At 34.9% G+C, this 72,089-nt stretch overlaps 1 protein-coding gene and 2 pseudogenes across 3 annotated transcripts; 1 reads left to right on the top strand and 2 right to left on the bottom strand.

Annotated features, from left to right (window-relative positions):
• Positions 1-14,486: 14,486 nt before the first annotated feature.
• LOC308649317 (putative olfactory receptor 2B8) lies at positions 14,487-15,543 on the bottom strand (annotated as a pseudogene). The gene has a single exon. The product of its transcript is annotated as a putative olfactory receptor 2B8 (transcript).
• An 18,491-nt stretch (positions 15,544-34,034) lies between these two features.
• On the top strand, positions 34,035-35,584 carry LOC308649037 (protein phosphatase PTC7 homolog). Its single transcript, XM_081294303.1, has one exon. The coding sequence runs from the start codon at positions 34,308-34,310 to the stop codon at positions 35,217-35,219; it is 912 nt and encodes a 303-aa protein (XP_081150429.1). The 5' UTR covers positions 34,035-34,307; the 3' UTR covers positions 35,220-35,584.
• Positions 35,585-63,965: 28,381 nt separating this feature from the next.
• Positions 63,966-64,906, bottom strand: LOC308649316 (olfactory receptor 2H2-like; annotated as a pseudogene). The gene has a single exon. The product of its transcript is annotated as an olfactory receptor 2H2-like (transcript).
• Positions 64,907-72,089: the final 7,183 nt, after the last annotated feature.

The raw sequence follows: 72,089 nt of genomic DNA, 5'->3' as shown, positions 1-72,089 counted from the left end.
TTTCAAGAACTATATTGAATAGAAGTGGTGGTAGAGGGCATCCCTGTCTTATTCCAGATTTTAGAGGGAATGCCTTCATTTTTTCTCCATTCAGAATGATGCTAGCCTGAGGCTTAGCATAGATAGCTTTTACAATGTCGAGGTAAGTTCCTGTTATCCCTAATTTTTCTAATGTTTTGAACATAAAGGGATGCTGTACTTTGTCGAATGCTTTTTCTGCATCTATCGAGATGATCATATGGTTCTTATCTTTAAGTCTATTGATGTGGTGGATAACATTTATTGATTTCCGTATATTGAACCATCCTTGCATCCCAGGATAAATCCTTCTTGATCATGGTGCACAATTTTTTTGATGTGTTTTTGTATCCGATTCACCAGAATTTTATTGAGGATTTTTGCATCTAGGTTCATCAGAGATATTGGTCTGTAGTTTTCTTTCTTTGAGGTGTCTTTGTCTGGTTTCGGAATCAGGGTGATGTTGGCCTCATAGAATGAATTTGGCAGAGCTCCCTCTTTTTCTATTTCCTGAAATAACTTGAAAAGTATTGGTATTAATTCTTCTTTAAAGGTTTTGTAAAACTCCGCTGTATACCCATCCGGTCCTGGGCTTTTCTTGGTTGGTAGTCCTTTGATTGCTTCTTCTATTTCATCCATTGATATTGGTCTGTTAAATTGTGTGTATCCTCCTGACTCAGTCTGGGCAAATCATGTGACTTAAGAAATTTATCGATGTCTTCACTATCTTCTATTTTATTGGAATATAGGTTTTCAAAATAATTTCTAATTGCCTTCTGTATTTTTGTAGCATCTGTTGTGATATTGCCTTTTTCATCCCATATGTTAGTAATTTGAGTTCTCTCTCTTCTTCTCTTCGTTAACATGGCTAAGGGTCTGTTGATCTTATTTATTTTTTCGAAGAACCAACTTTTATTTTTGTTAATTTTTTTAATAGTTTCTTTTGTTTCAATTTTGTTGATTTCTGCTCTGATTTTAATTATTTCTTGCCTTCTGCTACATTTGCTGTTGTTTTGCTCTTCCTTTTCTAGGGCTTTGATATGAAGCGTGAGCTCATTTATTTGTTGGTTTTTACTTTTTTTGAGGAATGACCTCCAGGTGATGAATTTCCCTCTTAAAACTGCTTTCATTGTGTCCCATAGATTCCAATATGTTGTGTCTGTATTTTCATTTATCTCTAAGAATTTTTTGATTTCCTCCTTTATGTCTTTTGTAACCCATTGATCATTTAGTAACATATTGTTCATTTTCCATGTGATGTAGGATTTTTCCTTCCTTCTTTTATCATTGATTTCCAGTTTCATTCCATTACGATCAGATAAAATGCATGGTATTATCTCCACCCCTTTATATTTACTGAGGGTTGCCCTATGGCATAATATATGGTCTATTTTTGAGAAGGATCCATGTGCTGCTGAGAAAAAAGTATATCCATTTGATGATGGTTGATATACTCTATATATGTCAGTTAAGTCTAGGTTATTGATTGTGATATTGAGTTCTATAGTTTCTTTATTCAACTTTTGTTTGGAGGATCTGTCCAATGGTGAGAGAGGTGTGTTGAAGTCACCCATAATTATTGTGTTGTGGTCTATTTGATTCTTGAACTTGAGGAGAATTTGTTTTATGAATGTTGCAGCACCATTATTTGGTGCATAAATATGATAATTGTTATGTCTTGTTGGTGAATGGTTCCTTTTAACAGTATATAATGTCCTTCCTTATCCCTTTTGATTAACTTAGTCTTGAGGTCTATTTTATTTGATATGAGGATGGCCACCCCTGCTTGCTTACGAGGACCGTGTGCGTGGTATATTTTTTCCCAACCTTTCACCTTCAGCCTGTGTATGTCTTTTCCAATCAGATGTGTCTCCTGGAGGCAACATATTGTTGGATTTGTTTTTTTAATCCATGTTACCAGCCTATGTCACTTTATTGGAGAGTTTAAGCCATTAACGTTTAGAGTTACTATTGATATATGGTTTGTAATGCCAGCCATGTCTGATTATTTCTTTCTTTTTTTTATTTAGTTTGTTTCTCCATGGTTAGCTTTCCCCCCACCCTCTGTCATTACCGAGGCACTTCCCACTGATGGTTTTGGTTGTTGTTTTTCATTTCTTCCTCGTGTAGTGTTTTGCTCAAGACGCTTTGCAATGCTGGTTTTCTGGCTGCAAATTCTTTTAGCTTTTGTTTATCATGAAAGATTTTTTATTTCGTTGTCGTACCTGAAGCTTAATTTTGCTGGATACAGAATTCTTGGTTGGCATCCATTGTCTTTTAGTGTTTGAAATACGTTGTTCTAGGATCTACTCACTTTCAGCGTCTGTCTTGAAAAATCCTTTGTTGACCTTATTGGTTTACCCCTGAATGTAATCTGCTCCTTTCTCTTGTAGCTTTTAATATTTTCTCTTTGTTCTGTATATTGGATATCTTCATAAAAATGTGTCTTGGCATTGGTCTACTGTGATTTTGTGTGCTCGGTGACCTGTATGCATCTATAATTTGTATATCTGTTTCCTTTTTTATTTCTGGAAAGTTTTCTGTAATTATTTCATTCAGCAGGTTACTCATTCCCTTGGTTTGAATCTCTGTACCTTCCTCTATCCCAATGACTCGTAAGTTTGGTTTTTTTATGTTATCCCATATCTCTTGGATGTTTTTCTCGTGATTTTTTACCAGCCTTTCTGAGTTGGCTAGACTCTTTTCAAGATGATATATTTTGTCTTCATTATCTGAAGTTCTGGCTTCTACTTGCTCCACTCTGTTAGTGATACTCTCAATTGAGTTTTTAATTTGGTTTATCATTTGCTTCATTTCTAGAATTATTGTTTGATTTTTTTTATAATCTCTAACTCCTGATAAAGATGCTTAACTTCTTCTTTTATCTGTTTATGTAATTCATTCTCAATATGTTCTTTCACTGTTTGGATTTGCTGTCTCGTATCCCCTTTAAGGTTCCATTCCATCTATCTAAGGTATTCCTTGAGTTTTTTATATGACCATTTTTCTGATGACTCTAGGTCCTCTTGAATATTTAGGCTGTCCTTCATTGTTTGTACTCCTTTTCTTCCTTGCTTTTTTATGCTTCTCATGTTACTTCTTGTTCTGTTTGACTGCTGAGTTACTGTTTAATCTTATAAATTTAGTTGATGCTTGGAAGGAAAGATATTAGAAGGGAAGGGAAGAAGTCACTAAAGAGAATGAGAGTAGGCAGGTAGAATTCAAGAAAGGGGGAATTAGAAAATTGAAAAGAAATGAGAAGACAAAAGAAAATAAAGAAACAATTTTTAAAAAATAATGATAATAAAAAATGAAAATTAAAATTAAAAAAATAATAATAATAAAATAAAAAATTTAAAAAATTAAAACATTAAAAAAAGAGTTAAAGAACAACAACAACAAAAATGAAAATGAAAGAAAAAAAACCCAAATTAAGAAAAAAAAATAATAATAAATGCAGTCATAGAGTTAGATTAACTTCTCTTCCAGTAGGTGGAGCTGTGCCCACTGGGCCAAGCTTCTCCTCTCAATAGGTGGGAACCAATCACTGTGCAGCAGCTCTTCCTCCTAGACTGGGCGGGTCTCCAATCCTGAGTGCCTAGGACCTTCTCTTGTGTTTCCTCAAGCCAGGCCCCACTCACCTGTGACGCTCACCACAATACTAGCTACACGCCAGGTCTGCTGCTCCTGGGAACCCTGTTTTCAAGAACGCCTGGGCACACTCTCCCTGTTTGCTTCTCTCAGACCCTAAGTTTGTAGAGCTTGGGGCTGAGAACTCCCAGCAAATTTGTTGCCCTCCAGTAGCCACGCCCCCAGTAGCTGGTGCAAGGGACCTCAGTTGTCAGCACTGGTGGGAGCGGTAGCCGGGAGTTCCGCGCCACGAGTCCCGCGCCACTCCTGATTCTCTTGGTCTGGCTATCGCGCTCACAGGAGAGCTGGGAGGGGCCCTTAAGGTTTCCCCATTGTGTGGGGAGGGATGGCTAGGGGATTACACACCTGTCACCGCTGGTTTCAATGAAGTTATCTCCTCCACCTATGATGTCAGTTCTCTGCCATGGTGGTATCCCATGCAAATGGTGTCTGTTCGTTCCCTTTGCCAGGTGACCAATGTACTGGGTGGGTCCTGACTGTGTCTCCCAAGCCCTGTTTCAATCCTATGGCCACTGCCTATGAAGGCTCGGTTGGCTTTTACCTCTATAAGTTCCGAAGGGCCGACCAGTTATTTCAGCGGGATCGTTAGTGCTGAGTCACGAGAAGCAGGCGAACGGGAGCTTGAATGCAGCCGATCCGGGCTCGGTGTGTGTTCCGAGAGGCCCAGACTGTTTGCCCCAAATCCATGTCAGCTCAGCATTGCCTAGTGATCCTGAGCAAACAGCATTTAGACAGTTTACGACTCCCTATGCCCGCGCAGCTGAAGGGGTCAGAGACTTGATCTCTCCGCACCTGCCGCCATGTTGGATCCATGGACCTAATATCTTGCCTTTCCCTTTGTGCAGCTCTGACTTCCAAATCAGTTTCTATAGAAACAAGTAGATAAGTGCCAGTACCAGAAGTTTGCCAATTATAACTCAGCTTTTACTTGTTGGATAATAAAGCCAGATTCCAAAGTTGGCTACAGGGTTTTGTCAGTAGATCCTGAATCTGAGGGGGTTGCCAAGTGTGAAACATTGAGGACCACTGCTGGGCCACAGCAAGTGGGGAAGAGCAGCAGCCCAGTCCTTCCCCTTCGCTCCTCAGCTCTGCAAGAGCCAGATCCCTCTTTTTCTTTTTTCTTTTTTTAAAGAGAGAGGGAGAGAGAGAGAGCGAGAGACAGAGAGAGAGAGAATTTTAATATTTTATTTTTTAGTTATCGGCGGACACAACATCTTTGTTTTTGTATGTGGTGCTGAAAATCGAACCCGGGCTGCACGCATGCCAGGCGAGCACGCTACCACTGAGCCACATCCCCAGCCCCCCTCTTTTTCTTTGGGGTTGCTGTGATGGCTCCTCTGACCTTAAGGGTCCGCAGAAAGAGAGAGGTCTACCAAATTTTTTGATGTCTTCTTTTTGAAACAGAATCCACAAGTATGCGAGACGAGCAGCACTACTGCTTGAGCCACATCCCCAGCCCCTTTCCCAAACCTTAAGCATGATATTTCTTTAATGAAAAACTAATGGAAACTAATGTCAAATCACTGTTATTTTTAAATAAAGATTCTAAAACTAACCAAAAGTGCCACCTCATATTTATATTTAATTTTTATCATAGTGCCATTCAAATAACAAAATAATAATGAATTAATAATATAAATGGTCTACTTGGTTATTAAAGTCAGTCAAACAAATTCTTGAGATATATTCTCCTAATTGTATTTGCATTGTATTGTATTTAAGATACCAATATTTTAATATACGTCTGAGATAGTACTCTACTTGTACAGTGCTTCTGTCTGATACAAGGTGCTCAAATGTTCTTACTCAGTCATTATTCGGAATAAATCCAACTGATGATACTATATCAAAAGTTGTAGAAACTCATAATAGCCAAACATTTTTAAAAACAAAATTAATGGAATTCTTTATTTGATATAGCTATTTATTGTTTTAAATGTCCCTCTTAGAACTGCTTTTTGTATCTCCTGTAGATTTTGATATGTTGTGTTACTGTTTTTGTCTCAAACCTTTTTTTTTTTCAATTTTCCTTTTATTATCTTCATTGACTTATTGGTTGTTCAGGAGTGATAGATATTTGTGAATTTTCCAAATTTTCTTCTACAATTAATTTCTAGTTTTATACCATCATGATCAGAAAAAGAAGAAAGTGTATTTTGTAGCTGTTGGCAGGAGTATTCTAAGTGTATCTGTTAGGTCCATTTTATCTATAGTATGATTTAAGTCCAATGTTTTCTTATTGATTTTCTTTCTGGATAATCTATTCATTTCTGAACATGGGATACTGAGGTTTCTACTCTTATTGTATTGCAGTCTGTCTTTTCATTCACATCTGCTAGTATTTGCTTTATATATTTAGGAGCTCTGATGTTGAATGTATGTGTATTTAAAATTCTTGTTTTCTTGATGAATTGACTTATTTAACATTAAATAATATTCTTCTTTGTCCCTTTATTTACAGTTTCTGAATTAAAATCTATTTTATATTATTTAAATATAGCTATGCCATCTCTTTTTTGGTTTTTATTTTTCAAGAACTATCTTTTTCTAGTCATTTACATTCAATCTATAGGTATTCTTATAGGTAAAGTGAGCCTTTTACGGGAAGCATATAGCTGGGTCTATTTTATTTTGTTTGTATCCATTCAATCAGTTTATGTTTTTATTGAATAATTTAATATATTTATATTCAAGGTAATTATTAGTAGGTAAGGTCTTACTACTGCTCTTGGGTATGGAAAGTGACAAACCCCAAAATAAAGTGACCCAGGGAGAATGAATGAGGGAGAATACAATACTTTAATTTTTTTCCCAATACAATGTTTCCTAGTGACAAAGCAGGCCCTGGGGGAGGATCAAACCTGAAATAACTGCTTCTATGAAGAGGCCAAAACATTGATCCCACCCTAAACAAATTATTTCCCAGTTACTGACTAATGGCCCTGCACCCTCCACCTGGCCCAGTAAAGATAGCTCAAACTGTTAAATTATTAATTAAGTCACCTCTCAGTGTAGCCTATATAAGCCTAATCTCCCCCTTTGGTGTATGGCTCATTTTCCACCAGGAAAATGGGACAGGCCTCACTCTGTTCCCGAATAAAAGCTGTGCTGAGCTAATCTAGGAAGTTCACATGCTTTTGTGCTAACAACTGCCATTTTATTAATTGCTTCCCAATTGTTTTATAGATCCTGTCTTCTTTTTTTTCCCTCTATTACTTTTTCTCTTTGTGGTTAAGTTATATTTCTCTAATGGTAAGTTTTGATTTTTTGATTTTTGTATGTGTGTGTGTGTGTGTGTGTGTGTGTGTGTGTGTGTACTTTAGGTTTTTCCTTTGTGGTTACAACAAGGCTCACAAAACACATCCTATAGTTATAGCATATTTTTTTAAACTGGTAACAAGTTAACTTTGATTACAAAAAGCAAAACCATATTTTATCCACTACATATGCCCCATTTTGAATTTTGATGTTGCAATTTACATCCTTGTATATTGAATATAATTTAACAGATTATTGCATTGCTTTTAAAATAGTTTTGTCTTTGAAACTTGACAGTAAAGTTATAGGAGATTTATATATCAACATTACATTATTATCATATTTTGAATTTGGGTATATATTTACTTTTATCAGTGAGTTTTTTTTATTCTCAGATTTTTTTTATTATTCACTAGTATCATTTTCTTTCAGCCTCAAAAACTTCCTTAGCATATTTTGTAACGTAGGTATGTTTTTTTGTTTCTGTTTTTGTTTGTTTTGAAAGTATCTTATCTCTATCATTTCTGAAGAACATGATATGATTTCCTTAGCTGGGGATACTGTTATGCTCAAATTTGGGATGCCCATAAGACCACCAGAGACCAAGATCCATGTAAACAGCAAAGAGGTGTTTATTGCAAGCTAGCTCAGTCCTCCATGCACACACACAGCAACTGGTGACGCTGAGAGGCCCTGAGCCCAGGGTTTGCAGCAGTTCTATACATTCTTTGGGGAAGGCAGGGACTTCACATACATCATAGCATCTCTTAGCAAATCATCACACACTGTGGGAAAATCATAAAACAACTCTAAAACATGATTAGCACACTCACTGACAGGAACAAGTTGGGTAGGGGTGATTGGTTACTACAAGAGGGGGTTCATTTGAACTGATTGGTTTAAGCCAAGAGGGGTGTTTTTACTGAACTACATGGTTTACCAACACCATAAACTACTGGGAGGGTCATCTGGCATCCCAGGTATTTCCCTGTCTCATGCTGATTGGTGGCTGCTAGGGGGTTGCTATGGGTCCCCACCTAGCCTGACTGAGTCAGGGACACCTGGATAAGCAGATCTCTCCAGTTATTTGTAGATAAACAACTTAGCAGAGTGGTAATGTGCCTAGGAGTGCTCTGTGGGTCTTTCCAAGGACAAAGGTCATATCCCTTCCTTGGACAGGCTTTGCTCTGAGATAGAGGCTGGTTTTTCATACTATTCTTATTCTTTATTGGCACATTGTTCCCCTTTAACATTTTGAATATACATTCCTAATCCTACTCTCTCCTAGCCTATAAGATTTCTAGAGAGAAATATGTTGTTAGCCATATTGAAAATCTCTTATTTTTTATTTGTTTCTTTTTTACAGCTGTGTTTAGAATCCTCTCTTTGTCTTTGACTTTGAGCGTTTGCTTATGTGTTGAGGTAGTTGTCAGATCAGGTGGGGCAGGCAGTGACCAAAGGAGGCAGATTTAAAAGGGCCACTCAACAGGCTTTATTGAGATATCAATCTGGGGTGGAACTCCATCAGACCCACAGAGGGGACAGGAGAAGGTTCTGAGAAGAAACCGTGTGGAAGCTCGACCAGACTGGACTTTTATGGGGCTTACAGCAGGAAGGGAAGAGCTTGGGACAGGAAAAGGTGTTTCTAGGGTCCCTTGCCACCTTGGAGTTGGTCAGGGGAGTTGGCTGAACTCCAGGATTGGCCAGGGGGGTCCTGCTGATTGACAGGCATTAGTCAGGAGATCTGGCTGATTGACAGGCATTTCCACTGGCATCTGATTGATGTTCTGCTTTGTTTTAAGTTGCCACTAAATTGCCATCACAGACCTAACAGTAGTCTTATTTAGACTGATTCTAATTGGAGACATTTGAACTTCCTGTGCTTAGATACTTATATCTTTCTCCAGGTTTGGGAAGTTGTCTACCATTGTTTGTTTAAATAAACTTTCTGCCCCATATGTGTCTTTTCTTCTTTCTGAATTTCTATGACTCCAAAATGTTCTTGGACTCTTTCCCATGAATTTCAAAAACTTTCTTCATTCACTCTCATTCTTTCTTTTCTCCTCCATCTTGGAGTACATGGAGTCTTTCTTCTGCTGTTGATATTTCCATTCCATTTTTAGTTTAGTTTGTTGTATTGCTCAGTGTAAAGTCAGGCAGCAGCGACCAAAAGGAGGAAGATTTATAAAGGCTGCTGGAGGGACCCTCAGATCAACAGGGTGGGTTTGAGGAGAGGGCATTGGGGCTCCATTGGAATGGAATTTTTATTGGGCTTCTGGCAGAAAGGGAAGGCTTGGGACAGGAAAAAGGGTTTTTAGAATCCCTTGTCTTACTGAGGTTGGTGGGGGGAGCTGGCTAAGATCCAGGATTGGCTAGGAAACCCAGATGATTGATAGGGGGTTCTGTCAGCACCTGATTGATGTTTCTCTCTCTGCCACAAGTTGCTTAGTGCTTTGTTCCTTAGCCACCTCCATCAACCTGATCTTCAGCTCCAGGATTTCGGTGTGATTTTTAAAAATTATTTAAAACTGTTCTAAATTTCTTGCACTAGAATTTATTTTCTAATTTTGTTGATTTGTTTCTTTGTATTTTCTTGAAATTTGCTAAGCTTTTTAAAAATGATTATTTTTAATTCTTTGTAGATAGTTCATGCATTTCTTTTCCTTTAGGATTAGTCTCTGGTCCTTTATTTTCTCTACTTGCTGATGTTACACTTGACTGATTGCATCAATGTCTGCATGTTGGAATAAGTAGGTACTTCTTTCAGACTTTATAGACTATATTAGTCCAAAAAAGACCTTCAATAAAAAGCCTGTCCAAAGATTCTGGGCAGGCAATCTGGCTTGGTTCTGAAGCATAGGGCCTTTGACCCTTTCAGTGGTGCAGACTAGAAATTAAATCTGCCTTGGAGGCTTGAAGCCTGGGGCTACGAAGCCCCACCTAACCTTAGGGTGGGTCTAAAGGCTCAGTCTGTGGACATAGAGATGGAGTCTTCTGTGGGAAGCCATTCTCACAAGTGATTGGGCACCTCCCTGACTGGGTGTGAGATGTTCAGGCCAAGCTGTGTCAGAACCTATCCCCACACTTTTTAGGTGGGAGTGCCCATCCTTGTGGGGGTGTGACTGACCATTGACCCTGAGAACAATCACTGACCCTGACCTTGGAATGCTGTCTCCCTCGACCTTCATTGGATGGAATTTTCCCCTGAATTTCTTGTTCCCCAATAAAAGGCCACTCTCTGGCGTGCCCTTCCTCTCTCCTGCTAGTCTCTTGTTTAAACCTCACTAACCCACCAGGTGGCTCGAGGCAATTAATCATGCTAATTGATATGAAGTGGTATCTCATGCTTTAATTTGTATTTCTTTGATTTCTTATGATACTGCTTTCACTTTAAATGCACTTAATATTTTGTGAGCATTTTACATTTACAGAAAAGTCATGGTGATATTACAGAGACATCTCATATATCTTTTCCCTAGTTTATTCTAATGTTAGCATCTAACATTGGCATTGTACAGTAGTCACAGCTAAAAATTATATAGCAGACTAAGTTAGATTATTATTACTAAACTACAGATGGATGTCTATATGTGGATCAGGTTATCTACATATTAGGGCCATTTTACTTCTTCCTTTCCTATAGGTCTGTAGGTCTTTACCCATAAACATATAGATCTGTGAGTTGTAGATATTTTATATTATTTCCTGTTGTATTTCACTGCCTACAATGTCCAAAATAAGTTTAAATAAAAATGGTGAAATAGGTCTTTTTGCCTTGTTGCTAATTTTAAGAAGAAAGCATTGAGTATTTCATCATTGATAATGATTTTAGGAGCAGATTTTCCATTAATGTACTTAACCATGTTGAGGAAATTTATTTCTAGTTTGCTGAGATATTTTGTCATGAAAAAATGTTAAATTTTGATAAATCACAGGATTTATGTTTTTTATTATGTTAATTAGATGAACTGTGTCATTTAGGCACAGATGTTAAACCAAACTTGCTTTCTAATAATAAAACAAAATATGATTGATGTATTATATTTTTATTTGTTTTTGGATTTGATTTATTAACATCCTGTATAGATTTGAGTCTATGTTCATCAGAGGTATTGGTCTGTAGTTCTATTTACTTTTTCTTATGTTGTCTTTGTTTTTTCTTTAATCAGAGTAATGCTGACCTCATGAGATTAGGCCTATGTGATCTGACCTCATCTTAGTGACTAAAGTAATAGTGAGTTCCTCAACTCTTTCTATGCCTTATCTTTAGTGCATTAGCATTGTAGGACTTCCTCGCCTGGAATCAACTTCTTCCCATTTGTGAATTCACACCCTAAATTTGGGTTTATTATGAATACTGCTAATATGAACATTTTAACCCATGTATTTTAGTGCAAATAACTTGGAGTAGAATTACTGAGTGATTTTATATATATATATATATATTCTTTAGTAAGTCCTCTGCCTTACAGTTTCTAAGGATGATGGTAAACCAACTTAGACACCTATTAGCCATGCAAAAGAAATCTATCTGCTCACATCCTCATCAACACTTGGAATTACCAGTCTGTTTAGTTTAGGTACTTTGGTTAATAGTATAAAATTTGGGGTCTAATATTTATTTATATAACACTAATGTGGTTGAATGTCTTTTTGTGTATTGACTGTCAGTTTAAATGTGATTTTTTTTGTAAGTACATCTTCAAGAACTTAAGATCTACTTTCAGTTAGGAGATTACGGGTGTGTGCCAGGTGATAATTTCTGAGAGAAAAGTGTCAATATTGATTTTATATGTTTAAGCAATTGACAAAGTATTATTTATTTTATTAAAATACTACCTTTTCCACACTTTTTTTCGCCATTGTGATTTAAAAAAAAAAATAGACCCATGTTGTTCTTTTTATTTTGTTTCATTGTTTTCTATGATTAGCAGATTATACCCAAATAGAATGTTTTATTGTTACCTTGAACTATGTAATTATCTTATTAACAAAATAAAAGGTAAACACTATGACCATTTGAATATATTTAGTAAAAGTCTTTGAAAAAATGCCATTTCAACCTAATTGTCTCATCATTTTGTGAATAGTTAAAATTTGTGCTATACATACAGGTTAGGATACTATTAAACCCTGTTAAAAGATGAAATTTGACAATTGTGACATGAGCCTGTGGGATGTAAAGTTAAACAAGAAAGACCAGTTCTTCATAATCTCATTCTATGTGGAATCTAAAAAAGTTGAATTAATGCAAGTGGAGAGTAGAATAATAGTTATCAGTGGCTGGGTAATGGGTGTGGTACATAGTACAGTGGGGAAGATTTTGTTGGTCTAAATATACAAAAATTCAAAATGCTTATTGCACATAGTGGTTATGATAGTTAAGAATATACTGTACACTTGAAAATTGCTTAAAGAGTATGTTTTAAATTTTCTCAATATACACAAATGATAAATTTGTGGTAATATATATGTCAGTTAGCTTAATTTTATCACTCCACAATGAACACATATATCAAACATCACATTTATACCATAAATATATACATTTTTATCAACTAAAGATAAATATATTTTTAAAGAGTAAAAAAATGTTTAAATTAAAATACATGTAGCATACTAACAATAGAGGGAACTTCCTTAATCTGATAAAGGGAACCACTTATATCTAATAACAGAAAAATCTTGAAAACAAAAATTTTACTGGAAAATTCCCAGAGTTATAATTATCATATATTACCAAGAAATGGCACCAAAAGTTCATGGTCTGTGCATGCACTTGTGATATTTAAAATTTCACTCCATGCTTCTGATACACAGGAAAATCACAGTGGATGCTGAATCAGAATAGTCACTGTCTAGTAGCACTCATTTTTATGTATTGGTTTAATATCAGTTCTCCAAATGGATTGAACTCTCCATTTGTTTTTAGTTCTGTCTATCCAATAACTCAGCTACCAGTTTAATATTAATATTAAGTAACTTCTTTCACTTGAACATCAACATTTATTTTAAGAAAAATGAAATACAGAATATATCAGTGTATTTTAAAAGTTTAAATATGATTACCAAATCTATTACCTATCTATTTCATTAAATACCAAACACCACATTTGTAGAAATTCTTGTGAAAAGACAGATACTAAAATTTTTCCTTGGAAATGATTGGGACTAGGATTTTTGTACTATTGGAAACCTGAGTTTTCAATCCCTTTATATCTTCCCCAAATTATAGATACACAAATATGTATGCACATATATTGTTAGAAAAACAATAGCATTTTTATTTTCATAATATTAAAATTTGTGAGGGTTGGATTGAGAAAGAAGAGCTGATTATGTACATATTACTTGAAAAATGATATAAATCTCATCATGTCTTCAAGCTGCTCATATTCTATATTTTGTGAGAGGAATGAGCTACATATCCACTGCCCAGAAATATCTGGAAAGGGTGTGTATATCACATTCATAAAATGATCTATTGCATTACAATCTTTGAGAGTGGATGCTCTTTTCCACTTTTTCTATTGTAACCTCACCAAGATGAACATTCAGTCTGTTTTTTCCCACTATTTCCTATGTGTACACAAGAACCTATAAATGAAGATAATAAAGTGATACAAATGTAATGAAATACATTGCTAGTAGGAATGTTCTTTTAGATATTTGGACCATTTTCAGAGTGCATACAGGTGACTCTTAATTGTGTCAAGTCCAAACACCTTTATCAAAATACAGACCATTCATCCACCAACAAATACATAGTAGAGTTCTTAAAATGAGGTATTAAGAATATCTGCCCCATGTACAGGGAAAAACTCAGAATCTATTGGATTTCTTGCCATTAAGTTTGGAGAAAAAATTTATTATTCCACATCAATTTGGCCTGCTGAGAATAGCTATGATAATGCTGATCAAAATGTTTGAACACCTAGAATAAAATACACACTCATTTGGCAGCAAGATGTCTCTCAGATCAGTAGGTCATTGCTGAAATATGTATGTGTACATATGTTCTCCATGTTTTAACCATGAAGAAAAACTTCTGTAAACTGAGGTATAGTGTTATAGACGTATGCTACAAAAGCTGCCAGATACATGAAAAAAAAAAGAGTTGGAAGCATTGTACAGAGTTATTATGTGTTTGCCTTTCTTTTTCCAGAACAATCTAGATGGCCACAGCATCCACTTGACTCACAGAGACTGTCATCTTAAAGTTGATTAAAATAAAATTAGACATAAAAAATTGTGCTTCCAATAATCTAAAAATATACAAAGAGGAAATGAAGTTTCAGCTTGATTATCGGTATATTACATTGTGGCCTAATTTAGTCATTTCAAGCAGTCACCTTCATGATTTTTTTTTTAAAGTCTCAGGATTACTACCTTCTCCAGTAGTCTTAATGTGTTGCGGGATAAGAAGTCATATGCTTATTAATTGAAAAATTTACCATAAAATACAACATATACTAACCACAATATGGCATCAAACATTTGTGAATATTCATTATTTTTATAGCTCTAATATCTGAGAGAGAATATTCATTCAGCTATCATCAACCACTATTTAGAGGGGTGTTATGAATGATAGCAATTAACAGTAGGTATTGTGGAAGTGTGTAGTGTGAATTATGAGAAGACTGTATTCTCCTAAGCCATGTTCCACCCTAGCTCTTGTTCTCTCCCTAGTAGCTTGTTTATTGCTCTCTTAACATCCTTATTTCTCAAGGTGTAGATAAGGGGATTGAGCATTGGAGTTATGAGTCCATAGAAGAGTGCAAGAAGCTTGCCCTTCAATTTGGCTGAGTTACTCTTGGGCGCCATATATGCATAACCACTAATGGCAGAGCCATAGAACATGATGACCACCAGAAGATGAGACCCACATGTGTTGAAGGCCTTCTTTCGACCTTCAGAAGACTGAATCCTTACTACTGCTCTGAAAATGTTGATGTAAGAGAAAAGAATTAATCCAACAGGAATAACCTTTATGACGATCACAGCTGCATACATCTCCACCTCATTGATCCATGTATCCACACATGATAATTGAAGCATGGCAGGTACCTCACAGAAGAAACTCTCTACTCGATATTGGCCACAGCGAGGTAATAAGAAAGTCAGCACTGTTTGCACCAAGGAGTTGCTGAAACCTGTTATCCAAGCCACTGTTGCTAGTTGTTGGCATAGCCGAGAATGCATGATAACTTTGTAGTGGAGAGGCTGGCAGATAGCTACATATCGATCAAAGGCCATTACTGAGAGAAGTAAACATTCACTAGATCCTAGACCTAGAAAGATGAAAAGTTGAGCTACACATCCCACGTAGCTGATGCTTCTTTTGTGACTGTGTATATTTATCAGCATATGGGGGACTGTGGAAGTTGTATAGCAGAGATCCAAAAAGGAGAGATTAGCCAGAAAGAAATACATGGGGGTGTGGAGTCTGGGGTCAAAGCGGGACAAGAAAATGATAGCTGAATTTCCAAGAAGTGTCAATATATAGAAGATAGAGATGATCACAAAAAGAAACATTTCTAGTTTGGGCCATTCAGAGAAACCTACTAGAACAAAGCCACTGAGATGATGGAAAGTGTTGTTGAATCTTCTCATTGCTGTGGCACTACTTGCTGGAAACATCAAGGATAGAATTTTGAGATACTGTTTATTATGTGCTTAGAACTTAAAGTTTGCTTGTGAATCTGCATGTAACAGAAAAACTGGAAAGGGGATGTTGAGACAAATAAAATCATTAATGTATTTCCTTTCATTATCTCAGTAAGAAAAATAGCATCCACAGTTAAGTTTATCTATATTTTAGCAACTGCATTTAATCCATGATTTTTCACATGTAAAGAGGTTTTACAAAAATACACATAGTATAGATGTATTACAAGATATTTGTTATAAAAGATATTGGAAAGATTGAAGAAAGTGGAAAATTCATTGGAGCTTCATTAAGTCTATTCAATATGTTTTCTAATGTTTTTCCTTTTAATTCAATTTATTTTCTTCTGACTTTTGAATGGTTTTGTATTATGGAAGATGAAAATTACTGTCCATCAAAGGCACTATCAATGAAAGCAAATTATCCTCCCTTCTTACTGTATTTATCCTTTCTGCTTACTGTAATTAAATTTATATGGGTAAAACTTCAAGGATGTGAGGCAATACACTCATGAAATTAATTTGATGATATTTAGCCAAGAGATAATTAAATTAGTAGGAGTAAACATGTCTAAGACTAATAGCACAAAATGTTTCACTTACTTTGCTTAGGTAAAAAAAGCACATCTATATTTAAAAGAAATTTATATATATATATATATATATATATATATATATATATGTATATATATATATATATATATATATATATATATATATATATATAAAATAACAAAAACTACAAATGCAATAGTGATTTCCATAGGTTCTATCAGTATTACATGCTTAGCCATACTTCCAAGTAGAAAAATTCTAAAACTAGGCTCTTTTGTAATTAAGCTTAATTGCCATATAATTTTCTGTTTTCTGGGAAGTATGCTTACATAATAGATTTTCCATAGGAAAGTGGAAAAGCTCTGAATAATGTATTTAAAACTTCTCTGATGTTTGTCTTGGATGTGACAACTACCAAATATATGATCATGTGCACACACACATCTATACATGTACTATCTGTATGTTTAATTTTGCTTACATATAAAACAATTCAAGTAAGAATGTTTTATTCAAACTTTCATCTATGTAAAATGCATGACATAAAAGTAAATATTACTGTTCAACAGTAATAATCATTATTATTCATAAAATGATTCTTAATGAAGGGCTTTTATAAGTACTATATATGTATCATTTCCTTTTAACACAATTGTCATTTGTTTTTATGATAAAATCATATTCATAAAGTGATTCTTAATGTAGGGCTTTTATAAGTACTATATATGTATCATTTCCTTTTAATACAATTGTCATTTGTTTTTATGATGAAGTCATATGTAATTCTTTTCATTCTTATGGCAGAATTTTGGACATTTCTAAGGAAATCCAATCTATTTTATTATTAGTTTATTTTTAATTGGCATAGAATTGTATGTTATGTATAAAAAGTGATATATAAAATTCTGCACTATACTACATATAATAGAATGACTGAATTTAATAACATTTGTATGATCTCAAGTAATTGTCATTTTTTGTGATGAGAACACTACATCAACTCTGTTGGCATTTTTCAAGATTTAAATATATCTTTATTAATTTTAGTCACCATGTTATACAATAGATCTCTTTGATTTATTGCTCCTACCTAACAGAAATTTTGTATCTTTGAACATCATCTCTCCAATCCCTTTCCTCAACTGCTCCAGCTCTTGGTAATTTCTATTTTGTTCTGTAGTTCTATGAGGTCAACTCTTTCAGATGGAACATATGAGAACATGTATTTGTCTTTAAGTGCCTTGTTCATTTCATATAATCCTCATAAATTCATTAGTTATATCCATTTTATAGACAAGAATACTGAATTTCAGAAAGGTTAAATAACTTGCCTTGCAATGGTGTAGGTAGTAAGTGGCAGAGCAAGCCTACTCTTGGTCTGCCTCAATTAAAATCCTGTGCTTATAACTACTATTGTATGTAGCCACCCGGATAAATGGACAAACCTGCACTGTGTGCATATTTAAACAAGCATTTAGTAACATTTTTTTAAACCTTGAATATTATATGGCAAAGAGATGGATAAAATGGATCATCTCCGTTTTATCTGCATTGCCTGAATTTAAGGTCACTCTTTATTTTAAGGAGATGAGAAAGTACATTAAGCAAAGTAGAATGTTATCTTGGACAGAACACTAAGCTGGCTTACTACACATCACAATGAAATCATAAAGTCAAATGATAAGTAAAAATGTTAGGAATAATTAGACAATTTTACATAATTTAGAAATAATTACTATTCTGAGGTTCAATTATTAAAAAACCTTAGTTCATAAAATGAACAGTTACCAAAGGCACAATATCAAAAAATTATTATATAAATAAGATCTTTTATAACAAAGTTTAAAACATCAGCAAAAATTGTAAGTGTGAAGAAATGCCAATTTCAATATTATAATTTATCTTGAAATTTTTCTTAAATAAGTTATTTTCATATATAATCAGATGCATATAATTACTCACCTTCTAGGATATGCACAATTGATATATTAATGAAAGTGAAAATAATTAATATTATTTCAGAATAAAGAATACTGAATACATTTTGTTTTATCTATTGATTTTTGTGTCACTAAAATTAATTTTAAATATGTATTACTTTTTCATGATCCTCATATCTTATTACATAAAATAGGCATAGTATAAAATGTAAAGTATATTTCTATTATCATTGAAATATGTATATACAAAGCATAAGAAAATACACAACAAAAATATTAATTAGAATTATCTCTAGGTTTGAGATTATTAACAATTTTCATTATACAATTGTGTTCTGCTTTTATAAATCTTATTCAGTGAATATTTTTATAATGAGTGAATACACAATAGATGTTATTAAACAAGGAAGATGCAAAGTACAATATCAGATAAACTTTATGGCAATGGAACCTTTATAACACGAACTCAATACCAGAACTCCAATTTTTATTTCCATACTGTATAACTGATATTGTGCTTTTTATCTTCCTTCTCAGATCCATGATTAAATCATTCAAGCAGGCAGTTCCTAAAAGGGGAGAGAACAGATATTTCATTTATATCATATTTTATGATATAAATAATCAAAAGTTTTATGTCCTTTGGTAATTCATTCAAGTAACTATTGTTACGGAGATTCAACAAGCTGGTATAAAACAGCACAGAGATGGATAAAATAAAAAGATCTCAATATTAACTGTTAAATTTTTGTAAATGGTTCTCTTTTCATAGTGGCTAAAATATTTTCTTCAGGTTAATCATATTAATAGTAAAAATACACAGAATTACTTGACAGCCAGCCAAAAAATAATAAAAATTTAATCACTTTATGTTAACATTTTATCTTGCTAAAATGTATGCTCTTCCCTTGTAATGTGTTCATTTGACATTTATGTTGGGATTTTTTTGATATAAATATGAGACTAGCTTATTATGGAAAAAAGAGATCTTACTACAGTATATGATGGTTTTCATTCGTAGGTGGTAGTTTGGACATTGTAGAACTTCCAGAGATCTCATAAAGGGGAGCAAACAATAAAAATATAATCAAGGGCTGGGGATGTGGCTCAAGCGGTAGCGCGCTCGCCTGGCATGCGTGCAGCCCGGGTTCGATCCTCAGCACCACATACCAACAAAGATGTTGTGTCCGCCGAGAACTAAAAAATAAATATTAAAAATTCTTTCTCTCTCTCTCTCTCTCCTCTCTCACTCTCTCTTTAAAAAAAAATATAATCAAATTTCCTAAGACCAGAATTCACTGAACTCAAAATTTTATCCATGGCCAGGTATAACTTTAACACTGTCAGAGGCCATTTTCACTACTAATTTCAGTGAAACAAGGGAAAAGGAAAGAAAGAAGCATTCTGATTTTAATGATGTTTTCTGAAAATGATAGACTTTAGGAATGACTTTTTTATTGTACAGGACTTGATTTCAAAGACTAATCATAATATAGTAAGTCTAAGTTGGAGATATCTTTGAAAAATAATTTTATATCCTACTTTAAACATCTCACATCAATCATTCAAAGTTGTTTTCATGTTTTCCTTACTAGTTAAATATCTTTATTTTTAATCAAAAAAGGACATAATTGTGAGCAAGATACATAATCAAATTGTACTTGAAATCAAGTACCTATTCATCTTGTTTTACTGTGCATGGTACTTAACTAAATAACAAACTCATTGAAGCACTCAAAAGGTGCATGTTAGCAAACTTTTTGTCAGCAAACTTGTATTGCCAAAACAAATTTATAGTGCCTCATAGTCCACTGGTGATTCCTTCCACATTAAAAGTTAATATATAGCTGGACAAGGTGGAACACACCTGTAATCCCAACAGCTTGGGAGACTGAAGCAGGAGAATTGTGAGTTCAATGCCAGCCTTAGCAAAAGAGAGGTGCTAAGCAACTCAGTGAGACCCTGTCTTTAAATAAAATAAAAAATAGGGCTGGGGATGTGGCTCAGTGGTTGAGTGCCCCTGAGTTCAATCCTTAGTACCAAAACAAACAAACAAAAAAACAAATTACTATATAAAAAACTATGAATGACTTCTTAGTAAATAGGGACCCATCCACTTGATTATTTAAGTCAGTTTCAAAACTCTAATGTGATTTCTTAATAAACCCACATTAGTTCGAAGGGGAAAAGATTTGTTTGTGCTTTAGAACTACTCAGATAATTTCCTCCATTTTTTTAGCTACTCCCATAAGAAACAATTCTAGAAATAAAAACAAAAAATAACTTGCACAAAGTCAACACCTGATTCACTTGTGCTATTCAGATTTAAATAAAGTAAATATCACAACAGACATGTCTGAAATGCAGAAGATGATTAGAAACAATTTTGAAAACTTATACTTCAATAAAATAGAAAATATAAAAGACATAAACAAATTTCTAGAGACATATGTCCTACCCAAAATGAATCAGGTCATACATGATTTAAACAGATCAATTTCAAGTAATGAAATAGAAAATGCCATCAAAAGCCTACCAACCAAGAAAAGTCCAGGACCAGATGGATTCCCAGCTAAGTTCCAGTTTTTTATTCTTTTATTGTAAAGGAATTATATTCCTGATGAGATTATTTTTGATTCACTTATTTCATTTTTGCCTCTCTTATGCTGTTGGCTGTAGTCTAACTAACCATATGACAAATTGCTATCAAAATTACAGTTCTCTAAGTATACATTTAAGATCTAGAAAAAGCATAACAAATAATAGTAATTTCCCTTTTTTTAGAACTGTGGTATTTCATTCTCTAAAAGAAGCATCTCTGAGGTTCTGTCATGCTCCTTACCTCTTAGTTTTGCTCCATTTTTCCAATTTAAAGTAATGATTCACTTTGTGCAGTTCTGCCGGGTCTAACTTTCTTTGTATATAAATCCTACCAAAATATTGACTTGTCTTTTATACCATATTTGTAATTATTCAGAGATACCCAGAATATCTTTTTCTAAATCCTTACAGAATAGAGTGACTTTAGGATGGGGTGTGCTAGAAATTTTGACCTTGGGGAGCCAAACTCCCAGTTGCAATTAAGGAGAAATCATGGAAATGGTAACTGGGCCATAGGGGAAAATATGAAAAATCACATCATGAAACACTTGTAAAGCAAATAAATTTTATATGAATACAAAAAATTATGTGAAATTATAAAAAATCATTAATATAAAAGCATTTGCCATTTCTTCCTATAGAATAAATGTCAATATTAACCTTTTTTCGGGCCAATATCTGAATTACAGAAAATCACTTCTTGAAAACCCTATCCCTTACCCACTTCTGTGTTCTCTTTATCACAAGTTACACATATGTTTTTAAAAACAATTACAGTTCTGCCTCTCAACTTTCTGGTTTTCAATTATAGTACAAATACTGCCCAATTACATATGGTCTTAATATAAATTTAAATAAGTCTGATATCTGGTAGTACATGTCCTCTAGATTGAATATTTCCTTTCAGTTTGTGCTCTTTGTATTTACTTATGAACTTTAAGAACATCCTAATAATTAAAAAAAAAACTACTGGAATTTTTATTTGGATGGTTCCCCCAGTTGGGAAATATCCTCACCAGCTTCTAAATCTGATCTAGTTCACAGATTCGGATACTTTCTATTGAAAAAAAAAAAAAAAAAAAGAATGGGTCACTTAAAAGCAAAATTATCCTGCAATACCACATTAAATATCTTCAGTGGAAATTCTTACAATGTTCCTTTAAAAATCTAGAGCCACTTACTGGAAAAACTCTTCACTGAGGAAAGGGAAAAAAATACATGCATTGATCATTATCAATATCAAAGATAGCTGAGTAGAGGAAAGCTGCACTTTCTAGTTTATCTGAAGCTTGGGAGTCAAGCTGTGGGAGTACTACTTTTCAGTGAGGTGGATAACAATAAATTCATGGAAATTCAATATTGAACAGTGAGAGGATTATAAAGACCCAGAAACTTGAATGCTTTTAACTTAAGACAACAATGAGTATATTGGTGCCAATCCAGCATGGCAACATTGCCAGTTAACTACAGAAGTAAAGTGTAACAAACAGGAACAGAAAAACACAATGGAAAAAATTGATATTCCAAAATTCTAAAATAGTAAAGCAGTCTAAACTTAGCTGAATCATAGCCTGCACAGTGAGCTGGTCTTGCAAAAGTGCTCCATATTTCCCAAATGAAAAATGTAGAGCTGAGTTGGGAGCCGTCTTTAATAGGCCACACTGAAGTTTTCTGCTGTGGAACCAAAATTTCATAGCAAATGTTGCCATACTTTCCTGACAAACTCTTATAGTGTGGCCTAGGGTATACTTGGTGGAGTTCACTAGGAAACTGGCAAAAATGCCCCCTACAACAAAGAAACCCATAGATATTGAAGCAAGTGATATTCCAAAGAGACTATAAAATTGTTTATTGAAATGATCACTGCACTAGAAAAATATCTAAATAATAAGTCAATAAGGCAGCTGAAGGTGATCAAAGACCATTCCAATAAAGACATAAAGATTCTAAAGGAAACTAATCTAATTCCTGGAAATAAAAGCCACAATAAATCAAATTAAAAATCCACTTGAAAGTATTGTAAACAGATTAGATTGCATAGAAAATAATACTTCATGCCTCAAAAACAGGGTATATGAGCATGAGCACTTTGTATTCAGCAAAGATAAAAATAAAATATTAATATCAAATATGCAAGAACTCTGGGACAAGATTAAGAGACCAAACTTAAGAGTCATTGGGATTAAAAATGCCATGCAGGTACAGGTTACTGGCATTAAGAACATTTTTAGTGAAATAAAGCAGAATAATTTCCAAACTTTAGGAATGAGAATTACAACCACATACCAGAGGCATATAGAACACTGAATGACAAGAAATCAAAAAGAAACTCTGTAAAACACATCATAATTAAAATGCCTAACACAGAGAATAAAGATTAGTATCAAAAGCCATAAGAGAGGAAAAAAAGGACAAATTTAGATGTAAAACAACAAGTTTACTTAAGACTTCTCAGCTCAAACTCTAAAATTCAAGAGGGTGTGGAATGAGATAATTTAAATTCTGATAGAAAACAATGTACAACCAAGATTGCTATATACAGCAAAAATATCATTCAGAATTGTAGAAGAAATACAAACTTCACAAGACAAAGAAAAAGTGAAATAATTCATGACTATTAAGCCAGCAGAAAATATTTTAAGAAATGCTACTCATGGGAGTCCTCAAGAACAAACCCCAGACTCCTGAGTGGATGAAATGCAGTAAAATAGATCACAACAATTGTGAGTTCAAAGCCGGCCCCAGCAAAAGTGAGGTGCTAAGCAACTCATTGAGATCCCATCTAATTAAAATACTAAATAGGGATGGGGATGTGGCTCAGTGGTTGAGTGCTCCTGAATTCAATCCTGGTACAAAAAGAAAGTTGACAGGCAAAGAAAATTGAGACTTAACTAAATACATAAAATATTTAGTTAAATGACAGGAAATAAAAAGTATTTATGCATAATAACTCTGAATGTATATGATCTCACTTCTCCAATTAAAAGTCACAGGCTGGCAATATGGATTAAAAAACAAATTTAAATATGTGTTGTTTGTAGAGACTTATAGGCAAAGACTGCCATAGGCTGAAAGTAAAGTGGAAGGGTAAGCTTTATTCAAGAAAGCAGACTTCAAGCTAAGACAAAGAAAGTCACTTCATATTGATAAAAGGAACAATCCAACCAGAAGACATAATGATAATAAATGTTTATGCCCTAAATTTTGATGCACCTAATTACATAAAGAGGTTGCTTCTTGGCATTAAGTTTTAGATAGACCCCAATGCAATGATACTGGGTTATTTTTAACACAACTCTCTCACTAAGAAGTCATTCAGACATAAAACATAAAAAATCAATAAATACACTTCTGACCTAAGTAATATTATATATTATAGGGACCTAACAGACATCTATAGAATATTTCATTCTACAACAGCTTAATTCATTTTCCTCTCAGCAGTTCATAGAATCTTCTCTAAAATAGACCATATTTTAGGCCACAAAGCAAATCTTAGCAAACACAAAATATCAGACCCTAATGGAATAAAATCAGAAACCAACATCATGAAATAGAGAAACCACACAAACACATGGAGTTTGAACAATACTCTTTACAATGAGGATCGGACCAAAGAATAAATGAAAGGAGAACTAGAAAAAGTCCTGGAATCAAACAAGGACATTGATAAAATGTATCAAAACCTAAGAGGAAAACTCATAGCTTTAAGAGTTTATATTAAAAAAAGGAAAAATTCCAAATAAATAATCAAATGGTACATCTAAAGGCACTAGAGAATGAGGAAGAAATTAATTCCAAAACCATTTGAAGACAGGGAATAATCCATATCAGAGCTGAAATCAATAAAATTGAGACTAAAAAATACAAAAGGATCAATGTAACAAAGGGTTTATTCTTTGAAAACGTAAACATGATTTATAAGCCCTTAGTCAAACTTGTTAGAGGAGTGAGACAGAAACCCAAATATACAGAATTAGGGATGGAAAAGGAGATTCTTAAGGTTTAAACATATTGTTCTTCAAAAGCTCCCATGTTAATTCAGTAATGTTTGGAAGTAAAATGACTGGATTGTGAAAGCTGTAATCTAATTAGTCCATCCTATTTACACTGGGCATTACCAGTAGGCAGGTGGGGCATGGGTGGAGAAGGAAGTAGGTAACTGAGGTTCTGCCCTGGCAGGATTCATCTTCCTTGTGGCTTCTTCTTCTCTTCTTTTTCTCTCTCTCTCTTTGCTTCCTGGATGCCAGGAGGGGAGATTTTTCCCTCTACCATGACTTCTAGCACAATATGCTACCTCACCTTGGTGCCAGGGAAATGGACTTGACTGACAATGAACTAAATTTCTTGAACCATGACCCCAAATAAAATTTTTCTTGTCTTAAGATGTTATTGTCTGGTAGTTTGGTCATTAACTCAAAGTTAAATAACACAGATATACCACCACAAATATTTTTAGAACCCAAGGGAACACTAGGAACTATTTTGGAAACTATATTCCAATAAATTAGAAAATCTAGAAGATAGTGCCAAATTCCTAGACATATATAACCTAACCAAGTTGAACCAAGAGAATCTAGAAAACCTAAACATACCAATGGCAAGCATTGAGATTAAAGCAATAATAAAAAGCATTCCAACAAAGAAGAGCACAGAACCAGAGGATTCTCAACTGAGTTCTTCCATATATTTAAAGAGCTAATATCAATCTAATCTGTTTCAAGTAATTTTATGAAATAGAAAGGGAGTAAACACTCCCAAATTCATCCTATGAAGCTCATATCACACTGATAACAAAACCAAGTAAAGAAACATCAAGAAGGCTACAAATATCTTTCACTAACACAGATGTAAAAATTGCTAATAAATATTTATTTATTTTTTAAATTTTGAGGTACTGGGGATTGAATCAAAGGGTTCTTTGCCAATGAGCTATGTTTCCAGCTCCATCTTGGTAAATTTCTGAGGCTGTTCTTGACCTTTTGGTCCTCTTGCCTCAGCCTCCACGTTATTGGGATTACAGATTTGTGCTGCCACTCACAGACATAAATCTACATTTAAAAACATATCAAGATGATTGTTCACTATGATCAAGTTGGACCCATCTCAAAGATTCAGAATTAGTTTAACATGCAGAAATTAAAAAGTGTAATTCACCACATAAGTAGAATTTAGAACAAAAATTACATAATCATCTCAATAGGTTAAAAAATGGCCTTCAGCCAAATTCAGCACATGTTAATGTTAAAAACTCTAAAGAAACTAGAAGTAGAAAGAACTTGCCTCCACATTAAGTCTGTATACAAGACACCAAAAGCCAACATTATACTGAACAGAGAAAAAATGAAAGCGTTTTCTCTCAAATCAGGAACAAGACAAGGATGTCCAGTTTTACCAATCCTATTCAATATAATTCTTAAGACTGTAGCTAAAGCAATCAATCAAGATAAGGAAATTAAAGGATACAAATAGAAGAGGAAGAAATCTAACTATCTGTGTTTGATGATGACATGATACTATATTTAGAAGACCCCTCCAAAAAAATATCACCAGGGGGATTCTAGATCTGATAAATTTAGCAAAGTAGCAGGGTGTGAAATCAACATACAAAAATAAATGCTTTCTTATATTCCAATGTAAGAGTATATTAGAGTATAATTGAATCTGCTGAAAAAGAAACCACAGAAACAATTCCGTTGACACCAATCTCAAAACAACAACAACAAAAAAACAAACAAAAATTCAACAACAACAAAAACCTAAAATCCTCAGGAATAAATCTATGTGATTACAATGAAAACTGTGAAACACTGAAGAAAATAATAATAATAATAATAAAAATCTTAGAAGATTGTAAGCCTTCACCATGTTCTTGGATAAGCATAATTAATATCGTTAATGTAGCCATATTACCAAAAGTAATCTAAAGAATCAATGTGATGCCCATGAAATATCAATTATGTTCTTCATAAAACTAGAAAAAAAATCCTAAAATTTGTAAGAAAAAATATAAAACCAGAGTAGCCAAAGCAATAGTCAGTAATAAACATGATACTGGAGGCATCAAAATACCTGATCTCAAATTATACTACAGAGTTATGATAACAAAAAGAAAGCGAAGTACTGGTATGAAAATAGACAGGAAGACCAATAGAATAAAATAGAAGACACAGACATAAATTCACATTAGCAAAGTCATCTTATCATTGACAAAGTTGTCAAAAATATATTTTTGGGAAAAGATTTTTTTTTAATAAATAGTTCTAGGTAAACTGGGTGGTCATATGTAGGAGAATGAAACTAGATTCCTATTTCTCACCCTGTACAAAAAGCAACTCAAAGTAGATTAAAGAATTATGAATTTGACCAGAAACAGTTAAATTGTTATAGGAAAACATAGGGTGGATGCTCCAACATATTTGCCCAAATACCATCTTTCTTAATAAGACTACTAAAACTCAAGAATTAAAAAAGAATCAGAAAATTGGTATCATCACATTAAAATGTTTCTGCACAATTCTGGAACCCAGGCCCCAACCCAGGACTGCCCCTGCCAACCTTGTAGAAGCCCAGGCCCAGGTTAGATCCAGGTCTACCCCACCACTGGCAGACCCATGCCAACCCTGTAGGAGCCCAGGCCTTGACTAAGGACCCCTCTGGCTGACCTGCCAACCTATGCTTGATCTAAGTCCAGGCCTACGACCACTCCTGCTGATCTGCCAACCTATGCAGGATCCAGGCCCAGACCTAGAATCTCCCCCCGCCACCAGTGTGGGAGCGCAAGCCCAGGTTAGGTCCAAGACCACCCCTGTCAACCAGTAGACCCATGCTGGAGACCAGGCCCAGGCCTAGGATCACCCAAAGCCAGTGTAAGGCCCACTCTTTCACCCCCATCTCTGAAAGAAGTTGCATCCATTTTGGGACACCCCCACTGCTATCTCAAGTTACCTCTGCTATTGCTGCCACCACCTATAGTTGCAGTAACATCCATTCTGGGAAACCAGCAGGGTCTGGATGGCCAACACCAAGATGAGGTACAGATAATCTGAGTGTATACTAGAAGATTATAGGGAAGAAACTGTAATACCTCAGATCAGCACTGCAAAAAAAGGAGACACATAGACAAATAAACCAGGATACTACAATAACAGAACTCATGAACAGAACAGTTGATGAAATGTCAGAGAAAGAGTTCAGAATATACATAATTAAAATAACCTGGATTATAGAATGACTTAAATGAGCACCTACAGGTCAAAATTGATCACTCCAACAAAGAAATAAGAGAGCAAACACAGGCAACCATTGATCTCACCAATAAAGAGATAAGGGAACAAATATTGGTAAGTTTATATAAGTTTACTTCAAGAAAGAGATAGAGATTCTGAAAAAAATCAGAAATCCTTGAAATGAAGGAAACAAAAGACCAAATTAAAAAAAAAAAAAACTCAATAGAAAGCATCACCAACACACTGGATCACTTGGAAGACAGAACATTAGATGTCATGAGCCATCTGTGGGCTGGTTGTGGACTATGTTGCACATAGTATCCTTCTGATGGGATAAGTCTGGCACTGTGAACTTCCTGGGGCACTCCCCACAGTGATTGACCACCCAATGCAGGTGAACGTCCCCCTTAAATTCTGCCTAAGATCCCACACATCACCGGAGATGACTGTGACCTGCCAAGATGTCAACCAACTTGCTGATTGCAAGACATCACAAAGCAAGACTCTGCCCTTGAAACCATACCCCTGCCTTTAAGGTACCTCTTTAAATAAAACACTGGAGCCATTATGTCTTTGTCTAGTTCAAAAACCCTTGTGGACTAGATCTATCAGGGGCTTTGTTTTGTAAATATATTTCTGAGTGTTTGTGTTTTATTATTTGTTTATTATTTGTGATATTAAGATTTAGGGTGGCTTAATTATTTGAGATATTAATATTTGGTGTGGCTACTTAGCGTGGCTTGGATTCCTTTGGGCAGAAGAACCCCCCAATGAGACACTGGCCATCTTCCCCATGAAAATCAGATAATAAAGTCAAGGTGTACAATCTGGAAAATAAAGTTGACCACACAGTAAAGATGTGTTCATGTAAGAAACCAGGAACAGAACATCCAAGAATTATTAGATAGCATCAAAAGACCAAATCTAAGATTTATTGGGATAGAGGAAGGCACAGAGATACAAATCAAAGGAATGCACAATCTCTTCAATGAGATAGTGTCAGAAAATTTCCCAAACATGAAGAATGAATTGGAAAATCAAATACAAGAGGCTTACTGCACACCAAATGTATAAAATTATAATAGATGCATACCAAGGCAAATTATGACAATGCCTGACATACAGAATAAGGATAGAGTCTTAAAGGCTGCAAGAGAGAGAAATCATATGACATGGAGCAATACCAATTTGTATCTCAGCACATTTTTTAACCCAGACCCTCAAAGCCAGGAGACCCTGAAACAATATATACCAAGCTCTGAAAGAAATTGGATGCCAACAAAGAATCTTATATGCAGCAAAATTAAGCTTCAGATTTGATGACAAAATAAAAACATGTCATAATAAACAAAAGTTAAAATAATTTTCAGTGAGAAAGCCTTCATTACAGAGTACCTCAGTAAAATGTTCCAGGAGGAGGAAATGAAAAACAACAATGAAAATCAGCAAAGAGAGGAATTACACTAAAGAAAAGGCAAATCAAAGGAGAAACCAAATCAAGTTAAAAACCAAAATAAACCAAGATATCTGGGAATACAAATCACATTTCAATAATAACCCCAAATGTGAATGGCCTAAACTCATCAATTAAAAGACATAGACTGACAGATTGGATTATTAAAAAAGAAGACCCAACAATATGTTGTTTTTTTTTTCTTTCATTTCTTTTTTTTTATTGGTTGTTCACAACATTACAAAGCTCTTGACATATCGTATTTCATACATTAGATTCAAGTGGATTATGAACTTCCAATTTTTATCCCAAATGCAGATTGCAGAATAACAATATGTTGTCTTTAAGTGACTAATCTCACAGGAAAGGTCATCCATAGACTGAAGGTAAAAGGGTAGGAAAAAAATGTACCACTCACATGGGCCATGTGAACAATGAGTGGTTTCCATCCTCATATTGGATAAAGTGGATTTCAAACCAAAGCTAGTGAAAGGGGATAAAGCTTTTTCAAATACAAGAACTGAATAAACTACAACACAATAATACTGGGTGACTTTAATACTCTTCTCTCACCACTAGATACATCTTCTAAACAAAAACTAAACAAAGAAATTATAGAACTCAATAATACAATCAATAATTTGTACTTAACAAATTTGGAAGATCCCATCCATCAATAACCAAATACCCTTTCTTCTCAGCAGAATATAGATCCTTCTCCAAAATAGGCCATATGTTATGCCACAAAGCAAGTCTTAACAAACACAAAAAACAATAGAGACACTATCCTGCATTCTATCTGACCAGAATGTAATTAAATTAGAAATAAATGATAAAATTAAAAAGTCAGGTTACTCCAACACCTGGAGACTAAATAATATGCTATTGAATGATGCATGGATAACAGAAGATATCAGGGAAGAGATAAAAAAAAATTCTTAGAGATAAATGAGAACTCTGATACAACTTATCAAAATCTATGGTATACTATGAAGGCAGTGTTAAGAGGAAAGTTCATTGCATTAAACTCATTCATTAAAAGAAGAAAAAGTCAAAAAATAAGTGACCTGACATTACATCTCAAAGTCCTAGAAAAAGAAGAACAAACTAACACTAAAAGTCGTAGAAGACAGGAATTAAATCAGGGCAGAAATCGAACCCTTAACAACCCTAATAAAAAGAAGGTGGGAAAAAAATTAAATTACTAAAATTGTGGTGAAAAAGGAAATATCATGACAGACTACTGAAATATAGAAGACAATTAGAAACTATTTTAAACATTTATACTCCAGTAAAATAGAAAACCTTGAAGACCCTGACAAATTTCTAGAGGCACATTATCAACCCAAACTGAGTCAAGAGGATTTAAACAGATCAATTTAAACAGATCGATTTCAACAAAGTAAAAAAAAAAGACACCATCAAAAGCCTACCAACCAAGAAAAGACTGGGACCAGATGTATTCACATCTGGGTTCTACAAGATCTATAAAAAAGAATGAATACCAATACTTCCATGAAATAGAAAAGGAAGAAACTTTTTCAAACTTATTCTACAAAGCTAGTATCATCTTGATACCAAAATCAGGCAGAGACACATCAAGGAAAAAAAAAATTAGACCAATATCTCTGATGAACATTAATACAGAAATTCTCAGTAAAATTCTGGCAAATTGCATACAAAAACATGATAAAAAAACAGTACACAATGATCAAGTGGGGTTCGTTCCAGTGATGCAAGTTTGGTTCACCATATGGAAATCAACAAATATAATCCATCACATCAATAGACTTAAACATAAGAATCATGATTATATCAATTGATGCAGAGAAAGCATTTGACAAAATATAGGACCTTTTTATATTTCAAAATCCTCGAAAAACTAGGAATAGTAGGAACATACTTCAACATTGTAAAAGCTATCTATCCTAAACCCAAGGCCAACATCATTCTAAATTGAGAAGAATTGGAAGCATCCCCTCTAAAAACTGGAACAAGACAGATGCGCTCTTTCACCACTTTTATTCAGCATAGTTTTTGAAACTCTAGACAGAGCAATTAGACAGATGAAAGAAATTAAAGGGATACAAATAGGAAAAGAAGAACTCAAATTGTCATTATTTGCTGATGACATGATTCTGTACTTAAAGGATCTAAAAAACTCTACCAGAAAACTAATAAATTCAGAAAAGTAGCAGGATATAAAATCAATACCCATAAATCAGTTGCATTTCTATACATCAGTGATAAATTCTCTGAAAAAGAAATTAGGAAAACTACCCCATTCACAATTGCCTCAAAAAAAAAAAAAAACACAATAAAATATTTGGGAATCAACTTAACAAAAGTGGTGAAAGGCCTCTACAGTAAAAACCACAGAACACTAAAGAAAGAAAAATGAAGATAGAAAGTTCTCCCATACTCTTGGGTAAGCAAGACTAATATTGTCAAAATGGCCATACTACCCAAAGTGTAAAATATTTAATTCACTTCCAATTAAAATCCAAGTGTAATTCCTTGTAGAAATTGAAAAAGCAATCATGAAATTCACTTGGAACAAATAAGAGACCTGGAATAGCCAAAGCAATCCTTAGCAAGAAGAGTGAAGCAGGAGGCATCCCAATATCAGACTTTAAAGTATACTACAAAGTTATAGTAACAAAAATGCATGGTATTGGCACTAAAATAGACTTGTAGACCAGTGGTACAGAATAGAAGACACAGAGACAAACTAACATAAATACAGTTATCCATACACTAGATAAAGTTTCCAAAAACATACATTGGCGAAAAAATAGCCTCTTCAACAAATGCTGCTAGGAAAACTAGAAATGCATGTGTAACAAAATGAAAATAAACCCCTCTCTCTTACCGAGCACACAACTCAACTCAAAGTAGATGAAGGATTTAGGAATTAGTCCATAGACTATGCCCCTTGTAGATGAAAAAGTAGCCCCAAATCTTCATCACATCAGATTACACTCCAACTTCCTTAACAAGACTCCTAAAGGGCAAGAAATAAAATCAAGCATTAATAAATGAGATGGACTCAAACTAAAAACTTCTTCTCAGTAAAAGAAACAACCAATGAGGTGAAGAGAGATACTACATTTTGGGAACAAATTTTGTCACAGACACATCAGAAACTAATCTCCAGGATATATAAAGAACCCTAAAAACATAACACCCCCCCCCCCAAAAAAAAACACCACCCAATCAATTAATGGGCTAAGAAGCTGAACAGACACTTTTCAGAAGAAGATATACATTCAATTTCAACAAATATATAAAAGAAATGTTCAACATTTCTAGTAATTAAAGAAATGCAAATCAAAACTTCTCTACAATATCATCTCATACTAGTCAGAATAGCAGCTATCAAGAACAAAAACAACAATAAAAGTTGGCGAGGGTGTGGGTGAAAAGACACACTCATAAATTACTGGTATGACTGAAAATTGGTGCAACCAATCTGGAAAGCTGTATGGAGATTCCTTAGCAAACTGAGAAGTAAACCACCATTTGACCTGGCTATCTGGCTCCTCGGTCTATACCCAAATGACTTAAAACAGTATACTATAGTAATGTAGCCACATCAATGTTTATAGAAGCTCAATTCACAATAGCTAAACTGTGGAAGCAATCTAGATGCCCTTCAATAGACAAATGGATAAAGAAATTGTGGTATATATACACAATGTAATATTACTCATGTTCTGTCTGATAAGTAGATGCTGATCCATAACAGGGGCAGGGACAAGGTTAAAATGGAGTAAATTTGATTGGGTAAAGAGGAGGGAGGGGCAGGGAGAGGGGATGGAGGTAGAACATCATTACCCCAGGTGTATGAATGTACATATAGTGTGCTGCTACATCATGTACAACCATAGAAATGAAAAGATGTGCTGCAATTGTGTACAATGAATCAAAATGCATTCTTCTGTCATATATACCTAATTAACATAAATAAATTAATTAAAAAAACATTTCTGCATAGCAGGGGAAACAACTAAGAATGTAAGAAGAGTGCCTATAGAAAATATTTGCTTGTTACTCTCAGATAGTGAATTAATATCCAGACTATATAAAGACCTTGAAACACTTAATGCCAAAATTAAAAATAACAATACCTCAATAAAATACTGGACTAACAAGCAAAGCAAGCATTTCTAAAAAGAAGAAATAGAAATAAACAACATATATATTAAAAAAATGTTCAACACCCTTAGCAATAAGGGAAACAAAAATCAAAAATACAGAAATCAAAAATAAAAACAAAACAAAAATAAAAAGAGTGATCACTCCATTCAGAATAGCAATCAAGAATACCAAGAACAATAATTGTTGGAAAGAATGATAAGAGAAATATACATTATACATTGTTGGTGGGACTGAAAATTAGTGCAACTGCTTTGGAAATCAATATAGAGATCCCTCAAAAGATTAGGAATGAAACCGCCATATGATCTCATCTCTTAGTATTTACCCCCCAAATCTAAAATATAGTATAGTTCATGCATATCAATGTTCATAGCAGCAAAATTTACATTAACCAAGTTATTGACCCAGCCTACATATCCATTAACAAAATAATAAAAAGAATGTGGTTCATACACAAATGGAGTTTTACTCAGCCACAAAAAACAAATTGTGGGGAGCGGAAGATGGCGGCGGCAGCGGCGGCTGCAGCCGGGACCCCACTTGGGCTGAGGCGGAGAAGCTGCTGGCTCTGACCTCGCTCTGGCTCCGGTGCGCGCAGCGGAGCGTGTGCGAGGCCCTGCGCGGCGGGCAGGGGCAGCGGCGGCTACTGCGCGCCGCTCTGAGGAGCGCCCCGGCGGCGGTGCGACTGCAGCTGAGGAAAGAGCCGGCTCCGGGCCTCCGCGTCCTCCTGTTCCCCCGACCCCCCGCCTCCTCGGGGGGGCGGCGGCGGCGATGTTCTCGGTCCTCTCGTACGGGCGGCTGGTGGCCCGCGCCGTGCTCGGCGGCCTCTCGCAGACCGACCCCAGGGCCGGCGGCGGCGGCGGCGACTACGGGCTGGTGACTGCGGGCTGCGGCTTCGGCAAGGACTTCCGTAAGGGCCTCCTCAAGAAGGGCGCGTGCTACGGGGACGACGCGTGCTTCGTGGCCCGGCACCGCTCCGCCGACGTGCTCGGGGTCGCAGATGGTGTAGGAGGATGGAGAGACTATGGAGTTGACCCATCTCAGTTCTCAGGGACTTTAATGCGAACATGTGAACGTTTGGTAAAAGAAGGAAGGTTTGTACCAAGTAATCCCATTGGAATTCTCACCACAAGCTACTGTGAGCTGCTGCAAAATAAAGTACCTTTGCTTGGTAGCAGCACTGCCTGCATCGTGGTGCTGGACAGAACTAGCCACCGCTTACACACAGCGAACTTGGGTGACTCAGGCTTTCTGGTTGTCAGGGGCGGTGAAGTTGTGCACCGATCAGATGAGCAGCAGCATTACTTCAACACTCCGTTCCAGCTCTCAATTGCTCCCCCAGAAGCCGAGGGAGTCGTGTTAAGTGACAGCCCGGATGCTGCTGATAGCACATCTTTCGACGTACAGTTAGGAGACATTATCCTGACGGCGACAGATGGACTCTTTGACAATATGCCTGATTATTTGATCCTTCAAGAGCTAAAAAAGTTAAAGAACTCAAATTATGAGAGTATACAACAGACAGCAAGGAGCATTGCTGAGCAAGCTCACGAGCTGGCCTATGATCCAAATTATATGTCACCTTTCGCACAGTTTGCATGTGACAACGGATTGAATGTGAGAGGTGGAAAGCCAGATGACATCACTGTCCTTCTTTCCATAGTGGCTGAGTATACAGACTGACTCACCGAGCTGTCGACTCCTGCCTTTCCTTTTTTGTCCCAATTTCCCTGCTATGTGTGCTGATGCTGCTGGCAGGACCACGTTTCTTTGCCACTGATCTCAATGGCCAGTGATGTAAGCCTTTTGCCTGTCTTTTTGAGACCCATTGAGATCTTTGTTGAGAACCACTACTGTCATTTGTCATTCACTAGCTCGTGTCTGCTGGCAACAGTTGAAGAGAAGCAAGATTTGAAGATCAGCCTTCATTCTCGTGGAGGTTTTCAAAGGCTATTACTTTTCAAAAGCAGTTGAAGTATTGAGAATGGGTAATGTTGGTAAAGAGAATTCAAAATTACAGTGTGTTAAAGGGATTTTAAGTCTGACAAGTCATAAATTATGATACGTCTGCTAGAAAACATACATTATTCATCAAAAGAAATGTCACATGTTTTCCACTGGCACCATCTTGGTTATGGTGATCGGGTGTGGCTTTATGTTTTCATTATAAACTCCTATTTTCCAGGAGCTCATAAATATGCTCTGGGTTATAAGATCTTGATCCCAGAAGCTTTTTTGTTACACATTGGAAGAAAAAAGTAATTATTTTAGTTCTATGGATGCAAATATTTTGTGCTTTTAAAAGATGCTTAATTGTGTTCCCGTGATTAAAGTTTTGGCAGTTTATTGATTAGTCCAAATCACAGGCTGGTTGCCTGATATCCGGGGGAAGGGGGTATCCGTACCAAAATTTTTTAATGGAAATACTACTCAAGATTGCAAAAGTCCTTAAAGCCTAGAAACTTAGTGCTATGGCTGGAATTCCCCCGCTGTCTGCAAGGTGCCCTGGGTGGGCTCTCTGGGCCCCAGGCTGACAGGTTGAGAATGGACAGCTGTAGCTGGGTTTTTGCTGGCTCACAGTCATGCTGCCCATGGAGCCCTCAGACCTTCCCCTAGGAGCCTTGCTTTTGCAGAGCATGCACCGAATCACTGCGTCCACCAGGCAAGAGCACGTGTGCAGTGGCAGCAGCACGGAGCCCACAGGGAAAACTCCTAGTGATGATCTGACTTTTGCAATTGCTCCAAACAGAAATGTAGGGGTTTCTGAATCAAGCTTAATGTTTACAGTTTCCGAATAGCCATTTTGCAGTGTATAGTTTCCTTATAAAAACTACCCTGAATTTGGTTTCCCATTACCTGCAGGCTCAAACTTATTTTTAAGGTTTATGTACAAGTTGACTTCTGTAAAGATATATATTTTTGAGTCAGTTTTTTCCTTCATTAACTTGGTGGTAGAAAAATATATATACTTAGAAATCCTTAAATTAAAGCCATGTTTTATATATACGTCAGGTAACATTGGTGTATAGATGAGAATGCAATTAAACCTGACGAGAATCTACTTAAGGAGAACACAGAAAGTTTTTTCTCGAGAGGAGATACTGACTCCCTGGTTTATTGCATTAAAACTTACGTTTGAGGTTACCTCAACTTGTTTTAAAAGATTTTGTTTTGTGAATTTGTACTGTATATTTGAGTAACTGTCAAGCTTTTGTTTTATTTAAAATTGTTTAACATGTACCATGTACATGTCATTACTATATTTCAATGCATCATGCTTGTAACAGGCATTTCATTTATAATAAGAATGAGTTATTCATTTGTAAGCCGTTCAATAATTTATCTACTATTCCTTAATTGGCATAATGTTAGATACCTATTTTGAATCACCTTTAATTAAGTGTCAGAATGCCTTAACTACCCTAACTTGACAAAACAGAATTCTTTGGTAGAGAAGATAGAGGGCGGGTGGGATGTGGAGGGAGACTGTTTAAATAAGGAGAAACTATCATGCTCTGGACGCATATGTGGCGAGCGGGGTATTTATTTTGCACAAACTCTTTGCAGTCTCTGGGTATTTTTAAAAGTAAAGAAAGTTGCATCCTGAAGGGGTTGGTTAAAAGGAATACATTCATACTAGGATTGATGACTTCAACTTTTTTGTTTGGGTTTGTAATTACTTTTGGTCAGAAGTATGTAGCCTTATAATCTGGATATATTTTGCATCAATTTTCCAATGCCTCCATTTACTTCCTGGTAGGAGCAATAACGGTCAGGTTATTGGCTTTTCTCTGCTCTCATTTAACCCATCAAACAATCTTTGTAAAGCTAGATTGGTGGTGTCTTATACAACTCGTTTAATCAACTTACTTTTTTTGAGAAATGACTGTTAGAAACTGTCAATGTGGTCGTTCCAGTGACACTGAAAATAATGGGGCAAGAATTGAGTTTCATGGTGGAATTGACTTTGGACCTGGCATAAAATACCCTGTTTTCTTCTTTCCCCTGTCCTTTTTGTGTTATGCACTGCATTTTATGACTGCTAGGGGTCAGGGTGAGTGCTGCTTAGCAAGTAACTCTCCTCCTCTCCCTGGTCAGAGGCTTTGTGGGACCCAGAATAGAATTCTCCAAGTCTTACACCCAAGCTTCCAGGGGTGTGGCTGAGCTATACCACTTGTTGGGTCTAATTCTGAACCTGATGTGTGTGTGTGTGAACTGTATTTTAAATCAAGCAGTGTAAACACACACACATACACACACACACACACAATTTGCCTCATGTAGTGGACTTTTATAACAAAAGAGAAAATTTGGATTTCTAATTTACAAATGGCAAATTATTTATCCCTCTCTGGATGCACCAAAGACCAGTAAAGTTTATAGCTTTTCCATCTATATTTATAAAGCAATACTGTATTATAAAAATCAATATTTTTATCAAAAAAAAACAAATTGTGTTGTTTAGGGCAAATATATGGAACTGGAGAACAACATTCTAAGAAATATGTAATAGACTCAGAAAGTCAAGTGTTGAATGTTTTTTCTCGTGTAGAAAGTAGAGAGAAATAATAAATGAAAACAAAAGTCAGGGGAGAACTCAAGAGAGTAAAAGGGAGAACTGTTTGAGTATGGGAAGGTGATTGAGGGGAAAGAAGAGTGGTAGAATAAGGGAGAAACAATGGAATAAAATTGACCAAATTATGCTGTATGAATGTATGAATATATTACAATTATTTCCACTTTTATGTATAATCATAATGCATGAATAAAAAGAAAAAAAATAGAAAGGATACCAATAGAGTACAGGAGAGGATCAGAGGGATGGAGTAGGGGAGGTTAAGGAGAAGAACTTGGGATTGAAATAGAGCAATTTATGTTATATGCATTTATGAATGTGTCAAAATGAAAACCACTATTTTTTGTAACTATAATGTAGAATTAAAAACATTAAAAACAGAAATTGCATCTAGTATAAGAGGGGCCATAAAATACACTGGAGAAAAAATAGCATTTTCAACAGGTGGTCCTGGGAAAACTGGAAATCATATGTTGTAGAATGAAATTTAACCTCAATCTCTCACCCTGCACAAAAAGCAATTCAAGGTCATCAAAGACCTAGTTATTAGACCAGAAAACCTTCACCTACTAAAAGAAAATGTAGGCCTAAATCTCCATCATGTCATCTTAGGAATGGACTTCCTTAACATGACTCCTAAAGAAGAGAAGTAAAATCAAGAATCAATAAATGGGAAGTTATCCAACTAAAATGCTTTTTCACAGCATAGGAAACAATCAAGAATTTGAAGAGAGAGCCTATTAAATGGGCGAAAATTTTACCACCTATGCCTCAGACATGGCATTAATCATCAGGATATATAAAGAATTAAAAAAAAACAATCAATCTCTCAGAAAACAAATAACCCAATCTACCTATAAATGGGCAAAAGAACTGAACAGGGACCTCACAGAAGTAGAAATACAAATGGTCAAAAAATATGAAAAAATGTTCAACATCTCTAGCAATTAGAGACATGCAAATTAAAACTACACCAAAATTCTATTTCACTGCGTCAGAATGTCAATTATCAAGAATACAAGTAACGATAAATGTTGGCAAGGATGTGGGGAAATGGTTCATTCATACATTGATGGTGAGACTGCAAATTGGTGCAGCTGCTATGAAGAGCAGTATGGAGATTCCTCAAAAAACTTGGAATAGAACCATCATTGACCTAGTTAACCCACTCCTCACTATATATCCAAAAGACCCCGAATCAGTATACTACAGTGGGGTACCCACATCAATGTTTATAGCAGAATAGCTAAGCTATGGAACCAACATATGTGCCCTTCAACAGATGAATGGATAAAGAAAATGTGGCATATATACACAATAGAATATTACTCAGCCATAAAGAACAGTGAAATTATGGAATTTGACAATGAATGGATGAAACTGGTGACTATCATGCTAAGCGAAATAAGGCAGTACCAAAAAACTAAAGGACAAATGTCCTTTCTGATATATGGATGGTAACAGGGGTGGGAAGAATAGAAGTTCATTGGATTAGACAAAGTGGAATGAAAGGAAGGGAGGGGAATGAGAATAGGAAAGACAGTAGAATAAATTGGACATAACTTTTCTATTTTCATATATGAATACACAGCCAGTAAAACTCCACATTATGTACAATTGGAAAAATGGGATGCTAATTATAAATATTTATACTCCACGTATATATAATATGTCAAAATACACTCTACCATCACATATGTCTGAAAAGAACAAAAATGAGAGACTGCATGTGTTGATACCATTTCTATGAAGAAAAAACTTTTTTACCATTTGTGCAGAGGGTGATTTATGTATTTATATCATTATTACTTTTATATTGGTGCATTATAATTATACATAATATTGTGGTTTGTTATGCCAAATTGTATTGGTTATGCCATGACAGTTTTTGATCATTCTCATTCCCCAGTACTGGGGATGCATTCTCTTCCTTTTCCTTGAACCATTTCCTCTCATTCTTATTTTGTTATAACTGTAGTGAAGATCAAGTCTGCAATAGGGAGACTTATATCTCCCATTTAATTGTAGGGTCTATCTGCTATAAGACTGCTGTCTGCATGTAAATACAAGCAAAAAACAATCTGGGTGAGGGCAAACTTTCAGGATTATGTATTCCATAATTACCCCCAGCTTGAACCCATTGACATATACAGTAAGGAATGAAGAATTAAATAGGATATTGAAGAGGCCTATTGGAAAATAAAGTTTCTGGGAGCACAAAAGCATGCACTAAATATTTTTACAGGAAATTCCAGAAAAAGAAGTTGGCCCTATCTAACTTTAAATCATAGTCAAGTTATTTTTGTGGTATTCATCATCCAAAAAACAAATAATATCTAAATATTTATGTTCTAGTATCGATATTTCTTATTGTAAAATAAGGGAAAACAAAAAAACTCACTTCAAAACAAGAAGTTTCAGTAATAGAACTTTCACTTACAAATCTTGAATAATGTTACAGTTGTTGAATTATTTTCAAAGTCTTTGACAATGTACAATGGTGATAACAAAGCAGTTTTTATAAAGTCTAAGGGTTAAGTGGGTAGGGAGGTTAAGAAACAGTCTACAAAGGTTGAATTCAAATTATGATTAATTAAATATCTTCAAACTATTATGATAATGTAACAAAATGCCTAAAATTATGTACTCACTGTAAATTTTAACTATGACTCACTAATCGGTTCCAGTTTAAACTATTTTGTGAAGACAGCAAATATTCCTTCTTTCTCTACTGACTTTTAAAAACTCTGACATATCAAGTTAACTAAAATATATTTATAATTGTAGCTACTTTATGTATGAATTGGAATTTTCTCAAAATTGTGCTACAAAAATAAAATATAGGAATAAATTAGATTTGGAAGTTGATGTTACAATACTAAGAAATCATCCTTAGTTTCAAAATTTTATGTTCAATCATAAACTTCATTAATATTTTTTATAACTTGATGGTAGGAGACCCTCATCATTATACAGAATACATGTATGATGTTGTGATGAGAAAAAGAAAAAAAAAAGGTGTGTCACATTAGATTGGATAGAGATAAATGATGGGAGGGGAGGGGAGGAGTAGGGGGGATAGGAAGTGCAGCAGAAGAGAATAGACATTATGATTTCTGTATGTATATAGGTGACTCTATGGCCAGTGTGATTATGCAATCTGTACAATCAGAAAAATGAGAAATTATACCCCAATGATTCAAATGTATGAATTTCCAAGATCATTGTAATGTCATGTGTAGCTATTAAAAATAATAATAAAATAAAATAAAATGAGAAAAAATTTTATGTTCAATCATAAACTTCATTAATATTTTTTATAACTTGATGGTCAGTAAGCATTACATACATAGTACTTATTTTTAGGAGGTCATCATTAAATAGACTTTCAACATTAACAGGATAAAAAAATGCTTACTTATATTTCTAGTAAATTCAGATTTAAATATCTCTAATAAAATATTAACAAACCAAATCCATAAATAAAGAAAGAATAATATATCTTTATCAAGGGAATGTACTCTAGTATTGACAGAATAAAAGTGAAAAATAAGATAATCTCAAAAGATTCAGAAATGGATTTCTACAGTCAATTATGAGAAAACAAATATTCTTAGAAAACTTGAAAAAGAAACAAATTTTCATAGTCTAATGATGACTAATTTCAATAAGCATTATATTTAATGGGAAGGATAACAAACTGAACAAAGGAAGAATGCAGTGTATGGACTCAAACATATATAGTCAACCAATTTATGGCAAATGGAGAGACTTCAGTGCAATAGGGAAAGATTAGTATTTCCTTGGATTGTTCCAGATCAAATTGATAGCCATATGGAAGAAATATATTTAAACCTCATATACAATAATTTCAAATTGATTATAGACACAAATTTGAAAAAAAAATATATATACTTATATTTATTTATTTATTAATTTATATGGCATTAATAGTTTTCCTCAATAATTTTGAATAGGAAAAGATCATTTAAATCCGACAAAAATATTAACCATAATAGAAGTTGATTATATCGATCATAGTAAAAATTTAAAATGTCTGTATACCAAAAGGTTCATTAATAGAGGCAATGTGTGTGTGTGTGTGTACATGTGCCTCTGTGTTAAATGACTCCTATTCAGAATATATAAAGAATTTCTAATCCTTGATAAGACAAAAGATAAACAACATGATAGAATAATGTCTTCACAAGTAACTATATTCAAATTATCAATACATTAAAATGTGCTAAATTTTAATAATCAGAGAAAATTACAAAGAGATATCATCACACACTAATAAATACTCCTCTGTGAGAACATTATCTATTATTTCAAAGGGAGTTCAGTTTCTTACAATTTTTATGAAGACTTTAAGAGGATGTATGGGAGTGTTTGTTAGGGAATATAAAATATAAAATGTGAATGATCTGAGTTTAATGACATGGGTGGTATCACCCAGAGCACAGGATACAATGAATTGGCTCAAGTTCCTGAAAGTAATATTCTTTTACATTTGCTAACTAAAGCTGGAACTCCTTGTTGGTCTGTAGTCAATGACTTTGGAAAACTGGAATTTCTTATCTCTCTATAGAATAATCAATAGGCTAGGAAGATAGAAAATTGGAATTTATCTGATGCATTATCTTCAGCCACTATCTAAGCTGACCCTCTAGTAAGCCTGGGGATATTTTCTTCACTAAGGCATTAAAATGAATTGGTAAAAAGGGCATCATTATCCTTGAAATACTCTATTGTATCTGACTTTTGTGGATAAGAGATCATGGTGGGGAATGTAGCAATAGAATTAGATTATATGACCTTAAGAATATCTAAAAAAGTAGATTCCAAGAAGTAGTATTTACTATAGAGAGGGTGTAAATGGGTACTATAATTATTCATTTTGACTATGGTGCTTTGACCTATAAGGACCTGTAGTAATTTATAATTTATCACAAAGTACTTAAAAATAAAACATTTGAGGAATCTAGTGCTATAGTGTGAATGTGTGTGTACTTTCCAAATTCCTATGCTGAAATCTAATCACCAATGTGATGAAATTAGGAGGGGATAGTATTGTGATGTTATTAATCATCTTTGAAAGGTGATTAAATCATGAGGGAAGAACCCTGATTTGTTGGATGGCAACTTTTTAAATGAGGCCCCAGAGAGATGCTTTGTTCCTTCTACATAGTGATAAGACACCATCTATGAATCAGAAAGGGCCCCCGCCATCAAACACCAAATCTGCCGGTATCTGGATGTTGAATTTCTTAGCCTCTAGAATTGTGAGAAATAAATATCTGCTGTTTATAAGTTATCCAGCTCATATTTTTTTATAGCAGCTCAATGTATTAAGACTAAGATGCTAGTTGAAACATACTAGCACAAAAGCTCTAGGTCTAGGGGCAGAAACATAATGGGAATCAACATAGTAGGGATGCAGGTTGTCTAAACCGGTTTCCAGACTTCACCCAGCTCCCAGAACCATATTCTTTGTTTGAATGCTGGTGTGGGGGGTGGGGGAGTAATCCCTTCAAGAAAGGACCATGACATGTAGCAAAATCACATTCTGTGTTCTTCCCTCAAGTCTTTCCCAGAGGATGGTTTCACCAACTTAAATAGTTGACCACCTGCCAGAGAAAGGGGTATTAGGTGCTGGTTCCAGTCCTTTCAATGCTACATTGATGATTTCCTGGTACCTGGGAATAAAAGGAAGACATAGAGAAAAGTTTTAACTGCTTTACTATGAACAATTATTTAATTATCTTCCTCCCCAAGGAGAAAAATCTCTGAAGGTAATTTTGCTCTATGAGCTACTATTAAATTCATTTGAAACTTTTTAATAGCTTCAAATAGGATTGGGAGAAGTTAAAATCCAAGTGAAAGTATCCCTTGGGATAGGAAGAAGGTAAGATCATAAACACCAGTAGTTTCATTCAACTTTATAATGAGATCCCTTGGGTCATACCCTTCCCTCTTGTAAATAACAGCTTAAATGAAAAAGCTCTCTTGCTTTTTCTCTCAACTTTAAACATGAGTCTTTTATTCAGAATTTTTCAGAATTTTCCCCAGTCATAGAGAGAGAGAGAGTAAGGGCAAACACAAGAGTTCATCATTTCTTTGAAAGTAGGGATAGACTACCCCAAAACTGAAGAGCAATAGACAGAAATATAATCTGATTCAACATTTTCAACATACACTTCCATTTTTTTAAAAAAAAATGTTAGAATATAAAACCTATCAGGCAAATAAACCAAATATCCAATGAAATAAACGATAAGTTGTGTGCTAACTTTCACTTGGAAAGTGGAGGGAAATGTAATAAAAATACATTTTGATCCTTTGAATAATTTTCTTAGCAATTTATGGGAAAAATGTTATGCTTTAATGAAAAAGTACAAAACATTTGAGATAAGAAAGCTGATATTTTATCTTAAAGATCTTATTTTTGAAATAAGAAAAAATGAATTTTTTATGAGAAAAACATTAAGGGGAAAGTCAATTTAATAATACGTAACTACTATTAAAGTTTACACAAACTAAAATTTAAAACACAAAGAGTATTTGTTAATTTAGGAGAGACTCTACTGTCTTTTATTATTTCTTTAAGACAAGGTTTTGAAACTAAAATGAGTAATTTCCAAGAATCATATTAATTATATTTTCTAGTTTTTTAAAAGCATATCTATATTTTCCTGTATTTTAAAATTTATTTTTATTGGTGCACTATAATTATAAATGATACTGGTATTCATTATGCAATATTTTTACATGTATACAATATAATTTGATCAATACCATTCCCCAGTACCTTTCCTTTTCCTCCTCTTCTCCCTCTCCCTGATCAACTTACTATACTCTACTGATCTCCTTCTATTTTCATTACTTTAATCTATTCATTGTAATTATATATGTCTGGAATCTACTGTGGTGTATTTGTACATGGACATAGTATAGTAATAAATTTAATTCCCCAGTATTTCTTTCCTATCCCCTCCTCGCCTCCCTCTCTCTTGATTCCACTCTATTAGTCTCTTTTCTATTTTTTTGAGATTTCTTCCCATTTTTAAATTTCTCTTGCTCTTTTTCCCTCCCTCTAGTGAGAGAAAATATTTAATCCTTGACTTTCTGAGTCTGGCTTATTTCACTTAGACTGGTGTTCCTCAGTTCCATTTATTTACTAGGAAATGATTTTATTTCTTCTTGGTGGCTGAGTAAAAAATTATTGCATGTGTATATTTATATAGATACATATCATATATATCACATAAATATCAATAGATATATTTATATGATACATGCTATATTTATATTACATTTCCTTTCTTTTTATATTATTAATACATTTACTAGAAAGTGACAATTTTGTTCCTCATTGTGGTTGAGTAAATCTTCATTGTTTTATCTATATATACACGCACACAGATACATCTACCTACATATAAATATATCTGTGTATATATCACGTTCACTTTTCTCTTTTTGTATTTTTATTAGTGCATTACAGTAATACATACACAATCTGTATTAGCGTGTTATAGTTTATACATAATATTGGGTTCATTTTGACATAATCATACAAACAACATGGAATAGAATTTGCTCTACTTTAGTTCCCAATACCTTCCCTTTTCCTCACTTTCTCACCCCCGCCCCCCATTCCCCTTTTTCTACTGTGTGGGTCTTCCTTCTATTTACTTATAGTTTTTTTTTAAATTAGTGCTTTATAGATATACATAAAAGTGAAATGAACTGTTCATATATTAACTGAAGTCAACTGTTCATATATTCAAAATTCATATATTTTCATAGCATAGTTTTGTCTATTTCATTTCACCATTCCTCTCTTTGCCTATCCCTCCTCTCTCCTACTCAATCCCTTTCCTCTGTTTCACTGTCCCTTTTATTTTCATGGGTTCCCCACTTTGTCCCTTCTTTTGGTCTAGTTTCTATGTATGAGAGAAAACATTTGACCCTTCAATTTAAGAACCTGATTTATGTCACTTAGCATGATGTCCTCCAGTTTATCCATTTACCAACAAATGACATAATTTAATTCTTATTTACAACTGAATAAAACTCATATGTATATGTGTACCACATTTTCTTTATTTACTCATCTGTTGATGGGCACCTGAGCTGGATCCATAACTTGCCTATTGTTAATTGAACTGATATAAACATTAATATGTATGTACCACTACATTATACCAATTTTAGGTGTTTTGGATAAGTACTAAAAGAGGGATAGCTAATACATATGGCAGTTTCATCCTTAGTCTTTAGAGGAATCTCCATATTTATTTACAAAGTGTTTGTACCACTAACAATGTATGAATGTACTTTTTCCCCACATCCTCACCATCATTAATTGTTCCTTGTATTCTTTGTGATGGCCATTCTAACTAGAGTCAAATAAAATTCTGGTGTAGTTTCTATATGTTTTTCCATGATTGCTAAGGATATTGAACATTTTTTCATATATTTTTATTTTTCTCTTTTGAGAAAGTCTGTTTAGATTATTTGATCATTTATTATTGACTGAATTATTTATTTATTAGTTTATTTATTTATTAGTTATTTATTTATTTAGGTTTTTTTTAGTTCTTTATGTACTTTGGATGTTAATTCCCAGTCATAAAAGTAGCTGGAAAGATTTTCTCTCATTTTGTAAGTTTTTTTCGTCAGACTTTTAATTGTTTCCTTTACTGTTTCCTTTGTTTCTCTAAATAAGAGATCCCAAACGTAAAACCCCCTTCTTGGAAAATCCTGTTTCCCAATTTGAAAAGAAAGAGGACTTTTATAGAGCATCTAGACTAGTCTAGTGTGCTGAATAGACTAGAATTACATGAATTTCTGACTTTCCAGGAAAAAAAAAAAAAAACAGAAATCTGTATCTTTGCCAATTTCCCTGACTTTAAGTATCATGATACATTGAAAAAAAAATATGAACAGGCCAAGAAAAAGATACCCATAGACAGATTTCAGTTCAAAGAATTTTAGTTTATGAGCAGCATTAGAAGAATTGATGTTTGTTAAGTGGCAGGTATTAAACTCTCTTTGTTTTGAAGAACATTATTCAGTAAGGAAAGGATTGAAAAACTGATACATGCTATAGCATGAATGAACTTGGAAGTTTTATTATATGTCAAAAACCCAGGCATACATAGTAACAAAAATGGCATGGTATTGGCACCATACAGATACAGAGACCAATGGTACAGAATAGAAGACACGAAGACAAAGTCACATAAATATAGTTATCTCATGCTAGACAAAGGTGACAAAAACATGCATTGGAGAAAAGATGGTCTCTTCAACAAATGGTGCTGGGGAAACTGGAAATCCATAGGTAGCAAAATGAAATTAAACCCCTATTTCTTACCCTGCAGAAAAATCAACTTAAAGTGGATCAAAGATGTGGCCACTAGAATAGGAACCCTGCACCTAATAGAAGAAACAGCAGGCCCAAGTCTTTTCCATGTTGGCTTAGGAACTGACTTTCTTAACAAGACTCCTAAAGCAGAAAAAGTAAAATCAAGAATCAGTAAATGAGATAGAATCAAACTAGAATGCTTCTCAGCAAAGGAACCAATAGAGAAAGAGACTACAGAATGGGAGAAAATATTTGCCACCTGCTCCTCAGATAGAGCATTAATCTCCAGGATATATAAAGAACTCAAAAAACATAACATCAAAAAAAACCACAAAAAATATCCAAACAATAAATGGGTTTAGGAACTGAAAAGACACTTCAAAGAAGAAGAATTACAATCAATTAACATGTATATAAAAATGTTCAACATTTCTAGAAATTAGGGAAATGCAAATCAAAACTACACTGAGATTCCATCTCACTCCAATCAGAATGGCAACTAACTATCAAGAATACTAACACCAATAAATGTTGATGAGAATGTAGGGAAAAGTTTTATTCAAACTTTGCTCGTGGGACTGCAAATTGGTGTGCAACCACTATGAAAGCAATATGGATATTCCTCAGAAAACTTGAAATGGAACCACCATTTGATCCAGCTATCCCACTCCTCAGTATATACCTAAAGGACTTAAAATCAGCATACCTCCAGTGACATAGCCACATAGATGTTTATAAACACCTCAATTCACAATAGCTAAACTATGGAATCAACCTAGGTGCCCTTCAACAGACAAATGGATAAAAGAATTGTGGTATATATACACAATGAAACATTACTTAGTCTTAAAGAAGAATGAAATTTGCTGGTAAATGAGTGGAACTGGAGCATATCATGCTAAGCGACATAAACCCATCCTAAGGACCCAAAGGTTGAATGTTTTTCCATGATATTTGATTGCTAATTCACAATGGTCGGGGTGGGGGGCAGTTCTAGGGAAGAATAGAAGTACTTTGGATTAGACAGAGGGGAGTAAAGGGAGGGGAAGGGTTATGGGGATAGGGATGATAATAGAATGAACTAAACATTATTACCCTATGTGCATATATGACTACACAACTGATGTAACTCTACATCATGTATAACCAGAATATAAGAAGTTATACTTCGTGTGTATGATGTCAAAATGCATTCTACTGTCATGTATAACTAGTTAGAACAACAAAAAATAAACTTTTAAAGGAAACCTTTAAATGTGAACAAGAGAAATATTAGAGGTGGTATCAGCCTAATGAGTCTGATTCCTTTAATTAATTGTTGAGCAGAGTGGGCCATGTTGATCTGGTTCTCAGACTCTTCAGCTTGATTATATATAATCATACATACATACAATTTAAATGCCATATATATGGAATTTAAACTGTATCTATATTATGGATCTCTAACACTATTTCTATCTAAGTTTTTTAAAATCAATCTAAAGATATTTTCTGTAAACTAAGTACAGGCACTAATTAACCAGATTTATAGTATTCTTAGAGTTTATCAGAACTTTTTAAGAATTCAGGCCTGAGTGTGAAGGTGAGGGCATTCGTGGAATTTTGGAATTTAAAGTTATAGTCCCCATCCCCTTCCCTGTTGGTCTCCTTTCTACCTATTTCTATTTGATCTGCCTGGTCACATCAGGAACTCTGTCCATCCTAGCAACCCCAAAGACAGAGAAAATTATTGTATTTATACCTGTGCTATTTGGGGGAACATTGAGAGTTAAAGATGGTCAAAAAATAATACAACTCATATGAATAAAAGTTAAAGGTTTTATTCTGCTGATGAACATCAGGATTTATACTACTGAGGTAAAGTCAGAATCAAAGATTTTATAGGAAGGAGGAAGTTGAGTACATACCCTTGTGGTTTTGGCTAAGGTACAGTTTTCTACTTTAACCTACAATCACAATTGGGGCTTGCTCCAAGTTTTCATGGCTCTTTTATGCCAATAACCATTGGAATAGTATCATTTTCAAAGCCTTGAAATTTGTTAGCTGTTCAAGGTTAATGAATGGAGGAGGAAAAAGCTAGAAAAGAAAGATGGATGAAAAAAGATAGGAAGGAAGAAGGAAGAAAGGAAGGGAGGGAGGAAGGGAGGGAAGGAAGGAGGGGAAAGCAAAGGGGAAATAGAATTTCTATTTGATTTGTTTTTGTAATTTTACAGAGTTCACATGCCTACCCTCCTTAATGGTAAATACTCTCTTAAGGTAAGCATTTCTTCTGAACACAGAGGGCATACTATTTTCAAAAGGTCTAATGAATTTCTTTCCTTAGCAACCTATCCCTTCTTTGTTTGGTCAGAGCTCAGGTAGCAGAGTGAAGACTTTAATTTTTATTATCCTTAACATATTGAATTTCAAAATGTTACAACTCCTAAAGAATTTAGGGAAATTTGAAAAGTCTTCAAATATCAAGGGTTTATAGTCATGCTGTAAATGGTCCTAACCTTGTTCTTCATGTTTCTCATTATGAAAACTTTCTATCTCCTGGCAGAGTAAGGGCATAGAAGACTATAACAAATCAAATACTCAGTTGACTATGAGTTAGGATGGGAGGAGCTGCCATATCTTGTCTTCCTCTACCTAAGATTATTTTATTAGAATGGCTCTCTCCCATCCCATCTAGTTCTGGTGAGCACTCAATCAGGATATTGATGTTGGGCCAACCATGTGATCCAAGTTGGACATATCAGTATTTACAAAGTTTTGAATCTTCAACAGATAGGAATGTCTGAAAGATTCTCCATTATTTCCAGACTAAGATGGCCAGGCCTACACTGATTCTTTTCACTGCAGTGTAGGTCCTACTGTGTGAGGTTTGCCAATTTATTTTTCTTAAAATGGCCAGAAGTGATTTATGTTTTGTGCAACTGAAGGAATCTGTGATACTACATATACTGAACATATGGTATCAGTTTCAAAGTATTAAAAACCAATAAATACATTGAAACCTCCCTAAAATAGTAATAGTCACTCTAGGACTTTGATGTTCACAATGATAACCATAGTGCTGAATGTTGTGTAGAACTATTCTAACAGTGGTAGGAATTGGAATACTGCAGCTTAGCTGAGCTCTTCCTCAATATAGATGTGGATACCAAATCATGAGGAACACTTCTTGTTTTGTAAACTTGATCATTTTGATGAGATATCATATGAACTCTGATGCTCAATCTCTTTGGAAAGGCTGAGCATGTTTGAGGAGAATATGTTAAGGGGCTCACAATTCTGCCCACTTTGTTCTCTTACTTTCTGAGACTGGAATATATGCTCATTGATATGCAGACACAGAAGGGTGAAAGCAGGACCCAATGTAAAGAAAGTGACAAAAGATAATGCTTCAGATTTATGCTTTTATCTTTCTTTATTTCCTCAAAGTGATAGGAAGGTTCAGCATTAGGCTAAAATCAGAGGGAGACAGAGATACTGCCACAATAACAGCAATGAAAACTAACAGAGGGGTATAGAATAAAGAGACAGAGAAGAAACACAGAGACAGATGAAGAGCACATGCATAAAGATAGAGATAAGTGGGAAAAGAGGGATTCAGACATAAAGGAGAATCCCAGGGGCAGAGACAGATGGTTTCTCTTGCTTAAACTGCTAGGATGTTTGCCCATTGCTCTTGTAATGAAATCCAAATACATCACTTCGATCCACAAAAACACAACAACTTCTCTAACTTCAGTTAATAATACTCTCTTCAAATTTCCAGCTTTTAGATAAAATAGCCCCTTAGCATCTCTAAGTCATTACTCCCAACCACAGGTTTTGCATATATTAATATATTTTGAATGAATGACATATTATCTTGAAGCTGATGAGAAAGCATTGAACAATGACTATTTTCTTGTTTGTCACAAAGCATAATCTATATGAAATATGCATACTCCTACAATACAATTATTAACTTAACACTTGCATCCTGGATCCACAGAAAGTTTACTGCTCTGTCTACACTAACTGGAAAACCAACATCCACCAACATTTTCCATAAGGATGCAATCACTCAACTGCCTGCTTCCTCTCCCTTGCCCTACCCATTGCAGACATGTCCCTGCCAAATTGTAAGTTAAGTTGTGTGTATTAAGGATGAAGATGAATAACCTGGCAGAGAAGTCAGTATCTGTCTAAAGTCTTCTTTTTCTAAAGTGAAAAAAAAATTAGAGTTCTAGGAATGCCAAGTTTACATCACATGGGGTATTCATCACTGAACCAAAGGATAAGGGCATAGCATTTCTCAACACAGAGCCCATCAAGCAGAAGTATGAGAGGCCTAGACTTTCAGTTGTCATCTAAAGCAAGGTCAGTCTTGTGAAACTGAGTCTTGTTGTATGTGATGCTAACTCCAGATAGATAATGTCAGAAATGAATTCAAATGTAGTATACCCAGCTGGTATCTGGAGAATTGGAGAATTTGTTGTTGATGCAGAGAAAACCCTATGTATTTAGTGTTGAAAGAACATGAGATAGAAAATTTGTTTTATCAGAATTTAGATTTTGCCAGAGCATCCATGGCTCACAAAAACATATGGTTTGGAAGGGAAGCAAGGAAAGTGTAAGGAGAAAGTAACCCTTGACTCCTGGGTAGCCACACGAACATTCATGGTATGGAAAAGCAGCTGGGCTGTAATTTGTTACTCTAGATAAAAGTTATCAATGGAATTTAGAGATGGACCCAGGGAGTAGGTAGGCTAGATGCATAAGGAAATGCAAACTAATGAGCAAAAACCAAAATATGTAATCCCTAAGTTATTGTGAATAGATCAGCAAAATGAAATTCCAAAAGAATGCTAGGTCAGAACTTAATGCTTGACTGTACCCAGATTTTGTTGAGTTTGAACTCCAACAATTAAATTCAAAGACATTCCCTAAAGGAGATATTATGCTGGCACAAGAGGTAGTACCTTGAGGATCTCTGATTACCAAGCTATTGGGATATTGGAGAAGAGAATTTACATCTGAGAGAGAATTTACAAACTTGTTATTAGACATTAATTTACTTACTAGTGAAGGACAATCTTAAAACCTGAAGAACTCATGATGTGTTAGGTGATGCTGGACAAACTCCCTAGTGGAAAAGGCAATATCTGGAACAGTTCTGTAATAACACTGGAATGATGCATATAGAAGCACACTATCAGGAGATTGCAAGGAGGCTTCTACTATACCTTTGGGCTGGGAACTTCTTTTTCTCTATGACTGATTTTAGAACCACCTGAGGTGTTACCAGTACCTATTTCTACTTGTACAGCACCCTAAAAACAGCTTATGATCGACACAAATTACTGATTGGTTGTTCAAAGCAGTTAGCATGGCAGTTTCAAGACAAAATATTAAGATCAGTGAAAGACACTAAAGAAAGTAAGAATAAATTTTCTCAATGGTGGTGAATTGCATGCTATTTTTCTAAAAGTGATAGAAGAATTGAACAATGGTAAATGCCCCTATATTTGGATTTTTCCTGACTCTTAGACAGTGTCCAAAGCTTGGCTATATGGTTAGACAAAAGGACAATGGAAAGCCAGCCTTTTAAAGAGATATCTATATGGGATCTGTTTCTATGGAAATAGCCAAGAGAATTTGAGGATAAAGTAAGACATATTGATGCCCATCAGAAAGAATCAGTTTTCTAGAATCAGAAGGTTAATGGAATCAAGGAGTGGCTATCTCTGTATACTCCCTATAGGTAGCCATCAGGGTTCATGGATTGCATGCACATTGAGGAACTACAACAATGCAGAGATGGGCTGAATTAAGACAGATTTCTCTGGCACCCTGAAAAGTACAAATGACAGATAAAAGCTTCTCTATTTGCCAAGAAAAGAGACTACAGATGATTATTTGGAAGATTTCCAAAGGGGAAGACTCTAAATATGAATACTTAATCAGACTGATGCTGGTATCTCTGGAGGGCTACAAATGGACCTTGAGAGGAATAAACAATCTACACTGAGCTTTGCTTACCTGATAGTAGATGTAAATGCTTAGAATGCTAGGAAAGGTCAGAAACACAACAACAAAATATTATACCAATTATAACAGATTATAACTGTAACTGTCATTTCTTCAGACCAAGAAACATGATAGCTCATAATATACATCAGTGGGCACAGAGTTAACTTCCTTAGAATAATAGTTTGGTAGAGAATTGGAAACGGACAATTTGAAACATTTGTTTCCTAAGCATGAAAGGCTGACTCAATTTTTTTTTTTTTTTGTAAATTTGGAGGAAGAGGGAAGAATAATGATAATGGTATTAGATAGTAGCTAGCAATTGCTTAAAATGCAGGCAAGGGGTTCCAAGTATTCTTTAAATTACTTGACAGTCTTCTTTAAACTACTTCCAAAGTAGACGAGAAAGCAAAGGATAGTGATTATTTTGTGAGAAAATAGGAAGAAGCAAGGGAGCTAGTTGCAAATCACATCAAGAGGAAAGCATTAATGGGCCTAACTCTTGACAGCCCCATTGATGTTGGTATACAGCTAGGAATTATGACTATAAGTATCTACAGTTGTTTGGGAAAAAAAAATTCCTTTAGTAGTGCAGGCATATTAAGGTAACTTCTAACCAGCTATAGACCCCAGCACCCACATGAACATGGGATTGACTTGTAGATGAAGCCTCCCTAAATACGATGGCCACCATGATAGTTCTGGAGAGGACCAATTAAGGTCAAAACCTCCACCACCCTATGTGAAGGAGGAGTTGAACACCTAATTGGTAAGGAGTTCAGAAGGTGGTCCCCAGTTCTCCATCAAACAATAATAAATTTGGAGACAGCATTGTTTCCTTTGTCATATGCTCTGAGACAGCCCACTTTCTCTCATGGTGTTATGCTCAAATTCGAGACCCCAAAAAGACCACCAGAGACCAAGACCCATGTAGGCAGCAAAGAGGTATTTATTGCGAGCTAGCTCCATCCTCTGCATGCACACAGTAACTGGTGACTCTGAGAGGCCCTGATCCCAGGATGTGCAGCAGTTTTATACACTATTTGGGGGAAGGCAGGGACTTCACATACATCATAGCATCTCTTAGCAAATCATCACACACCGCAGGAAAATCATAAAAAAACTCTAAAACATGACTAGCACATTCACTGGTGGGAAAAAGTTGGGTAGAGGTGATTGGTTAGTACAAAAGGGGGATTAATTTGAACTGATTGGTTTAAGCCAAGAGGGGTGTTCTTGCTGAACTACAAGGTTTTCCAACACATTATCAACCACCATAAACTCCTGGGAGGGTCATCTGGCATCCCAGGTATTTCTCTGTCTCATGCTGATTGATGGCTGATAGGGGGTTGCTATGGGTCTCCACCTAGCTTGACTGGGTCAGGGACACCTGGCACAGAAGTTCTCTTTTGTTGTTTGTAGATAAACAACTCAGCAGGGTAGGGATGTGCCTAGGAGTGCTCTGTGGGTCTTTCCAAGGACAAAGGTCATCTCCTTCCTTGGACAGGTTTTGCTCTAAGGTAGAGGCTGGTTTTTCAGTGAAAGTGCTCTCTGCTTAAGTTTCACTTTGCTTTTACTTTACTTTTACTTATAATATAGTTCTCTTGCATGATTTTGGTGTCTGACTTTAAATTATATTTTGTTGGAATATAAGAATCAAGATTTGGAGTTTCAGCTCCCTGCTTTCCTGTGATAACAGTAAGATGATTCTTATCAAGGGAGTGGGATATTGTATGTGGTAATATTTTTGTCCCTTTCTTTTCTTCCTTAGATCACCTTTTCTTCTTCCTAAAGGATGGAGTATTTGCAGGACTGTTATTATATGTATCAGAAAGAGGATGTTTCCCAAACTAGAACCTGTAACTATATTTTTAAACTTTTGTATTTTAATTCTGATTGATCTCATTGGGCAGAGTGTGCTTTTACCCTATCTGGCACAATTGAGGTTATGAGGAAATGTGGGCTAGTAGTCACAGAACAGCTCTGTGCCTCTGTAACCTTACCCTGTCTAAATGTGAGGGGGAAGCACTTGGTGGACTAGTGTTACTATCTACAGTCTGAAGCAGCACAGTGGCTAAATATTCTCTCCAAAAGTGGAGAACTTTGGTATAAATGAAGAAAAGGAGGGACAGTAGTATAACAATGAACAAATGGGCTACATGGTGAGGGAAATACAATATTATCTTAATGCTTAGAAGGAATCTCAAAGCAAGAGATGATATTGTCTCCTAGCTCAATTTTATCAGATGCTTGAAATGCTCAAACCAGAGGTCGCTGAGACCATTCCTGCATTGATAACATCTTCAAATGAATACCTGTAACCTTGAGTGGTCTCATCTGGGAGATATTTTCATACAACAGGATGGTGGGCGTGAACAGACTGCTAATGACTCAATGGGAACTCTAGTAATGCACCAGTAACTTCTTTTTGTTCTTTTTTGAGGTACTGGGTTTGAACCCAGGCCTTGAGTATGTTAGGCAAGCACTTTGTCCTGAAGCTGTACCCCAGACCCATTAAAACAAATATTTTGAGATAGGGTCTCACTAAGTTGCCCTGGCTGATCTCAAAATTGCAATACCCCTACACTTGCCTCCTAAGTAGCAAGAATTATAAGCAACCACAACAATTAAAACATATGTACCAGTATGTTTTAATTGTTTTGACCTTTTTATTATAAAAGACAAGGGCATATCTTGTGGTCTACAAAGGCACATATCTGGTCTTTATACCCAGGTCCTAGGAGAGAGTTTACAAAGTTCTAGGAATTTGCTGAATGATAGGACTGTCTTTTGTTATTCATAAGGAATCTCTTTTGACCACACTTGAATTTAAGGAAATGTTGACTTCCCAGGTAGCTTAAGCAAGGATGTGGTAACCAGAAATACAAATGATTATAATTTTTAATTCTAGCTATTGACCTCCAGGAAAGGGATGTGGGCTCAAGGTAAGGCTCTAAAATAATGATTGAACAAGGAATTTAATGAACTTCCTGGTTGGTGAATGCAACTTTGTGCTGAGAAGATAAAGTACTCAGAGAAGGAATGGAAGGTCCATGACAACCTCCCCTCAAATATCGGGCCCTATACATCTCTTCTATCTGGATGTTCCTAAGATATGTCCTTTATAACAAATTTTAAATATAAAATAATATTAATGTTTATAGCAGCACAATTCACAATTGAAACCAACCTAGATGCCCTTCAGTAGATGAATGGATAAAAAAAATGAGATATATATACAAAATGGAATATTATTCAGCATTCAAAGAGAATGAAATCATGACACTTGCAGGTAAATGGATGGAGCTGGAGAATATAATGCTAAGTGAAATTAGCCAATCCCAACAAACCAGATGCTGGTTCATAATATGCTGCAGGGGCAGGGTGGCATGGAAGGATTAAGTGAACTCTAGATAGGGCAAAGGGGAAAAGGGGAGGGAAAGGAAAGGATGGGGTATGGGGAAAAAATGTGATGGTCATCATTACCTTAAGTACATGTATGAAGACACGAAGGATGTGACTCTATTTGTGTACAACCAGAGATATGAAAAATTGTGCTGTATATCTGTAATATGAATTGTAATGCATTCTTTTGTCATATATAACAAATTAAAATTTATGAAAAATTTTGAAAAAATATTGGATTTTGCCATAATTTAAAACTTTTTATCAAATATCATCAAGAAAGTAAAAAGGCAAGCTACAGAATGTGAGAAAATATTCATAGTACCTATATATGCCCAAAGGTTTACATTCAGAATATAAAAAGAACTCCCTCAACTCAAAAATAAAAATATAAAGAGTCAAATTTTTAAAATAGAAAATGACCAAACAGCTACCTCCCAAAAGAAAATATGCAAATGATGGATAAGTTTAAGGTCCTTGTTTAGTATCTGGATGACCATCTTAACTGACAGCCACCATTTTAAGAGAAATTTTGCTTTCCCACCCAATGGCATTTCTGAGAAAAGCTCACCATCCCTTCATACCAGCCCAACCCTTAATCACCCACATTATGACCTGCTGTCTCTAATCCCTGAGCCTGCCCCATAAAAGTCCCAAACCACAAGCCTGTTTTGCCTCTCTCTCTGCCTATGGACAGATGATCTTTATTTGTTAGCTCTGGCAAGTAAACTCTCTCGTGGGTATCTCTGCCTGGTCTCTGTCTTTCATTTCTCCATTGCCCATCTTCTGGTTCTTCACTTTATTTTCAATAAGGACACTGAACAATTCTCGACACAATTAGTCCTTGAGTAAATGCAATGGTAAAACCACAAAGAGATGGCAACACAGACATTAGAATGATTAAAATGAAGAAGTATAACAATATAAAATTTTGGAGAGGATATGGAATGATCCAATCTTGTTTATATTGCTGGTACAAACACAAAAATGCACAGCCACCCAGGGAAACCAATATATCTATATATTTTTTTGCAGTTTCCAAAGCAGTTAAATTATAGATATAGCTCATGATCCAACAATTCCACTCCTAAGATATTTAACCCAGAGAAATAAAAATATTTGCCTACAAAAATATTCATTGTAGTTTTATTTTTTATATTTTTTAGTTGTATATGGACAGAATATCTTTATTTTTATTTATTTATTTATCTTTATGTAGTGCTGAGGATCAAACCCAGTGCCTCACATTTGCATGGCAAGTGCTCTACTACTGAGCTACAACCCCAGTTCTGCAGTTTAGATATTATAATATCTGAACCAGAAAAAACAATATTATATATCTTTGTTAGCTTACTTCTTTCTGCCCATGGATGCTGCAGGGAAGTTGCTTTTCTTGCTGTTTTTGTGTCTAAGTCATTTCATAAAGAGTTTGAACAGTTGTGGAAGTTTTTCATGGAGGATTAAGCTTTGAAATAACTGATGAGAATCTTAGGAGGCTTTTGAGAATGGAAAATGCTCCTTGACTATGTGGTAACCAGAGATTCAAATACCAAGCATGACAGAGGTTTTGGGTTTGTCTTGAATACCACTGGGAGGATGTGGATGCAGGCCCCTAAAGGGTGATGGAAGTCTTATAGAACCAAAAAGGGCTGCCTCAAGAGAATATTCTCAAAGATTATTTCCCCACTTACCAATGAAAAAAACCTTAATGGTAGCATTTAAAAAGACGTTGAAGGAGTGACATCACCAGAATGTCAACAAAACACACACACACACACACACAAAAAAAAAAAAAAAAGCATCAATTTTGAAAACAACCTATGGACAAAAATACCTTTTTAAGAATCTCAGAGCCCAGCAAAAAGTTCTAACATACCAATGGAGCTTAAGAAAGTTAGAAGAATTATTTTACTTTACCCACTCCCAAACTTGGCAAATCTCATGGTAACAATAATCCTATTAGAGGTGATTTCTTTCATGAGGAAAATTGGGAACATTCTACCCCAGCAGTGTGGAATGCTACTCTGGAGGGTCACATCTTTCTTGCACCACTAAGAATACTGAGGTGATAGGCAAAACCAAGTAGTTCGAAGAGTCATGGAGAAGGGAAGGAGGTAGCTACTTACATGCTACTTACAACTCCATGAACTACATCAGGAATTTCATCCATTAGGTACTTGCGACTTCTTACCTGTGAATGATCTCTCCTCAACGGGCTCCTAGTGACACCCAAAATACATAATACTTACCCTTCCACAAACCCAGCCTAGCTCCCTGAGTGCATTCCCATAGCAGGTGAGTGCAAATGCTCTCACATGCAGCTGACCCAACTCTGTGGCATTAGAAGAAGGCACACAAACTTGAACATTTTAGGGTATTGTTTTAGGCAAACAGGAGGCTGTTAGCCCCTGACTTGTGGGATCAAGAGAAGGCATAAAAGAACACTCCCAATCAGAAAACATAACAACAGTGAAATCACAAAACAACATTGCTATGGTTTGGATCTTAAGCAAACCCAATACTCCTATGCTGAAGACTTGGTCTCCAGTGCAGCAGTGGTCACAAGTGGGGCATTTGAGAAATGATTGAACCATGGTGATTCTAACCTCATGCATGATAGCTTAACGGGATACTGGGAGGTGGTGAAAGCTTTAGGAGGCAGGGAGTAGTTAGAGGAAATCAGTCATTGGGGCTATTCCCATGAAGGGTACATTTTGTTTCTAAACACTTTCTCTCTCTTTTTGCTTTCTGGCCACCATGAAGTGAGAAGCTTTGCTCACCATGTACTTCCCACCATGATATTTTGCCTTTCACAGTCCAAAACTCAGTCTTATATGATGGAATCAATTGACTATGAACCATGAGCCAAAATAAATTTCTCCTTTTAAGTTGATTTTGTTAGGTGTTTTTCACAGTAATAGCTAACACAAACATAGATGTATATCAATAGGCAACATAACTTATGCCTATTTTCAGTAGTACCTAAATATATTTATAATATGTTAATAATATATTCAGTAGTACATAAATATATTTGCCATAGTTATATATTACTATATTATTTGGCAACACAAATAATAATTTGATATACATATCTATTTGGTAAATCTCAGGGGCTTTTAAAGAGCAGAACATGTAGAGGTTCTTGGAAGGTGGTATGTCCTGAAAGAGCATAAAAGCTCTGAACTCTTTCACACATACTTTCCCTTATATATTATAAATTTTTTAAAAGTATATATATATATATATATATATACTTTAAAAAAATATATATACTTTTAAAATATATATATACTTTTTAAATATATATATACTTTTTAAATATATATATACTTTTAAAAAATATATATATAGTTTTTTACAAAAAGAATGAATCAGAAAAATATTATATAAGTGTAAAACCAAGCAGAAAATAAACATAATGTATGATTTTATTCTAGAATAGGAGAAAACACTAGTTTACCATAATATAAATATCAAAGTATTTTATGAGACCGGGACGAAGCATAATGAAAAATTTTGAAATGTTCTATGGTAACATACATTCATCAATACTGATGCATGCTACACTTAATATCCAAGAATTTACACATACTTATATATCAGATAAGACATTGAAAAAACAAGGGTTCTCAGGGCTGGGGATGTGGCTCAAGTGGTAGTGTGCTCGCCTAGCATGTGTGAGGCACTGGGTTTGATTCTCGGCACCATATAAAAATAAAATAAAGACATTGCGTCCATCTAAAAAACTAAAAATATAAATATTACAAAACAACAATAACAAAAAAACCCCAAGGGTTCTCAAGGACTATCATATCTCTTAGTCATTATATTAAAAGTTAAGCCTCTGATCTTAACACAGGATAAGGCTTAAGAGAGGCAAATTATTTCTGCTCTAACTCACTTGGCACCATCATTTACCAAAAGCCTGCATTTCAAGCACACTGAACATGACATTAAGAACCATTAAGGTAAAATTATTTTAGGACTTGGAAACAGGCTTAAATTTGTATCTTCTTCCCTGATCCAAATTTCCCATTTCCCTGGGAAATGCAAATTCCTCACTCATAATTTCTCTTCAATGATGTCACCTTCTATTCCTTAAGAATTTTATAGTTTACTTACAGTAAGTAAAGATATTTGGCCACCGACTACACAATGGTGAACAAGATGTCTTTATCTTCAAATGCTAGTGACTATTTATAAACATGCTGTAATTCTGATAAATTACCCAGGTAACACACTGATCAAATAATAAAATTCATTAAGGAAGGCATGGCTAATTTTATAAAGATGAGAAATAAAAGGGAGATTTTAATAGTTTTTGACAATTGAATTTCACTTTGAAGTATAAATAACAAATACAGGACTAAGGCCCATGGAAAATATATCTGTGCACTGAATATATAGGTGGAATATGTATATGATTACTGGGGTGTATAGCACCTTGGTAAGGAAGAAAGAAATCTGAAAGGCAAATTTAAACCCAATTATTGAAAGTCTATGAATTACATGCTTTTAAATGTATCTATCATAAGTAGTGATTTTTCCCTGTTATTACTCTCATTGGCTTGTTTTACATACTGCTCTTACTGATTTACATATTGTCCATGTGAAAAACAGTATTATAGTTTTCATAACAGTCACATTTTAAAATGATACTTCTTTCACATATATTGACATTTATATGGTTACATACAAAAGAAAATCAGACATGCAAACACACACACTCACACATGCACATGACATCCATGATGAATTTGGAGACTAGTGGTGATTAGGTGCCCAGGACAGAATTTGAGACTTAATTGCTGCTGACCACAGTCTTTCTCATTAAATGTCATGAAAGCACAAATGTTCTGCCCTATGGCAATATATCATCTGTGTTAAGCACCTCAGGTGGATTAAAGCCAATTAATAATCAGAACTAACCATATATAACACATGAGCTAGAAAATGATGCTATACTCCTTTGCTTTCTGTTACCCATTCTAGAAATTTCTAAGAAACTATCTGAAGCCATAAAATAATCATCCCTAAGGACCTAAGAAATCATTATGGTCTTATGTCATATGTTGAGAATTTATAAGAGACAATAATGTATTTGTTAAGATTCTCTAAAATTTCTGATTTAGAGCATCTGATTTTTGGAATGGTATTTTAATTTACATCGTAAGGGATTCTGATTTAGCCACTCATCTCAGGAAATATTTGTCATTATCTAAAATGTCTATGAAGAAAGATAACTTTTCTGATTTGTTCATCAATATGTAAAAAAGTGTTTGTGTGTTGTTTTATATTCCATAATACTCATGATTCAAATGAAATGAATGTTGACAAACATGTACATAAGCTAAGACCATAGTGCCTCCTATCATTCCAAAATTATAAGCAGTCACCTCCAAAATTATAAACAGGTCTGAGTTCTTTATATTTATATTCCATTCCCACAATGGTATCTCCTCCTCATCTCCACACCTGCCTCTTTCTCTCCTCAAACTTTCCAAGGCACCATCTGCATAATTAATAAGCTCATAATCTCAAATTACTTACCTTAAATTCTCTACACTGCTTGGCATTCACTGAAATTAGACTCTTCCCAAATGAAACCATTTCATTCAGAACTTCCTCATGAGAAGATATTTCTATCCTCAATATCTCAAATTATGATAAATGAGCTACTGTCTTCATTCCATTTTTAGACCATTATTCCTTTCAGTCTTCTTTTCAAACTACATTGACTCATTAAAGCCCATGCCATCTTAGCTGAACAACCCTCTAGGTATTTCCTACACTATGATCTGAGACAACCTTTATCAGAATCACTTAGTGTATTAATTAAAATGCCATTTTAAGGCAAGCTTGTTCTGATTCTCTAAATCAGAAATTCTAAAAAAATCTTAATTTTAACAAACTGTGTGAATCTTATGAATTCTCATGTTCAAGCACCTTTGTTCCTTTTCTTTTTGCTGCTGTCATTTATTCAAGTCTCTTTCTTTTAACAGGCATTTAAAATTTTCCATTAAATGACCCAGTTTCCTTCTATACCAAAGCCCTAGTTATTATTCTGAAGTACCACAATTCATTATTTTGAACATGTAACATCTTTTTCTTCAATTTCTAAGGTAGTTGCCACCTTTTACCCTCAGTACACATTATAATGCTGGCTCATAAACTTAGTCTTCCCACAGAATTACTCCAGCTCCACAATCTGGGAGTAAAATTGTCCAATTCAATTTCTGTCCTAGTTTTCCTCTCAGCTACTCCCTATATTTCTTGCAACTGAACAGAAGGATAACAAAATATTGTATAAAAATTGGTGTCTCCTAGGCTGTGAGAAATCATGAAGCATCCTCATAGTGATTATACTATATTTTTATGACCAGTTCAGTTTTGGATTGCAAATAACAATTCAACTTTAAAAATTTAATGTGACTTATCCAATCAGAAATATGGTTCAGAATATCAATCCAAAAATTTAGAAATGTGGACATAGAATCATAGAGTAATTACATCAGGGAGTAAGTGTGATTAGTTACACATTAAATGGCAATGATGTTATATTGAGGAAGAGAGACAGAAATAATTCAGAACAAAGATACATTAGATTAAATTATAGAAGTAAATATGAGTTTTTTTCCTTAAAGTCTGTGTCTCAAAACTTTAGAAATATTTTTGGGACAAGACATTTAGATGAAAGCACTTGCTTAACTTGGAGAAACATAGAATGAAACTTAAATCAATGTAAAAGCATGAAATATATCACTTGGTATCTTATTTTGCAAGTGTTGTGTTTCTTTTGTACCCCCCACATTTCAACAGTATTATATACTTTTTAAGAAAATAACTATTAAATATATTAATTTCTATACCATCTTGTGCCTAAATCAGCATCATGAAGAAATTAAGGGCCTAATAAATGAAGGATAATAAAATATTGTATAAAAATTGGTATCTCCTGATGGCTGAAACTGAAATCACAAAATATAGTTCTTTCCTATGTTCTGCAGATTTTGTGATGAGGTTGCTTCATTTTTTTTAAGCAATAGGCAAACAAATATCAACCTTTTTAGTTATTTTGGGAAACCCAGTCCTCCTCCTTAATCTTCTTAGTGCTCCTTTTACTTCATTGTTCCTCAGAGTGTAGATGAAGGGGTTAAGAGTTGGGGTTACTACTGTGTAGAAAAGGGTGAGAAACTTGCCCCGTTCATGAGCATAGTGATTTTGGGGTTGAAGGTAGACACCTGTGACTGTGCCATAGAAGAGGGAGACTACAAGAAGGTGAGAAGTACAGGTACCAAATGCTTTCTTCTGTCCTGCATTCGACTTTATTCTCAGTACTGCATGCACGATAGCACCATAAGAGGAAAGGATAATGACCAAGGGAACCACCAGAAGAAAAATGCTAGCAATGGACATCTGGGCTTCATTGTAGGTAGTATCTGTATTGGAGAGATGAATAAGAGCTGGGACTTCGCACACGATGTCATCTATTATCCTGGAGCAGAAGGGTAACTGGAGGGTGGCAGGGGATTGGACCAAAGACTGCACCAGACCAGTTCCCCAGGCAAGGGTAGCTAGCTGCAGACAAACTCTGGGATGCATGGTAGTGGTATATTGAAGTGGATGACACACTGCCACATAGCGGTCCATGGCCATGATAACAAGAAGGACACACTCAGTGGCTCCAAGCCACAGGAAGACATAGAGTTGAATAGCACAGCCAATATAGCTGATAGTCTTCTCTGGACTCCATAAATTAACCAACATCTGTGGCACACAACTGCTGGTAAAACAGAGATCTAGCAAGGAAAGGTTGGAAAGAAAGAAATACATGGGACTATGGAGCTTTGGATCCTTAATGGAGACAAGAACTATGACCATATTTCCTGCAAGTGTCAAGCAATAAAAAAACAAAATGATCCAAAAAAGTACCTTCTCCAAATAAGGTTTGTCAGAGAAGCCCTGGAGGATGAAGTCACTGTGGCTCTCATTGCAACTTGTGATCATAGCTTCTGGGGCAATTGCCTCCTTGGGAGATGGATCAAAAGTACTTGTTCAAAAGCCTGAGGTGAGTCCAGTTCAGGGACAGGAAAAAGGGCAGTATGGCTTGTTTGATTCCTTTCTGATCAAATATGAAACTTTTACCTGATTTACTTTGGGAAAAAATTACAAAATTTAGTAAAGTGCTTTAGTTTTTTTTTATCAATCATTCATTTTCTCTCTCTTTCCTTCTTTGACATTTTCTTCAATTTTGATAATGTCACTATAAATATCATGCAAAAGTATCTAAGCACCTGCTATTGAAAATCACTTTGCTAAATGTTAGATGTTCTGCATCTTTGCTCGTAAAGAGTACACATTTATCACTTTATTTCATAATTTTGTACATATATACTGTACTGTTTACGGCATATTACCTTTCCATATCTCTCTGTTTCTTTTATTTCTGTCTTTGAATCTCAATTCATCTTTCTCTCATGTTTCTCCTTCTCTTCTTCATTTCTCTTACCCTTCTGCCTTATCCACTTTCTGTTCTTCACTCCTTCTTTTTTTCCCCCTTTTCCATTTCTCCTTTTCAATTTCTCTTTTAGTTTTTCAGCCACCTTTATGCTGTGTGATCTTAGGAAACATATTTAACTATTTCATTCTTACATGGTTCTCTCCTTAAATTTTCTATCTGAAAATTGAGAAATCATAGGACCCACATACAATTGTTTGAAGACCTAAATGTGAAGCCACATAGAAAATACTAAAATGAACCCCTGACACATAGTAGCCTTGCAACCTCTCTGTTAGCCATGGTGATAATGATGATGATGATATTCAAAGAATTTTTTTCCAGGGCAGAACACCAAAATATATAACCAATGTTTTGCAGAGTGTGAGTAAAAATAACATTTAGAGAAATAGAGTATTGTATTTCTAAGTTACCTTCTTTGCAAAAAAGCTTCAAAAATAAATGTAACCTTTTAAAAAAGTTTTCTTAGTTGTAGATAAACACAATACCTCTATCTATCTATCTATCTATTTATTTATTTTTTGCAGTGCTGAGGATTAAACCCAGGGCTTCACATGCTAGACAAGGTACTCTACCACTGAGATATAATCCCAGACCGGCTTCCCTTTCTTTATAAGTTAGGCATATTTCTTCTTCAAAGCAGACATATCTGTATTTAATATCCTCTTAATTCAATGAAGAATACGACTTGATCATTCAGTGTAGTATTTCATGTTCTCTATTATTAGAGAATTTTTTTCCTGTTTAATAACCTAAATTTATATTCTAATATACTTGTATTTTTTAAATTATTCAAAATAGGTGATGATGAAAATAATAGAAAAAAGTGTTCTATAGAAAACAAAAAACTTACAAGGAAGACATTAAAATCATTAAAATAATATATTATGCCTAAGAAAAGCTGACATAAAGTAATATTTACAACACGTTCCATAGTTATACTCTTACCTTGATCCATGTACTAGAAGCAGATTTAGTTAAAATTTTCACAACTAGTAATTCTCATCATTAAAGAATATTAATAAACACATTACACTCAATGCAAGTATTTTTCTTTTCACGACATTTAGATGCATTGATCTTTTACAGTTTGAATTTTGTCATATTTTTTATGTTACTCAAATTTTATTTGCTAGTCCATGCATTCCAGAAAATCTATACATTATCTATGACTTTTTTTTCTTTTCTGTGCTATTGTTTCTGTAGAATTTTTAAAAACTTAGTTGGCACTTTTGTTTAAATTTGAGTTTGATACTATTGGGAAAAGAGTAGTTTGATGTTTTAAAGAATCTCATCTGTTTTTTTCCCATGTTCAAAGTTAACAGCTTCTTATTCCATCTTTTAATTTTTAAAATACACTTCATAGCAAACAACTTCTGGTGTATGGTTTTTATTTGTTCAGATTGTTCTTCCTTGCTAGTTTGTTTTCTAATACTGGTGTCTATATATCTGCATCTAATTCTATATATCTATATGTCTATCCCTCTACTTTATCTCTTCCAGTTCCTCATTAATTTCTAATCATTTGTGGAAATGTATTTTTCCTCACATCAACTATTTTTTTAATTTTTGATTAATTGACAGTCTTAGCTGGTTTTCACTATGCAAGATGCAAGAATTTTCTTCATCTTCTTTTCTGTTGAGATTGTCTTATTCCTGCAAATACCTATTGTCCCTGTGATTTTTTTTCAGCTCACCTCCTCTGCTTTTCTGTATAAAGGGAGTTTATACAGAAAGCCAGTTCATTCTGATTCCTGCAGTTACAAATGTAGAGTACAGCATCTGCATTTCACCTTCTAAAGTAGGTGACTCTGGTGCCAGTGTAGCTCATCTCCTTAGCTCAGTTAATTCCAGCAGAACAGCAGTGAAGAGTTCTGTGTGAACTCAGATTAGTCTCACACCTACTGTCAGTGATGTATCACATCAAATTGTATATATCTTCCCTCTCTGCCCCATGGCCTTGTCTGATACCATGGGAAAACTTTTGGCACAATATCAAGTGATGCCCAGAAGTGCAGAGATTTAATGACCCTGGGGAAACCCTCAACCATTGAGGTTGGTAGTGAGTGGGTAAGTCCTTCGACCACTCTTACTTCAGGTAAAAAGATTCTTTTCTAGGATGATCCTAAGAGAACTGAGTTCTCATTGCACACAACCAACCTATTATATTCCTGTGTTTCTTGTATATTTTACCTGTTTCACTCTCCATTTCCCTCATTCTTGTTCCTAAAATCTCCTTCTGAATCAGTTATTTGCACCCAATTCTCCATCCTAAGGGAGACTATTGGAAATAAGACCTAGGATTTAACTATGAGGGTCACAAAGATAAAGAAAAAAAAGACAAACAAAAAAGAGACAAAATGCATATGCTCAACGGGGCTTTTGTGCTACAGTGAGGGCCCTAAAAGGGAAGAGGCCATACTTTCGGACTTAGAATGGTGGATATATGTATAGTTGCATCTCAAAAAAAAAAAGTATTTCAATATTGCTTTGACCCTTCCAAACTGACTGAAGCTGTCTCCCCCAGACTGGTAGAGAGAATCCTCCACTGGCCTAGAAAAAATGCAAAGCTTTACCTAAGACAGATTCCTCATAAGGTAGTACAGTCTTCAAAATCTCACTGCCTTCATTTAACACCCCAAAGCAATGCTAATGTTTCCCGCAACAAGAAAGAAATACCTTATTCTAAAAATTGCAGGATTTAACAAAAACCACCAGGACTCTTTTTAGGGGGGAAATAGTTTTTAAAACTATTATAGACATACAAATACTCTTCCCTGACTTCCCAATGACATTCCTGGAAAAGAATACTGAATCCAGTTTTAATCTACTTCAGAAGTAGCTTATTAAAATTTTGATATACTGGTATCTATGAAGAATGAAATGAAGTTGACTTAAGAGGATAATGAGATATGTACTCTTTGTATTGTCCCAGAGACAACTCCTTTTATTAGAAGAAGAGGGGATGTAATAGTTAAAGAGACAAGGTAACTTTGAGAAGTCTTATGTCAATAGATTGACAATAGAAAATGTTTTCATGGAATTACTCTCTCTAATTTCAGGATTATTTCAAATATATAGAAACTAGATGACAGCTTTTAACTATCAGGAGCTATCTAAATATAAGGAAGAGCAGGCTGTGATCAGAAGCCAGAATGCTTTGACCCACAAAGATCTGTGGTGATGGCTAATAGCCTATAATCTTTTTAGCACTTCAGTAGATTTAGAGCTGCTTGAGTTATGTATCTTGCAACTTGGTAAAACAGAAATGGAAACTGCAATAAAAAGGAACAAATAAACAAAAAGATCTTTCACCCAGTTTTCTTATCTAGACCAGTTCCCAGACTTACATACTATCAATTAAAAAGGAGGGAAAGTCTTTTAAAGAATTTTATAATGCCACTTCAAGACTATAAGACAAATATTCCAACAAATATTTCCTTGTAGGGATCTAGAGTCATTTACCAGAGTAATTATCCAAGAGGAAAGACAGATACTGAGATAAAAATCTTGAGGACTGATTAACATAGGGGCTAAGTGTTACTAATATTAGGGAACAAAAAATATCATCATGACTGCTAGATAGAGGGTTACAGAACATAGGAGACATATAAGATCTTGGTTTAAGTCCAATGAGTAACTAGTCCAGTGGGTTTCTAGACCTACCAATGGTTATTTCCTGGATCCATGAATGTATTATGGAAACAGAATATACTTAACAGATGAAAAAACTCTCTCATTGATGCCATAATGCACTAAGAGCCAAGAGAATATCCATAAAATTGCACTTCTCTTCCAAGACCAGAAGCAATAACGAATCCTCAAGAAAAGGCATAGTTTTTATTTCAGTCTTTAAAATACAAAGGTTGAAAATTTAGAGGAACTATAGTAGATAAAAGTGCATTGAACATTTAACAAAAGATTTCCCCAATTGTAGCTGCTGTATCAGTTGTAGCACCTTTACCAGAAAAAAAAAAATTAATACAGTCTTTGGTGAGTTGTTGATATGTTGAAGAGATCATTTTCAATACCAATCAGTAAAAAGAATCAAAAGCAATTTACATTTCTGTGGGAAGTACTATAGTTGATATTTATTGTCTCACCTTGGAGCCATGTTAACTTTCTTTTCAGACAAAGTATACTCTGAAAGGATTTTGAATGTCCTTATCTTTTACAGAAAATACACATTCCCCTGTATTGATGGCAGTATCCTAATCAAACCAAATGAGTAGGAAATGCCAAGAAGTTTGAGTGCCAGAGTGAGACATAAAACCTACACAGATTTAGGTCCACTACATTAGTGGAATTTTAGAGGTTAAATAACCTGTTTTACTATTTCTTTAATATTAATATTTTATTTAATTAAAATATTTTTATTAAAGAAAATAAATTTTTATTCCTTATTGCAAGAAAAGAGGCATGGTTCTTGATGGAATTAAATAGAGTTGAAGGCAGCATATACCACATAGTAGTATCCTCCTATGGACTATTTGTTAGGTGACTGAAAAGGTTATTAACTTTAAGTGGAGAGCAAGGGATGAATTTATAGCAAATAGAGCTTATTTTGATTAAGTTATCTCAACTAGTGGCCCTGCCATATATAACCTACTGCTGTTCTATCAGTGCTATACTCTCAATTCACATCTGTAGTCTCACTGGATTCCCAATTGACCAAGTCCTGGAAGAATAAGAACCTCACTTAGGACTTTTAAAATGGTCAGCTGTCATGAGCCATTCATGGGTGGCATGTGGGTCATCACACATGGAAGCCTAGTGGGGAGAAACATTTGGTATCTGAAATAGCCAGTGCACATTTTCTCTGGTCAATTGCCTAGGGACATGTGAATTTCTATCCTGCTCTGCATTGGACCACACAGCACCTGATATGGGTGTGACCTGTCAAGATGTCTATCAATCTGCTGACTGCAAGACATCATGAAGCAAGACTCCGTTCTTGAAACCTCATCCCTGCCTTTGATGTGACCCCTTAAATAAACCACCAGAACCATCTTTTCTTTGTCTAATTCGAGTATACATGTGGACTAGATCTATCAGGGGGTTCACTTTTATAAATATATATCTGACTATTTGTGTTTTGCTATTCACTAATTATTTGAGATTTAAGTTTTAGGATGGCTTACATCCTCCTAGGCAGGAAGAACCCCCTAATGAGACACTGGCCCTCACTCCCATTAGTCAGTCTTCAATTTGTCAGTGAACACATGCTGCAGTATAGTCCAATTTAGTGCTGCCCTAAAGACACTAGTGAGGGAAAACTCTTTCAGTGGGCATAATTGTGCACAGCACATTTGATAGTCTCCTTTGTTTAGAAAGAGGAATGGGTTAAGATATGGATGTATATGAATTTTACGGAAATAAGGGCCTTGATCAAACATGTGGATGGTACTCAATTCATTTTTTATGTAATGGGTCCTCAATAGAGTAGATATGGTGGAACACATGAAGGCTAAGTACATGCCTAGCAGCATGGATGATCTTGGACCAACACTGTTGCAGGAACTGCCATTGCTGACTGTGTGAACTTTCTGACCATTAGAAAGGCAGAATTCAATGTTGTGCACATGATACTTTGGTACCAGGCATGAAAGAGACCAGCCAGGCTATTGGCAATTTGATCACATAAAACCTTTAATCTCAGATCATGGAGTAATTTGTCTTTAAAGCATTGACACTTTCTAAAAATTTGTATTTGCTTTGGTTGCCTGCAGTGTTCTGCTTAGACAAATATTCCTGATTTATTGACATTTAATCATGCTTATACAATTGCCTCATAGTAGGGATACGTGTAATATTGGTGAAGTATGACTATGTGTGTGTGTGTGTGTACGTGCACGTGACTACCAATTCTAAAATATATTTTGAAGATGGATTTGCCCAGGAAGCAGACTCAGAAATGGAGATTATTATTCAGAGGAGGTTTATTAGGAAATAATTTTTGTGTCAACATCTTTGAAAGGAAAGGGGAGGAATCATGATTGATGAGAATGAAATGTCAAGTTGCAATTTTAACTCTTCCTAAGTATCATTGTACCCTACAAGGACTATTCAATATGAGATGATAATTGAGACATTCTGAGTTGAGGAAAGAGGCCAAACTAAATCTCTCAGTTAATCAGTGCTGAATGTAAGCTCACTGGAAAGGGACCTTACATTTAAATGAAGCAAAGGTGGAATTCTAGATGACCTCTGTCTGTCAATATCATATCTAGCCCCTGAGATTATGCCTTTATTTTGCAAGTGGGCTCTGAGCAGGACATTTTAATTTCCAATACTGTATACGCCTTTAAATGTTCAGATTCACTCCTTTGCATGAATTTGGCAGAGTTCTTACAGGTTTATAGTGGTCTAGGTGGAACTTATGAGATGACTACCACTGCAACTGACCTCAGGTCCACTAATTATATCCACTGTCTTCTTATTCTTATCATTTTGTATTCCTCTCTATCTTAGCTAGTACCTCTGTTGATTACAGTAGTTTACCTGAGGAATGATACAGAGGTAACTGAGGCCCTGGTCATTATGGCTTTAAGATAAATTATTTCAAGTATACTCTGTGAGTCAGAAGATGGAAGAATAGAGGAAAAGTGCACTCCCCAGCAGTTACTCAACAGAAGATTTAATCAGTGGAAAGACTGCACTAAAGGAATTCAC

The sequence above is a fragment of the Spermophilus citellus genome (genome assembly GCF_964194105.1).
Source record: "Spermophilus citellus genome assembly, chromosome: 5".
Taxonomy (NCBI): Eukaryota; Metazoa; Chordata; class Mammalia; order Rodentia; family Sciuridae; genus Spermophilus; species Spermophilus citellus.
The sequence above is the reverse complement of the archived record's forward strand: the minus strand, read 5'-3'. Positions and strand labels throughout refer to the sequence as shown.

What these genes read in the sequence shown, in the direction of transcription:
- LOC308649037 (XM_081294303.1), top strand. Translation starts at nt 34,308, where the DNA reads ATGTTCTCGGTCCTCTCGTACGGGCGGCTGGTGGCCCGCGCCGTGCTC.